This window comes from Anabrus simplex, chromosome 2 (assembly GCF_040414725.1).
Source record: "Anabrus simplex isolate iqAnaSimp1 chromosome 2, ASM4041472v1, whole genome shotgun sequence".
NCBI lineage: Eukaryota > Metazoa > Arthropoda > Insecta > Orthoptera > Tettigoniidae > Anabrus > Anabrus simplex.
The window spans coordinates 146,657,980-146,730,068 of record NC_090266.1 but is presented as its reverse complement, the minus strand read 5'-3'; positions in this window follow the sequence as shown (position 1 = coordinate 146,730,068).

Genomic DNA, 72,089 nt, shown 5'->3' with positions numbered 1-72,089 from the left:
TTCAGTAAGATAATTTTCTTGTTTCCTCTGAATCAATGAACACGTGACGAATTCATTTTCTGCTGCAATCGAAACTATTGCAACTCAGACCATGTTTAGTGTTATGGAAACATAAAAAATGTTCACAGATCATAGCAGATCTTGTTCACAATTTCCTTTGTTAACGAAATAAGTGTTTATTTCAGATCATTCACTTGCGTTCTCTTCCTGCAGTGTGGAGTTATGTAACGACTTACCTCCATGTTGTTTCACCACCATTCACGATTCTAATGAATACACTTTGCTTTGAAGCAATCGTTGCTATCAAGCATTAAGCATGGAAATGTTTTTTCCCCACCTGTCTAAATGAAAAGAGTGCGCTTCTTTTTACGTGGCGGTGAATCAGACATGTTCTTCTTCTTCCTAAACAAGCGGAACAAACCATACCCAACGCTGTGGTCGAGGGTATACGCGGGTATAACCTCCTATACCTTCTGCTTAACTTCATTCAGTAGAGTATACCTCCTGGTTTTTGCGTATATTTTCTGCTTTGCTTTATTGATTTAATTTAATTTCGCTATTCTGCCACTGAATTATAATATTCCTGCTTAATGCTCATAATAATCACGAACTTTGTAACACGTGAACCATGGAAATATCTAGCAAGTTTCTAGTAGCGACCTACCCCCGTGCGGTTGTTACGGGTACAGACGGCAGTCGTTTGTTAATGGTTACAGATTATATGAACACGCCTTAGATTACGAGGTATCGAGCATGTCCGATTGATCGATTTGTACCTATTTATTTCACCAATATATTTTAGTGGCGTATTTTATAATGTAGCGTATAGAAAGGGACTTCCTGTTGTATAGGGTGGCACTGTCATTGCTTAGCTCTGAATATTTTATAAACACATGTAAGATAGCATCATACTGATCAGTTTTGTGGCTGTGGATCGATCCAACCTCTTTCAGTCAGAATGTAAATATTTCTCGGGTTTGCAACACTGTCCTCTAGAGTCTTAGCGTTTAGTAACAGTTTATTCGTGACTGGAAACTAACAACACACTGTTTATTAATAAGAAGGAAGGATCGTTGGTTGAAAATGTGTAGTTTGAGTCAAAAAATATCCTAATCTGAAAACGAAGATAGTGGTACTAAGAATATCAATCAATCAATCAATCAATCAATCAATCAATCAATCAATCAATCAATCAATCAATCAATCAATACTGATCTGCATTTAGAGTAGGCGCGCAAGTGGCAGATTTTCTGTCTGTTGTTTTCCTAACCGTTTCTTTAATGATTGCAAAGAAATTGGAAGTTGGAAATTCTATACGAAGCGCCAACCACTAATTTTGGGGACAGTGGCGATCTGAAAATCGGGATTAGAGTACTTTAGAGTATATCCTGTAAAGCGTTTGGGACTACAGCCCTGCCAATACCTACAGCATCTACACGAAAATGGAAGAGACTAGAGGCTCAACTAAATGGGGTAGGTTCATAGGCTTCAAAGTGCCATCCCCAGGCAAATGGGGATTTTAGGGCAGAAATACATAACAAGTTTAGTTATTTTTATAAGTATCCTTTACCTGTCGAAAATAATTGAATAAATACATTTGGAAACTGCCTGAAAAAAAAACGCATGGTAAGATAATTACACCTAAAAATGTGACAACTAAGTAATTTACCCTCTAATGGATTCCTTCGCAGGGGTCGAAATACCGGAGGCAGTCTGGGAACATTTGTTAAATTTCCTTTCCCTATTTGATGCGTCTGTGGCAAGTGTGGGAAAATTGCGTGCACTTCCGTGAGGACTTCAATCAATTCTGAAGATCTTGAACACTTTTAGGAGCTAAAACGTTCATTGCTTCTTACGCAACCTTATAATGACTACAGTACTCAATGTTGTTCCTATTTTTTATGAACTTTCTCTGTCTGTTTTCGTGTAACATTCTCTTATCGTATGTTCTCCTCATCAGGTACAGTAGTTTTGAAATTTATTTATACAAAAATTAGTTTAAAAAGAATAAGGTAAGGGTGTATTCTGCCCGAAGGCACGTCCGAAACTCCGCAGAGGTGTGCCTGAGCCGGAGTTTACGTACGGTACGGTGGCCAGTTCCTTTCCGCTCCTCCATTCCCTTACCCCCACCAACAGCGCGTCCATTGACCACGTCCATTGTTGCTTAACTTCGGACATCTCACAGGATCCGGTGTTTCAACACGTCTACAGCCGTTGGCTAAAAAGAGTGAAGAACCTAATATTCTTACACATTAACCGAACAGAAATGGCTTCAGATATCGGAAAGAAACAAATATCGTAGGAAATGTTGGCTTATATGAAATCGGCAGGAATTATCTAACGTGCATAAAATCTGAAGCTTGCAGAGCAAAAGCTGAAGGGCATAATAATCTGTAGCGAGGGTGTAGCTATAAGCCTATACGTGTTTTATTTTTTTGCTATACCTAGTCCATGCTTACGGGCGGATGCTTTTCCTGACGCCAACCCTGTGTGGGTGGTTCACAATTGCGCGTTACTATGGTGGTTTGTAGTATGATAGGGCTATAGTACCGGTCAAATGTTTAGGACCACATAAATAAAATCATGAAATCTCATCTAGAACGTAGAATTGTACCACTAGACCTCCGTATTTCTTTCTCAGCTCTAATAGGATATAATGTCGCCTGATTTTATTGAGTTAGGCCAAGTATTGTAGAAGTTATATATTTTTAATTGTTGGAAGATTATTCATTACCACTAAGATGCTTTTTATAGACTTATCAGAAGCAAAGTTATTTTAGTAAAAATATGAACATTCCAAAAAAGCTGCACCGTTTTTTGCGTGTTTACTTTCTTCAAAGCAGTGCCAAGATGGTCGATTTTTCTTTGTTCTTGTCATGTATAGTGCAAAGTCTCAGGTTGGTGTCAGAAATGTGTTCTTAGATGTCATCTGTAGAGTACAAGTGAAACTATCAGGGCAGATAAGTCTGACGCAGATTGCTCACCCTGAGACCTTGGGCCATACACGACAAGAAGAAGAAAATGACCATCGTGGTGCTCCTTTGAAAAAATAAGCATGCTAAAGAACGGTCCGCATTTTTTCGGAATGTTTATATTTCTCTTAAAATAACCGGCACTTATTACTAAGTCCACTAGGAAATTTCGTGTGGCTATTTCTAGCCGGGTGCAGCCCTTGTAAGGCGGAGGGTGGGCGGCATCTGCCATGTGTAGGTAACTGCGTGTTATTGAGGCGGAGGATAGTATTATGTGTGGTGTGTGACTTGCAAGGATGTTGGGGACAGCACAAACTCCCAGTACCCGGGTCATTGGAATTAACCAATGAAGGTTAAATTCCCCAACCCAGCCAGGAATCGAACTCGGGACCCTCTGAATTGAAGACCAGTAAGGTGACCATTCAGCCAACGAGTCGGACAGTGGTGATACTTGCAACCAATTAAAATACACAGTACATTGTATTTCCAACACTTTTTGGTTTTTTGATGTGACCTTCTAACAGTTGAAAATTCATAACTTCTATAATACTGGACATAACTCAACGAAGTCAGGCGACATATCCTATTAGATGTAAGAGCTGAGAAATTTATTACAGAGGTCCAGTGGCACAATTCTACATTCTAGAAATCTAGATGACATTCCATAATTTTATTTTATGCTGTCCTAAACATTGACCGGTACTGTATTTTGAGGCGACATATCCTATTAGATGTAAGAGCTGAGAAATTTATTACAGAGGTCCAGTGGCACAATTCTACATTCTAGAAATCTAGATGACATTCCATAATTTTATTTTATGCTGTCCTAAACATTGACCGGTACTGTATTTTGTGGGTATATGAAGATGTTCTTTAAGGTGAAGAGAAACATCCAGTACCAGAGGAAAAGGAATTAACCATAGGCAGATAAAGTCCTCGGTCCAATAGGGAATCGAACCGGGTCCCTCTAACCCGAAGACCAGTACGCTGACCATTCAGCCTAAGAGCCAGAAATTTCTGTGTTAGAACAAATATTTCGATGTATTTATTATTACTTGCTTACAATTTGCTTAACATCTCATCGACACAGATGGGTTTTATGGCTACAATAGGACTGGAAAGTTCTATGAGTGGGAAGGAAGTGATCGTGGTCTTAATTAAGGTACAACCCCGAAATTTGCCTGGTGTGAAAATGGTAAACCATAGAAAAACGTCTTCAGGACTCACGACATTGGGGTTCGAACTCACTATCTCCCGAATTCGAGCTGATAGCTACGTGACGCGGCCCCTTGCTCGGTATTTCGATATGTTTTACACTCGGAATTACATAGATCATTCCCAAGGATAAATACTGACAACTGAACTGTTCGGGTTGAATTGTAAACATTAATACTACTGAATATAACATTTATTAGTTTGTAATATGGACCTACTTCGATATTTCAATGTCATTGCTTGTTAGGTAACCGTACATTGACTACAGGACTCAATGCTCTTAACTTGCCATTGAAGCCGTTCTCCACGTACAGATTTAGTGGCGTATAAAAGCATTCCTTAAGCGCAATAACGATCATTTTTACTCTTCTCGAGCTTGTCGCCTGCCGCAGTGGATAGTGCGGTCACGTACGTCGCACCTGCACAATTCGCTTCCGTTTCTGTAACACAGATTACAGGACTAATCCTTGCCGATGAATAAGCGATGTGAATTCTTTATGTCGTATGGTTAAATTGAACTTACTTTCATTTGAAAGCATGCCGACAATGAAAGAACCATAAAGATGATGTTAGAAGAATTGATAAGAAATAACTAAAGGACTTCCTTTTAAACTTTTACCTAGGATACATACATCCATCTTAATTATAGTCTGTTACGTTATTATTATTGTTATTAACATTTTCATCGCAATTGGGAAATATCCCGATGGCAATGATCATTTACAGTAGTGTGATAATGAAGGAAAGTTAAAACATAACAACAAGTTTACAATAATCAATTCCATGGAAAGAACATTTTAGTCTTACAAGAAATACTACTAGATTTTTTTTTCTATTTGCTTTACGTCGCACCGACACAGATAGGTCTTACGGCGACGATGGGATTGGAACGGCCTAGGAGTGGGAAGGAAGCGGACGTGGCCGTAATTCAGGTACAGCCCCAGCATTTGCCTGGTGTGAAAATGGGAAACCACGGAAAACCATCTTCAGGGCTGCCGACAGTGGGGTTCGAATCCACTATCTTCCGATTACTGGATAGTGGCCGCACTTAAGCGACTGCAGCTATCGAGCACGGTAAATACTACTAGTTAAACATTCTAATTCCAGCATCATCATATGTAAATTCACACACGACTTAAGTATTTCTAGTGCTTAACACTACGGCTTACAATACTATACGTTGAGCTTACTACTACCTTAACATTAAAACGCCGTCATATACAAATGTAAGTCAGTCTGCAAACCTCTGTGCAGTAAAATGAAATGAAATGGCGTATGGCTTTTAGTGCCGGGAGTGTCCGAGGACAAGTTCGGCTCACCAGGTGCAGGTCTTTTGATTTGACACCCGTAAGCGACCTGGGCGTCAAAATGAGGATCAAATGATGATGAAGACGACATATACAACCAGCCCCCGTGCCAGCGAAATTAACCAATGATGGTTAAAGTTCCCGAAGCTGCCGGGAATCGAACCCGGGACCCCTGTAACCAAAGGCCAGCTCGCTAACCATTTAGCCATGGAGCCAGACCTCTGTGTAGTAACTATAGGCTAGACTCGTCTATTTGAAATTATCTCTGCGACATCGTTTAATTCCTCACCAATTATCACTAAATCACTGAAAACCGAGTCTAACCATCGTCACCTTGGCCTCCATCTACTTCTCTTATCCGCCATATCCGGGTCCATTACTCTCCAAGGCTACCACGAAACCACGGAAAACCATCTTCAGGGCTGCCAGCATTGGGATCGCTGAGACAGTGCGTGTTGTTGACATTAGAACACACAGGTACTCCCGTGTTCTACATGATGGTCGTTTCACGTAATAGTTTGAAGGTCATGAATTCAACCCAGTCATCCCTGGTGTACACCTCAGCTCGACCGCTTGCTTGGAGGCAGCGCTAGGGTTTATTTGAATGCGTATAATATTTAACAAAGTAAAAACTATTACTAAGTGTAAGGGCTTATTCTTCTCACTATGCAGAGTCTCTCACACCGAACGAACGAGGAATGCGAGATGGATGTGCGTTTGTGCAAATGAGGGCGGCCCCACTGCTTTGAAGGTCTAGTATCAAAACACTACTATAGTAGTGCATGCGGATGTGTATTGTATGTATAGGTTATCTCATATAATCCCAGACCGAACGCACGGTGTTTGTACACTGGGCTACGGCAGCTGCAGTATGGGAGGAGCGCGCGTAGTTCTTGACCTTGCAAGCAGCCTGCACGTGTTCGACCTGGCAAGTAGCAGTCGCCAGTCTGAATCACAGCTGTTAACATGGTGAATCCTTAATCTTTGCAACGCCGTATTTACGTATGTAAAAGTTCTGGTTTCATCTTAATGGTGGTGCGAACAGTCATAACTCTCGCTATTGGTGCGCAGAATATCCTAACGGTGTTTATGTAGTCCCTCATTATGGCAGGAAGTTTGGTGTTTGGTGTTCTGTTAGTGCAAGACGAATAATTGAGACTATTTTTTTCGAGACGACAGTAACTTCAGAGAGGTACCAAGATGACATGTTGACGCCGTTCATCCATCAGTTAAAGGGAGAAGGGAAATCGCGTGGGTGGTTTCAACAAGATTCATCCCCTGCTCACACAGCAGAAGATTCTCTTCTTACGACCTCGGAAGTGTTTGGCAGACGGTGTAATCAGTGGTGGTCTGTTTCCCCCTCTGTTTCCAGATCTAACAGTGTGTGATTTTTACTTGTGGAAAAAGTGTATGGAACAAATCCTCACACTTTGGAGGAACTGAAATAAAACATTACAAATGAAATCAGAAACATTGCAATGGCAGAACTCACTCACGTCAGCCAGAATGTGGTCTCCAGATACAATGCCTGTATAACCCAGGAAGTACGACACTTTCAGCATCTTTTATAAGGTAAGATTTCATATAAGATTGTATATCGTCGTTGCCGGGACAAAACCTCCTATGTGATAATATTTTTTGGAGATATACTGACCCGCAGCACATACATTATGAAGAGCGGGAATGCCTTGACAATATTCATACAATATTGCACCTTAGATGACAGAACATTACCAGCCAATGTTCTGAATTAAAATATTTCACATAGGAGGTTTTACCCCGACAGCGATGATATACTCTTAAAGCAGGGCGGCCACGCGCGACTTAAGTTCAGCTCAGGCAGAGCACAAACGCCGTGCGTTCGGTCTGAGTTTTTATGAGAGAACCTAGACATACAATACACATCCACATGCACTACTAATGTCGTGTTTTGATACTAGACCTTCAAATCACTGGGGTCGCACTTATTTGCACAAACGCACAGCCATCTCGCATTTCTCGTTCGTTCGGTGTGGCCTTCGATGTGCGGCCACTTTCAGCTTGTAAGGGAGTCTGTAGGAATTCGCATACAGTATACGTTCTAATATCCCTCACTTACAGGTCCGGGACTTGCCGGTAACAAAGAAAAGATTGGTGACACCGAGAAACAAGTGAAATCATTTATTATAACACTGACAAAGAATGTAAAATAATTTTACTGTAATTAAAAAATTACGTAACGCTGTGACTATGTTAAACTAGCCATCATTAAACAAGTTTTCCTTCGCACGTTTAATGAAATGAGCACGGAAAAATTTTCCAGTTCCACAGGCTTACTTGTCATTACACTCTTCTTCGTGTGGCTCTATGACTAAGTGGTTAGCGTGCTGGCCTTTGGTCACAGGGGTCCCGAGTTCGATTCCCGGCAAAGCCAGTCATTTTAACCATCATTGGTTAATTTCGCTGGCACAGGGACTGGGTGTATTTGTCGTCTTTATCATCACTGCATCCTCATCACGCCTACGGGAGTCAAATAAAAAGACCTGCACTTGGCAAACCGAACCTGTCGTCGGACACTCCCGGCACTGAAAGTCATTCGCCATTCCATTTACACTCTTCTTCTTCTTCTTATTATTATTATTCTACCGCCCTTCCCACAGCTGTGGTGTCGCGGGTGTGAAGTGTGTCGTACATGTGGGTTTGGCCCCGTTTTACTGCCGGATCCCCTTCCTGGCACCAACACTATATGGAGGGATGTAATCACTATTGCGTGTTTCAGTGGTGGTTGGTAGTGTGGTATGTTGTCTGAATATGAAGAGGAAAGTGTTGGGACAAAAACAAACCCTAGTCCCCGAGGCAGAAGAATCAATCAGACGTGATTAAAATCCCGATCTGGCCGGGAATCGAACGCGGGACCCCTCTGAACCGAAGGCCTCAACACAGACCATTCAAGTTTGATACAATGTATTACATTAAATACTCGACAGAAATGAATTCACTTGAAACTACCTGCAACTTTCTTTTGATTCAAATTAGCCGTTCTTGATTTTGTGGATCCATCCCTCCATTTCACAGGATCAAGTTAATAATCCTTCAAATGCTTACACTCAGATACCTTGTGCATTTCCCAGTATATATATTTGTAAATTATGGCAGAGTTCCTATTGTTGGTTTTATTGCTTCCTTATTAATTCCCATGATAAGAAGCGTAGAAAAAGCTGAAATATCATTTATTGGTACAATTCTTCGCTTTCATTGTACTGATATACCTGGCATTCTACTTGATCTATCTCCTGGGACGACCGTAGGTGTTCGATGTATTTCATGCGACCTGGAACGCTTCCTCGGTTCCAGAACGTCTAGGGTAATCTTTTCGCTCACTCCTTTATCTTTATCGTCCATATAGCCTTCAATTGCTATAGACTATTGGTAGACACTGGGATGTTGGAATTTTGTCTCCCAGAAGTTCCTTAAATGTGCTCCAAGCTAGCGATATGAATTGTTATACTTAAACACTATCAAATGTCATCGAACTCAGCTCGGAACTAATCAGTCACTACAGATCTGCATTTAGGACAGTCGCCCAGGTGGCAGATTCCCTATCTCTTGTTTTCCTAGCCTTTTCTTAAATGATTGCAAATAAATTGGAAATTTATTGAACATCTTCATTGGTAAATGATTACAATCCCTAACTCCGCTTCCTATAGACGAATATTTGCCCCAATTTGTCCGCTTCATTTCTAGCTTTACCTTCATATTGTGATCTTCCCCACTTTTAAGAACACCACTCATATTTATTCGTCTGCCAATGTCATTCCACGCCCTCTCCCCACTGACCGCTCGGAGCACACCACTTGGTCGAGCAGCTCGTCTCCTTTCTACCATGTCTTCCCAGCCCAAACCTTGCAACAATATCGTAACGCTACCCTTCTTGTCAGAAATCATCCAGAACAAATCGAGCTGTTTTTCTTTGGATTTTTCCATTTCTTGAATCAAGTAATCCTGGTGAGGGTCCTATACAGTACACTGGAATCATACTCTAGTTGGGGTCCTACCAGAGACTTACATGCCCTCTCCGTTACATCCTTACTGTAACCCATAAATACCCTCATAACTATGTGCGGAGATCTGTATCCTTTATTTATAATCTCATTTACATGATTAACCCCGTGAAGATCTTTCCTTATATAACACCTAGGTACTTATATTGATCCGCTGCCTTTGGATCAGGACAACGACTAACGGACTGCGCCTCTGAGACTGGCGGTGCGTGGTAAGAAACGCTTCTTCTAGTGGCTTTACGTCGCTCTGACACACATAGGTCTTATGGCGACGATGGGATGGGAAATGTCTGGGAGTTGGAAGGACGCGGCCGTGGCCTTAATTATGGTACAGCCCCAGCTTTTGCCTGGTGTGAAAATGGGAAAACACGGAAAACCTTCTTCAGGGCTGCCGACAGTGGGATTCGAACCAACTATCTCCCGGATGCAAACTCACAGCCACGCACCTCTAACCGCACGGCCAACTCACCCGGTCAAGGCAAGAAACGCTCGAACGTTGTATTCACTATAAATTTTAAAGCAAAAAAAATCCATTTAAACAAGTTAATAAAGAACCGTTAGATTATTTAAGGGTGCACTTGTGGTGGGGGTTGAGTGCGGGAGGTAGGTACAAACAGAGTCCAAAAATTTAAAAGTGAGTTATTAGCACCTCTGCAGGTTACTCTGCCATCTGTTCTCACTGTCAGAATGGCGAAAAGGAATATTGAGGTATGTTTCCGTCGCCGAAAACTTCCGATGTGTTAGTGCGACGTTAAACAAGTATTAGAAACGTGGAAAATTTTACAACAGTTTTTCTACGCTACGCATCACGGACATAAATGCGAAAGCGAAAAAACAACAATAAATAAGCCCCTACTCTACCATAATTTCCAAAAAGAAAAAAGAATGAATTCACTGGGAAAGGTATTTGAGTTTTTGCATTTGAAGGAGTATTTACTTTCTCCTCCCAAAATGCCAGTTTTGGACACTGTTGATTCCAAACCCTAATCCCTCTTCCCTCCGTACCGTCATATCGATGGCTTACTTCTAAAACCTCGTATGTCCCAATGCTATTCCTATCCATTATATGCCTTGAGACTGGTCACGCCTCCCAGCCTCATATTTATATGCAGTCCTTCGGAATAATTTTCGTTGTATTCATTTTCCTGTGCTAATGTGTAAAGGAAAATAGACCTTACCGTACCGTATTGTAGGGACGTTGTTTGAAAGCGAAATTACGCATTCCTTCAACATAATGTATTTAAGGTTAATTTTCCTTTACACACACCCATAGGAAAATGAGCACAACGAAAATTGTTGTGATGGTCTGCATATTCATATGTGGCTGGGAGGCGTGACCGGTCTTAAGGAATATAATAGATAGGAAGATCACTGAGGCATACGAGGTTTTAGAAGTAAGCCGTCGATATCTGTATCGCGAGTTCATATAATTATTCCTACATGTGAAAATAAAGTTGTATAAAACGGCAGTGAGAAACAAATTCACATGTTTCTCCTACCAGTTTCTTTTCCGGAACTTTCCGCTACAATTCTCTTGACGACGGCCTGGAATTGTGCAATGGGTCCTTTCCGTTAGCTGAAACGTCATTCCACTGTCTGGCATTACGTAGGTAGTATTATTATTATTATTACTATTATTATTATTATTATTATTATTATTATTATTATTATTATTATTATTATTATTATTACATGTATTACGCATCGTTGATGCATTACAGTCTATACATCTTGCTGGGAATGATAACTTATGTTTATTATTACTTGACAAAGAGCGACGTTCTATGGCATATTTATCTATCCTTAATGTGGGACTCATATTATCAAACTTCTTTTCCTTAAGAAAGACCCAATAATCCAGCATCTATACTGAAATTTCGGGCGATAAGTGAGCACTCTGCAAGTTTAGTCCAAAGAGAGTGAAAGGTCAGTATCATACAATGAAAGTAAAAAATTGTACCAAGAGATGTCCAGGTAGAATGTCAGATCAGTATCAATACAGCGAAAGTAAATAATTGAACTAAGAGTTGTCCAAGTAGAATACTAGGTGAGTATTAGTACAGTGAAAGCAAATAATTGTACTAGGAGATGTCCAAGTTGAATGCCAGGTCAGTATCAATAAAATGACAGTACAGAATTGTACTAAGAGCTAGATCAAGTTGGATGTCAAGTCAGTGGACATATCAGTGCAAGGAAGCATACCTACAGAATGTTACTGTAGGCCGCTACCATTATAATTCAGCGAACACAATCGCATACAAATTGTACCCCAAACTCTAATCAGGTTAACGGTCGCTACATCACGTCGATCACAGAGGACCGTGCGTCGTATTTGAAGGATGGGCTATTCCATGCAGCGATCTGACTCCCGGCTGTTCCCCTCAACGATCGCGCTTCAGCTGTCTGACTTCCCTCGAAGTGTCCACGCCGACACGGCAATGCCGCCATTGTTCACGTACGCTGTTACTAGGCGGACCACCCGTGTCGAATTTTGCGGGACAGATCCACGTTTTAGTACTCGAAACTGTCAGGCGCGGGACACCATTTACTCTGCGAATATGTTATCAGTTAATTAAAATGTATTGTTATATTCGAGGGTCTAGCCAGTGGACTTCAAAGTGTGGTACGCGTACCACTAGGGGTACGCGGGGTCGTATCAAGACGTACGCAAATTAATCGTAGCGTCTGTTTTCAATGAGCAGTTCAGAAAAGAGTTGAGCCTGCTCATTTTCCATAAAATCTTGTTTTGATTTAGTGTTCTTGTCTACCACCACACAGAGTCGCCTTTCCGAACTATTCATTTTGAAATATGTGTCATTTTGTATCTTCCATTGGCTAGGCATGTAAAAATGAAATCTTATGCTGCATTGCTCCTTTTTAATGTTTTATTTCGAAATCCACTCATTCCCTTCATTTTCTTCATTAGCAGTGTAGAGTACAATTGTAATTGTTGCATTAATAATGATACTCATTCACAGTATATAATCTGTGGCTTGGTTCTAAATGAGCCAATGTCAAAAAACCTGTTTTTGAGCTATAAGCATTTGAAGTTCTGCTTATAGATTTCCAATTTTTTTTCAACAACTAACTTTGAATAACTTTATACTTTCTTGGTGGAAGTCACCTTATTAAACGCTAATTTATTCTATCGTATTCTTTAAAAATTGCCAGGTCTCTAATCTTTATTGGTAATCTAACTTTATTGGCAAGGGCTTATTTAATTAACCCTCAAGCACACGCGCCACATCTTGGGACGCAAACACATGCATGGAGGTGCTTTCCACCCCACATATCATTGTATTGTAAAATATGAATTACTGTATTAATTGGAGATTTTAAGATGGATTATGTAAGAATGACTCTTTCTGCGGGGATCCAGCCAGAAAGGTACAAGAGCGGGGAGAGCACAGAAAAGTTATTTGTACATTTCACTAAGAAATAAAATACACTTGTGTTTGAGGGTTAAACGTTAACTGTTCGTTTAGTACTTAACAGAGACATTGGCCCTTTTAACTTGTTGCAAGCCAGGATAAAACGCGTTTGTATCAGTTAATATCTCAATTTCGATAAAAGAAAATGACATTGGCCCTTTTAGAACCAAGCCACAGATATATCGCTGCGAGGTAATTTAACTCGACTCAGGAGAAGAACACGTTTCTCCATCAGACTTGTGAAGGTTTGCCGCGTTGCCTGAGAAGGGAATAGAAGAATCCAATGGTCGAATAATTCGGCTGTCATTGAGCAATGACAATGCCAAGAACACCTCTCTATTGCTGACCGCGCAGTTTTGGGTTTCTTCCCTAAACTTTACTCCATAGGAGTAACGAGGTTTCCTTTGTCCAGCGACGATATACCGGGTGGTACAGCTGCCCCTATTCACGCAGTTTTATGCAACCCGCAGATTATAGTCGAACCTAAAAATATTGACCTTGACTACTCACCACAATGTCTGCTCTTACAACGCTTTCCATAATTCGTTTATTCGTGTCAAGCAAATCAGCATTAATGATAAAATACCGATTGATGGTAAAGAATCGTGAAAATTATGTGTCGCAGAAACGTCCTGTACGGAGAATATTATTGGTGAATGACTAGAAGTAGCAGCAACACAACACCGCTAAACAGCAACCCGTGATAGCCGAGCTTGCAAAAAGTTAGAGGAGAGTACCGGTGCTCCTTTGTAGGCGGTTCGAGTCCTCTGTGCGACGGATATTTTTATTGCGTTGTTGATGTTCGTGAGAGTCGTGTTGTTGACGACAAATCTAAATCATGATCAGTTCTCATATTGCAGGTACTCAGCTATGTTTGTTTTTCAAGGAGCTCTTAAAAGAGCTATTTGCAATAAAGTGAGATTGTACCGACAGCGGTGCGATGGGCTTATGCATGGCCATTCGATTAATGAAGCAAATGTTCAAAATGACCACCTGCTTCGTTAATGCACATCTGAGCACGGTGGAGGAGAGACATTCTTGCTTGCTGCAATATATGTGGTGGAATCTGCCTGCAGGCTAACGTGATGAGCCGCCGTAAATGATTCGGGCTCTCAGGCTCCTGCTCATAGACTCTTTCCTTTAAATAACCCCAGAGGAAAAAGTCGAGTGGAGTAAGGTCAGGTGATCTAGCCGGCCATGTGACCGGACCCCCTCGTCCAATCCATCGTCCAGGATATGTCCTATGCAAGTGGTTCTGTACTACCAAAGACCAGTGTGGGGGAGCTCCATCCTGCTGGAACCACATCCGTAACCGTGTCATAAGGGGCACATCCTCCAATAAGAGTGGGAGGTACTCACGAAGAAACTCTAGATAGTATCGTCCCGTGAGGTTTCCTTCGAAGAAATATGGTCCAATTATCTTGTCACCTAGTATCCCGCACCACGCACCACGCTCCAGTAATGGAAGTTGTGACGATTAACAGTTCCGTTTTTGTGAAATCTGGATTCATCACTAAAGAGAATGTCCATTAAAAAATTCGCATCAGCTTCAACTCTTTGTAATATCCATTGCGAAAATACTATCCGTTTTGGAAAGTCATCTCCGTGAAGTTCCTGGTGCAGCTGTTGATGGAAAGGGTGGAATTTATGGCGGTGCAATATTCGCAGTACAGATACATGACTGATGTTCAGTTCATTTCCTATGGCCCGTGAGCTTGTGTGCGGGTTGTATGCAATTGCATTTTGAACAGCTTCGTCGTTATTTCCAGACGTCACTGGAGCATCCCGAACGGGGGGTAATGTATGAAATGACCCCGTTGCACGCAACCGTCTTTCAACACGTCGAAATGTATCTGCAGTTGGCAGCCTTCGTCCAGGAAATCGTTCTTGATACAAGCGGCTGGCTTCCCGTGCATTTTGCCTTGCTTCTCCATAAAGTAGTACCATATTCACATAATCATCCCGTGAATACATAATGTTTGCTTTCGTGCTAACCGTACAGTACGTGCTCACACGTTGCTGCTAGGATTACGATATGCTGTTTCATGTGCCCTACGTATGAAGTGTAGACCGCTGTTAGTTGGTCTTCGAGTCGAACGTGCGCAGTTGCTTGGTTGAATGGGTGGGTCAGAATGTTGACAACACGTGCACTGCGCTTCATTCCCTGTAGTCGTTTGCCATATGGAAGTCGCTTGTTATTATTCCTTTCGTATGTATGCTTTCTTTGTAATGGTGGCAAATTACTTTTGAGACTTAAGAACGTTAAATATTTATTACGAATGGCCTTAGAAGTATAATATAAAAATAAAATTGAAAAGCTCATAACTAGATTCGACCTCTAAATGTCCGCTAACACATCGTATGCTCGCTGCGATTGGTGCCATGTAGCCACTGGAGGCGACAAAGAATTGGTCTCGTAGCTCAGTATTAATGGAATTACCTAGGCTATCGCTTCGATATTGATCGTTGATGTTAAATGTTCTGAACTCGAATGTGCAAACACCACAGTGAACTAAAGAATCGCGTCTCTCTTACGCCCAGATACAGTAGTTGCAACCATTTTCTACGCGTTACTTGGTTGAATGAGTCCAGCGTTATGTTTCAGGTGGTATTCACAATCGGTGCGTATGTGGCGATATTTATGATACCTGTTTATTATCACTTCCGTAGAAGAATATCGGAGACTTCAGAAAGGTCTTCGTAAACGATGCCTAGGCGAATACGAAATGACATTAAAAAATGCATGACGCAAGAATGGTTGGAACCCTTCCTGCTTCAAGTAACCTATCGAGGTACGTCTTCCATACGTAATTCCGCGCAGCTATTTGCAACGTACAAGTGCCATCCTGTAACTCTGTATTCACGAGGAGAGCGGAAGTTCCCGCTTCGACAAGTTACTGATGAGTTACAGCCTTATGGTCCCGTTTTATGCCTTTTTTGATCGCTCTAACGGTAGTAATTACATGGCGTAAGCTATCACATCTGCTGTACAGCACTTGCGTGCCACAGATTATAAACTACAGTGCAAAACACGTTTCTATCAATTTCGATGTGATGAGACTGTACAAAATGGTGGTGCATTGACATGTCTGTAATTGGTCTTACCCTATCACGTTTTCTATGATACCACGACCGCCCTTTCTATCAAAAGAAAATGGCCTCTTGGACCAATCTGGTGCGCAATTCTCTACCGACAGCTATAGGCGTGTTTGTGGTTTGTACAGTATAGTAACATTTCGTAAAAATTAGTAGAGTATTGGACACCGCTCTACATACAATGGTACAGTGTTTTTGAGATGTACCTCGCTTACTGCCTCTTGTACCATTTTACCATTGTGCGGAGAAGTCTACATCGGGTTAACTGCACATAACATTGCTTTAAGGTGTTGCGCAAGATGGGACTAAGAGGCATTTACGTCCTAGCTGGTTGCATATATTCGGGAAAGAATAGGGGCAGCTGTACCACCCGGTATAACGATAGTTTTCTTTTAAAACCTTGTATGTCGAATGCTCTTCCTACTCATTATATTCCTTACGTCTGGTCACGCTTCTCAGCCAGATATTTATATCCTGTCCACCAGGATAATGTCCGACTCGTTGCCTGAATGGTCAGCGTTCTGGCCTTCGGTTCTGAGGGTCCCGAGTTCGATTCCCGGCCGGGTCGGGGATTTTAACCTGCATTGGTTAATTCCAGTGGCCCGGGGGCTGGGTGTTTGTGCTGTCCCCAACATCCCTGCAACTCACACACCACACATAACACTATCCTCAACCACAATAACACGCAGTTACCTACACATGGCAGATGCCGCCCACCCTCATCGGAGGGTCTGCCTTACAAGGGCTGCACTCGGCTAGAAATAGCCACACGAAATTATTATTATTACCAGGATAATTTTCGTTGTGCTCATTTTCCTATGCTGATGCGTAAAGGAAAATGGACCTTGCTATACCGTATTGTAGGAATGTTGTTTGCATGGCAAATTTACACGCTCCTACAGTATAATATATTGTGTCAGGAAGGACATGCAACCTTAAATCCCCGAACACAATCCTCTCATACCTCACTGCCGGCAGAGACCCTGAGCAAGTGGGGTAAGCTGCGGAAGAAGATGATGACGATTATTATTCTTCTTCTGTTCGATTTTGGCCGCTATGGACCACGGAGTAACAACTACGGTATGCTGGATCACCTTTTCCATCCCCTGGCTTTGATCTTCTGCGAATATAACTTCATTTGTTTGCTTTTCAGCTGCCTTCTTTCTTTTGAAAAATTCAGTTTTGAAGATTTAATTTATGCTCCTTCTCGGAAGCTTCTGAAGTCTGAAACTAATTGCTGAAAGTGGTTCATTCCTGTTTTTGATGTCTTCATGGCTAATGCCCATTCTCTCCATACATATCAGCATGTATCTCCATAAACCACCTGGGAACAATTTTTTTTCCCTTCGACATCTGTGTGGAGTTTTCGAGTCAGCCTTTCTTGATTCATACTTAGGAAATGTCCATCAAATTGTATTCGTCTCTTCTTCATCGACTCCATAATTCCCTCAGTCACTTTGTATAACTCATTCTTAGGTCTTAATCTTCCTTGTCCACCAACATATATAGGTCCCAGAATCTTGCTAAGGATCTTCCTTTCTTTCTTCTCCAGTTGTTCTAACAATCCTCTGCTTGTTAAATCCAAGGTCTCATCAGCGAATGATCCTTCTGGTTTCATCACGGTGTTATAGTGCCTTAGTTATTTTCTCAGACTTAATGGTTTCTTGTTGTACACATCTTTCGTCAACTGGTACGCTAATTCCATCTTTCTGATTCTTGCCTCCATTATTATTATTAGTAATAACATTATTTGGCATCCAGCAACAATCATTTGTTATTTGTGGTATACGCTCGCACTTCAGGCGTACGAAGGTAAGGCAATTGGATTTTAGGGGTACACCAAACGAAATGTTTGAATACCACTGGTCTAGCCTACTTCTTAAGAAGTTATTCGACAGTTTCTAACTTTGCCCGTGTTGCCATCAAGATTACTAAATTTACCCCCCGGAATATATGATATGGTGGGTGGGAAAATGTTTTTATTACCTACCCTTATAGCGTACAGGGTTACTCAGTAATTCAAGCCAGGGAGATTAGTGTTGATAATGTATGATAACTGTCTGATGTACCCTCTGATCAGGTACGGATTTAATACTAGGATGACCCGATAAGTTCACACACACACACACACACACACACACACACACACACACACACACACACACACAAAATTCTAATAAACCACGAACGACCAGACTCCACTAAATGATGTCTATTTACAAGTCTCTGACAGCAGGACTCCAGCTGTACACTCTTTACCTGAACGAGCGACAATTCTTATTGACAGGTTTCACATTTCACTTTCGCATACACGCTCAGTCCCTTCACACACAACAGTTCTACGCAGATAGGCTTGAACATAGGGCTGCTGACCCCCACAGGACACGATGACTGTTCCTTGGTTCGACTCCAGTATTTCACACAGTAGTTCAAGTGGCCGCTCTACACAGTGGACTATTTAACACTGACAACTAAACAGCGGTCACACAAAAAACAACAAGTCAACAGTGCTAGCCAGCACTACAATATTCCTCACAACGACGACAGTTAACACTGCTCTCATTCTATTCACGACACCGAGCGAGTTGGCCATGCGGTTTGGGCCGCATAGCTGTGAGGTTGCATTCGGGAGATGGTGTGTTCGAACCCCACTGTCGGCAGCCCTGGGGATGGTTTTCACACCAGGCAAATGCTGGGGCTGTACCCTGCTTAAGGCCACGGCCACATCCTTCCAAATTCTAGGGCTTTCCTCTCCCATCGTCGCCATAAGACCTATCTGTGTCGGTGCGACGTAAAGCCACTAGCAAAAAAACTTCGTTCCCACACCTAGTCTTTTCCTATCCCATCGTCGCCATAAGACCTGCATGTATTGGTGCGACGTAAAGCAACATGTAAGTTAAAAAAAATATTCATGTCAGCTGTTCCACACACTTACTCCACGACGGTTTACAGTCCACGGTAGTGCACACATCAGTATTCCAAGATGGTACACAGGAAGTACACGACTATAATCTGACACCGGTGGGACACAAACGACAACCAGCACTACTGCCATCCGGCTCCAGTCACTCAGTCCACGTTGGTACACATACAATACTCCAAGGCAGTAGTAAGATACTCTGACACCGGTGGGATACTGATGACAACCAACACCACTGCTGTCCCAGTCCGAATACCGAGCTCACCAGCGACTCATTCGTCGCTGCTAACCTCCTTTTATATCCTAGTAATGGAGTACTAGAATATTCGGGGCTTGGCTAGAGACTGAACATTCCCCTTTCATGTTGCACACGGTGCACCGGGAAACCAGACGAGGAGAGCAATAAGGACGGAGGGGGGCAAAATCCGTCCTCGCATCTAATTTCGTCCCCCTAGGGATTTCCTGTTTCCAGGGTTGGTACTGTGACCGTTCACAACGTCACCTATGGTATGTCATGATACCCAGGAGATGAAATATGCCGTTTTCCGCGTCATTCTACGAAAAAAACTGCCCAAGTTAGAATTTTTCCACCCGCTCTGGGACTCGATTTGCAGTATCCAGAGTCGCGCGACCCATCTCTAGTTGCTGGTAATTAGCAGCAAGGCGGTGCAAGAGCGCTTGTACTCGAAGTTTTCTCACTCCAACCGCGAGCGAGATGAAAAAAGACGCGTTATCACGTGACAGAGAATCTAGGTCACTAGCCGAGCCCAGAGAGTATATCCAACGTCAAAACTAACATTATACCCTGTTTCCCTCGTTCATTCACCACTGCCAATTCATCGAATTCAATTCTTTTTTCCTTTTAATTTTTTTAAATCGTAAGATACTCAACGGATAATCAAGTGCAAACATTCGTTTGAATCAGGGATTTTTTTGCATAATTATGAGACCGACAAGTGCTCTACATAAAGGGAAGAACGATAACTACGCTGTAAACAAGGGCTCGTCCTAATGACTACCAGATGTCGGACCCTAACCGTGCCAGCGAACACAAGGAATCCCCTAGTGCTCGACATCATTCACCGACAGAGACAAAAGGACGCTTTTAGGATTGCTTGAGAATCTACGAAGCTATTTCAATAACATTCATTCAGTGAAAATGGGAATACAAGAGCTGCAATTTGATATCCTGTTCGTCACTCTACGTTGCGTATTACCGGAGCATTTTTTCAGAAGGGGTTGCATTTTCCCCCACTCTCAGCATCCGAGCACCTCGCCTATATAGGAAGAAGCTGAGAAGCAGAGATTACCAGTTCATTTTCAGTGCAACGCCAGTTCGGTAGTAGTTCGTCGTGATTTGTGTGTGAGTCGTTTGTGAAGAGATCATCCTGTAATTTGAGCAGTGTAATGCAGTGATTTAATAAAGTCTGTGGATATGTGTGGAAATAACCACAATCTAAGTAAGATATTTGCGCGTACAGTGTGCCGCTAATTAGTATAGTAGAAACGGTACGAAACCGTAGTAACCGCTGTCCGTGTGTAGAAGAGGTCGTGCATTGAGCCTCCTATGCCTAAACTGAGATGATTCAATTAACATAAGTAGGCATGTGCAGTATCTAACTAAGTGCCTGGAATGTGTGTACTCGATATAAATGAGAAATATAAAGAAAGTGAGTGAACGACTCATTGTCAGCATAATTAAGGGTAGTGTCACGTTAAATCAATTTCTAATGCAGTAGGGAGCTCGACTTACGACTAAGTGCAATAGAATATGCCTGAACTCTCGTCGTGAAATACGAGAATGCTAACGCATTAGTGGCCTAACCAGTGACTTGTTCTAAGTGACCCAGTGGAATTTTAGGGCCTAGAGTAGCTGTCCATAAAAAGGGTAGGTAGATGAGAAGGGAACAGTGTCGGGCTTCAGAGACATTGCCGGCATTGGGTTGGAATGCTTATGCCATTGAGCAGGTCCAACCATGTATTTAAATTGTGATGTGTAACAAACTAACGCATTCACATGAGATAATTTTCCCCTCATTTACATAAGGAGTCTACAAGAGCGTCGGAGTGACGGGATATCTACCTGCATGCCGGAATTTGCCTGTGTACCAGAGAGAACGAGACATCTAGCTGTTTGCCGAAATTTCGCCTGGTAGCAGAGAACGTCTGGAACGACGCCATCATGTTCGTGACTTGCCAGTTGGTCACCAGAGAACTTCATATCGCTGACTACATTATGGGTTTCGAGTAAACTCATGGATGTGCCCTCCTGTAATGCTGTGAACGTGGCATGCTGAAGGCTGAGTACATTTCCAAGTATTTGTAGCTTTGAAGGTCGTTACCCATTGTATATATAAAATAAATGTGCATGCAGATGTAACGTAGATCGCCAACATGCCATTTCAGAGGGATAATAGTAATATTTTCATTTTTATCTTGGGTTTTATGGACACTTTCTTCATGGTTTGGAACGACCATATTTTCCTTCATTTTAATAAGGGATTGATAATGCATGACGTAATTATAAAGACCTTAGATTAATTAAGTGTGAAGCGCTGTCAAATAAAGAGGGCTTAGTATTCTGTAAAAATGACTCCAGTTATCATCTTTCCATAGCATATATGAGTCATCAAGATATTTCAGTAATTCATTTTTTGTGTGCACTTCACTTGGTAGAGATTCCTCCTAATTAGCAATTAAGGCACCTGAAGAACGGATCGAGACAGTGGGGTATATTACGTCGATTTATTTACTTCGCGAGTGCATGAGGTAATTTGGAACCATGTGGCAGGAGTTCATTATTAAATATGCATTGTGGTCGATGTACCGAGAGGAGAAACGAGATGGTTGAACAGGCTGTAGCCATAATATATACTCTGAAATGAAAATGTGAAGTTCCCTTGGAATCTGTCATTAATATACGCGACGTGGATCGCGTTATGAATATGTTGATTACGGCCGGATATAGAGCCGAGATTTATTGTGATGCCATTGTGGCCGGTATTGAAAGAAGTGAGATAGATTATTTGCCGTGAAATAATTGTCTGAGAAGGCCTGGTGGCCCGCTAGCTGGAAGTGTGTCACGAGCTGCTCACAGCTGGGAATTTATGGACCCGTCAAAGGGACGGAGGAAAGTGTTTGTTCCATTGAAAGGGGAAAGGAATACAAGTCGCTGTTTCATTCCTCTCGGCACAACGATTACGTGCACCCATTTAAATATTACCAACGTCGCATAGATTCCGATGAGCATTAAAAGAAGGATCCCTCCAATTTCTTTTCTTAATTATTCGCAGCGTGCAGGGAATTCCAGGTTAGACATACCCGTCTCAGAAGATCCTGGGTTCATTCCAGTAGACAGTGAAAGTTTATGTTCACTGTTACCAACAGCGGGTGGCCTGTGCCATCTGTGATTCATAGAATGTGTGTGAAATATATTTGTTCTTGTCCATTTCTTGCAGGAAGTGCTATGATACTCTGTATGATGTTTGGTATTTGAGTCGCTCTATGATTTGTCCACAGGTAGCAACGTTGTGTAAATAATGCCCTGTTAGGCGTATTGATAAAAATCCTAATGAAATGAGCGTGTTTATTACATTGCCTATTCAGCAATGATTAACTTAAGGACATGTTGTGGTGCGACTTTCAAGGGCTTGGGAGTGTACACGGAAATAACCTTAGCACATTTCAGTTCATCGATTGTCGTAGGCCTATATCACAACTTGATATAATTTGAATATATTAACTCTCGGCAGGTAAACAGAATTACAGCAGGGTATGTCCATACAGATTTTGTGCACAAAGTGATCAGTGTAAGTGTAACGTGAAATGATTCGAGAGGAAACGCCTCTCTATAAGTCTGAGATGGTGTAAATAGTTCAAGAGGGAACGCGTCTTAAGTTTGAATAATTGAACGTATAATGAAGTGTAGAGAAAGACTACCGAACATTTAAACGTCAAGATCGCCTTAAGTATCATATGTAAAGGGGGTTATATGGCATATCCATGTTAACAATATGTGTTTCACTAGTATAGTAAAATTGTTATACGAGATATTGTGTCTCTTTTCATTGGTAATGAATTAGTATTCCTCTCATAATTAATATTCCCCTGCTATAAAATTATTAGAAGAACAACGCCCCATCGTACGGTCCAGTCAGCCCGAAATACAATACCGACTCAGCTAGCGATTTATTCTAGTAGGGGAAAGGTGAGGCTTCGACAACCGGGCTGAGTTCGAAGCTCATCGGAGGTGCTCCATTCTAATGTCATATTAGTAAACAACGGTAAATTGTTTATGTACTGAAGCCTTGGATATGTACATAACTTGGCGCCCAATAACGTGGTGCGGTTTTGTTGTTTGGGGCGAGCTCTATATCGTTATCACGACGCATAATTTAGCGTCCCGTAATGTGTGGTATTGTGGTTGTTGGGGAAAGTCTTGTAAAGCCCTACGGCACCATAAATATTGATATAGCCAATATTAAGGCGCAAGTTCTCATACCACACCTATAAAAGTAGTACCTAGATAAAAGGATTATCAGTTTGATACGGCTAGAACTGAAAGAATGGAAACACCAAATTTAACCGTATATTACGTTTCTTAGGAGAAAGGAATATGAAATAGGATCAGTGTGTGTGAACGTGATAGTCAATATGAGTAATGTGTCGGATGGAGTGCGTAAGCCGCTACCATAGACAGTTACTTCACGCGCAATGAAATTTAAATGTGTGACTGGAATAAATTACATTTAACGGATGTAGGGAGAAGAATGAAGAGATCGTGTACCAGGTTAAGTGGAAATATACACGATGGTCACTCATAAGTATGGCAGACCTGAAAAAAGTTATGGAGTTGTGTAACTTTAGGGGAGCAATAAAACGGCCTTCCCATTGTTGAGGATAAAATGACTGGACTGAATTCTTTAAATCCTTCTGGTCACAGGTTCATGCCGAAGGCGATGCATTTGTAGCAGACCTTGGTAGTTAAGGGGATTCATCCCATGTAAACAGAATAGATATCGCGGAAAAGAGTGGAAGCCTCATCACTCTTATTTTTTCAAAATGAACAGTGCAATGTTGTCAGTTCGAGACGGGGAATTATCTGCTAAAGCACCTTCCAAGTCTCGAGGCTGAAAACATCCAATGTTTATTAAGTGCACCACATTTCTGGCACACGTAAAGTACCGAGCTCATTTAGGTCGCGGATTTAGGTAATATTTATTTTAATAAAGGGCTACATAAATTTATTTATTTTGAAAAACTAATGTGTCGGGATAATGCTTACGAATTACGTAGGAAAATACTAGGGAAACACATACAATTTTTAGGAGGTGTGGCACATCTGCTTTGAAGCTAATTTCGGTGTAGTACGACTTGGTCATTTTCAAAAATAGCACAACTTCCTAAATTTAGGAAATTACATCGTATGAACTGAAATACCACGAGCAGCTTAATTCAGGGGACACAAATTTCTCAGGAATCCAAGTATTATGGATGTGGAAGGTATTAAGCAGATGATGGCCACCTTACTGGCCGAGCAAAGTGCGAAGTTTCATGAGCGTCTTGCGAAATTGGAACAGGCTAATACGGACAATAGTGAAAGGCAGGCAGAACATTTAATGGAACAGTCAAAGGCCGATAGTGAAAGACAGGCAGGACTTTTTAAAGGAACAGTTAAAGGCCGATAAGGAAAGGCAGGCAGATATTTTAAATAAACTAGGACACGCATACACACAAATTGAACAACGTTTAGACCAGCACAATAGTCGAGTAGATCAGCTCACTGCACGGTTAGACGGATACGAGGCGTCGTGTAAAGCCCAAGCCGCGGAGCTTAAAGAACACATTACCTCCCGCATTGATGACGCGACGACACGCATAGATTCCCTTACGTTGAAGCTAGAGCAAACCAGTAGCCGTCTGGATGAGCGTACAGTCGAAAGAGAAATAAAAATGACTGCACAGGAAAGCAAAATGGAAGAAATGGAAACGAAGGTTAACGCCAGTACGGAAGGCATGATAGACCTACAAGCCAGATTTGAGGACTTGTCTTTAAGGACTGAAGAAATGGAAGGACAGACAACGCAGGTTCGGAACGGCACAGAGACGAAATGCAAAGAATATATTGATCAGCAGATGTATCGAGCGAAGATTGAATTGAATGTTACCGTTGATGGAAAACAACGGGAAACACGGGGAAAGGTCTAGGAGTTGAAGGATAAGATTGATAAATCTGAGCTGAAAGCTCATAAAGCTACCATAAAATTAGACGTCTACGAGAGACTAATCTTGGAATTCCAAGAAGAAGTAGAGAGAAGTAGAGGAGACGACTTGTTGAAGTCCATCTTGAACAAGTCCGATAAGAAGGACCAGGAACAGTCAGGAATTCACAACGAATTTGACTTGACGGGAAAATCAGTTCCAACCCATGAGAATAACCAAACTCGCTATATGTCGGGGAGGAGTTCAACGCCACAGGATCTTGGTTCGATCCCTTTTTACAATCTTTTGCGTCTCTGTCATGATGAACCTAAGAAATTCGGGTCAAATGCCCGTATGACACCGACAGGGTTCCTAAATGAGATGTACCAATATTTTTCCGACCACAATGTCCCCGCAGAGAGGCGCCTACGGATAGTTGAAATATACCTCGCGGACCAGCCGTTGATATGGTTCAAGGCATTTAAATTCTGCTTTGACGGATATGAGGAGTTTGGGCGTAGGTTTTTAGAGAAATACTGGGGCATCGAGACACAGCAAGGGTTACGCCTAGAGCTGTACTCACGGCGATACTCAGCAACTGGACAAACGAGGTTTTGCGAGTACTTCGTTCGTCAGCTTCTGCGCATGAATGAGTTAGACAGCCCACCGTCAGAGTTAGAGCTGATCTCCGCAATCGGGAAACAACTTCCACCGGAAATCCAAAAGATCCTCATTTTAGCTCTTGCCAAGACCGCCGTAGAAGCTGAACACATTCTGCGTCAGCTGGATCAAACAACAAGTGGAGGACACGTTAGACAGAGACACCATGAAACGGTGCATAGGATAGACGTGAAATCAGAAGGAGGATCGCCGAAACGTCGAAGTCAGGGTACGAGTACCGAAGAAAGAAGGGAAATTTACTCAGCATCGAGGGATGGCGATAGGAATACTTCTAGATGGAGTGAACCAGGGGATAGACACCGTGTAGAGTGGAACTCCAGAGGTTATGACTACCAAAGACGACCTGAACGGAGAAATCGGTTTAGGTATAGTCAGGTCGACCATTGCAGAAGGCCATATGGTAGATGGGGAGGAGAAAGTAGACGTTCATTTGATAGACCGAGGAATGTGGACAACCAGATACGAGATCGACAAGCTGAATCGAAGAGTTACGTCGAGCAGCTCCGAAACCAGCCCGCAAGAACTGACAAATGGCAAAGGCCTATCCAAGAGATGGCATCATCTGAAGAAGTTAGAGGAGCTGAGAGTATCGAATTTCAAGCTCAACGGGAGCAAGACCAAGGAAACCAGCTGAACACTCATGCGTCAGAGTACTTCGCAGGAGGCGGTGCTATTAAAAGAAGTAGAACTAGGTAGCGAGAAGATAGTTTCTCCGCACATTAGCAACCATCGAGACGAGCCCGAACTAGTTATTGTCACGATTGACTCATGAGAAATCCAACCCGAAGATTTGTTAGAGAATCCAAGTCCATGTTGTAAAAAGATTATCCGAGAGCTTCCAGTAATTTATATTCGTGTCCAAGAGATACGCGTACGCTGTCTAGTAGACACCGGAGCTAGTATAAGCGTAGTTTCAAGCACGTTTGTGCGTGAAATACAGTCAAAATTCAAAATTAAATCCTTACCCGTTTCCAAGGTGAAGGTTCGAGGCATCATTCCGGATCGCATGGCAGTGTGTGACACGCAAGTGTATTTGGATTTACAAATAGGCAATGCCACACTCGCACATCCATTTCTGGTCATGGACCGAATGGAATACAACGTTATTCTGGGAGCTGACTTTTTACGTGAACACAAGGCAATCATCGTCATGGATCAAAACCATGTTAAGTTCTACATAAACATGATTCCAGAGAACGTGCAACTGAATCATAAACCAGAGATCATGGACGGGGAACGGATATGGACAACCCAGTTGTTGCAAGATGTAGAGGATGACTATCATGAATTTCCGAATTGGGACGAACAGAAGTTTGAGGAAATTAGATATCAATTCGACGAGATGGTTGCTAATCTGGACAAATTGGAAGAAGCAGAACCGAAGTTTGAAGATATTGTACAGGTCAAATTGAGCGAGGCGAGGGTTGATGACGAGGACAAGTGTAAATTGAAGGAAATTTTGGAAACTTATCAGGATGTTTTCGGATCCCAACCAGGGAAAATTCTAAATTTCAAATATAACATGGTTGTGACTAGTTGGGAACCATTTAAGAAAAACCCCTATCCTGTACCCGAAAAGCACTACCCTAAGGTGCGTAAGATCATCAAGGAGATGGAAGACAATGACATCATTTCAAAGGCTCCAACCCCATTTCTAAATCCATTGGTCATTGTGGCCTAGCCAAACGGATCTCTGAGGGTTTGCTTGGACGGCCGAGCTATTAACGAGAGACTCGTGCCGGAATACGATCGTGCACCGAACATCAAAGAGCTCCTAAAGAAATTTCAACATATGCAGTTCTTTTCCAGTGTAGACTTACGAGCATCCTACCATCATGTAGAGTTGTCAGCCGAGTTAAAGGTCTTGACTGGTTTTCTGTTTGACCAGCAGACATACCTTTATAAAGGGCTCCCATTCGGACTCAAAAACGCTGGGTCAGCCTTAATTCGAGTACTTGATCGTAATTTAAGTGATAAGGTGAAGAATATCACAGTCTAATATGTATACGATATCTTGATCGCTACGCAAACTTTGGATGAACACATGGAACATTTGCGCCTCGTTTTAGAAGATTTAGGCCGAAACAATTTCAAAATTAACCTTGAAATATCCCATTTTTGTCAGCGTAGTATTCTCTTCTTAGGGCATGTCAATGATGCCGAGGGTATCTTTCCATATCCCGTGAAAATCGAGGCAATCCAGATCTTCCCGAAGTCAACCAGAGTGAAGCACGTTCGACAGTTCTTAGGCTTATGCGGATTCTTTGCGGACCACTGTCCGACATATACCACCACGGTTGCTCCGTTACAGGAGCTGTTAAAGAAAAACAATCGATGGAAGTGGGATAGAGCCTGTGAGGAAGCTTTCCGTAAGACTAAGGATCTAATGAGTAACAGCTTTAAATTAGTATATCCTGATTATAGCCAGAAGTTTATAATACAGACGGACGCGTCCATGACTGGTGTCGGCGCAGTGTTATATCAGGAGAAGAAGGACGCTGAGCCACGGATAAATTATTTGGCCTTCATGAGCCGCAGGCTACGCGGGCATAAGCAAAATTACACCGTTACCGAATTAGAGATGCTTGCGATCGTAACTGCATTAAATCACTGGCGCAAATACATCTATGGTTTTCCCATTTTATTACGAACGGATCATTGAGCTTTAACATTTGTGCTCAAATCCACCATGGCTTCTGAAAGGGTAAATCGTTGGACCCTGTTCGTTCAACAGTTTGATCTGGAGATAGAACATTGTGCGAGCAAAGAAAATATCATTGCGGACGCCCTTAGCAGAAATCTGATCCCGAGGGCGAAGCCATACATCATCTACTGCTAGTTGAGGAAGATCGAGGGACCTTGATCTACTCAGACAAATTCCTGAAGAACAAGGAAGTTGGCCGGAGACTCGTCGAATGATTCAGTTTCTGCGAAAACAGTTGCAACCAGGAACGCCAGAATATTACGACGCTGAGAGACACGCGCAAAACTATAATTACATAAATGGAATGTTATACAAATATGTGGTTGATGCCCATGCTCGTCAGACGGGTAGTCTTAGAGTGGTCGTTCCACCCGCTCTCCAGGTTTCCTTAATATGGCTGACGCATCACTCTATAGGACACGCTGGTGTAGACAAAGTCATGGCTACTCTTAGAGAGACCTTTACATGGCCGCGGATGAGGAGGATGACTCGTGCAGTTTTAATGACTTGTGACATCTGTCAACGCATTAAGCCCAACGCGTACTTACTCAAACAACCACCAAAGCCGTTGATTCCTGAGAAGCCCCGTGAACCGTTTTCAATGGACTTTTATGGTCCGCTTCCAAAGGTGACTAAGGGGCTCCAATTCGTTTTGGTGTGCATGCATGTCTTCAGCAAATATGTCATGCTGTGTCCAGTACAGAAAGCGAATACGCGTACCGTTGTCAACCAGATAAATTATAAGATCATTCCCAAGATGGGCAAACCCGATAAACTCTTAACCGATCACGGATCGCAGTTCATATCAGCCGCGTTTCGTAGAGACATGCAACAGATGGGAATTCAACATCTCATGAGTTCGATCCGCCATCCAGAATCGAACCCGTCTGAAAGGATTATGCGGGAGATCGGAACAATTTTGCAGAATTTATTGCCCGAGACAGCATTGGCGGTGGTTAGATGTTGTTCCAACCATCATGGAATGCATAAACTCAACCGTACACAAATCGACAGGGCAGATTCCCAGCGTTGTGCACTTCAACGAACAGCCCGAGAGACCATGGAAAGGTGTCGTGCCATGTCCAGAAGATTCAAGACCAGCAGTGGAGTTGAGGTTGAGAGATACGTTGGAATCTTTGAAGAAACATGCAGAAAAGCGGTTACGACGGTTGCAACGCAAACGATTCCATAGACCTTTACGTGTGGGAGAACTTGTATTGGTCGAACGTCCCGCAACTTCGGATCCACCACGGCATTGGTCGTGACGTTTCTGACTTTTCGATGGGAGGCTACCAGCATCAAATCCGAGATGAACAGCAGAACATCTTCCATTTTGCTCAAAGACTAAATGACACACAGAAGAGGTACAGCACGTATGTTCGCGAGCTTCTTGCTGCTTGTTCTGCAATTGAGTACTTCCGCCATTTATTGAAAGGCAGAAATTTTACAGTTTTCACAGACCACAAACTTCTCACGTCCGCGTTTCAGACACACCTAGATAAAGCGTAGCCAAGGCAAATCCGACAGTTGGATTTTATAGGCAAATTTACAACAACTGACTTGAAGTACTTCCCAGGTAAGGACAACTTTCCAGCAGATTTTTCTCCCGCATCGCATCTGTCTTTATTCATCACAACTCTCGTTTGATGATCTAACTAAAGCAGAGGCATCCGATGAGAAACGACGTGCTCTGCTACGACCAACCAGCACATTCCTTCAATTCAAGACCATCAATTGACCATTTGGCGCAGAACTACGTAGTCACTGATGTTTCAACAGAAGAGGGGTGGCCATATTTACCTATCAAGCTCTATAAGCTTGTATTTGAATTGCTTCATAATATGACTCACACAGCCATTTACGCACCTCTCATACTACAACAGAAAAGACTATTGTTTCACGTACATGTGGATATTATGAGGACCCTTCCCCATCTGAAGGATACACATATCTTCTAACCATCATTGATCAATTTTCCTATTTGCCAGAGGCTGTACCTTTAAAGGGCATAACATCAGAAACAGTAGCTCGTGCCATCCTGTATATTTGCATAGCTAGGTCGGGTGTACCATCCACCGTCACAACTGACCGTGGCAAGCAGTTTGACTGTTCGTTATTCGGTCACCTCATGAAACTATTGGGCATCCATCACATTAAGATGCTAGCTTACCACCCTGCAGTAAATGGCAAACAGATCGTTGGCGCAGGGCTGAGTGGCTCAGACGGTTGAGGCGCTGGCCTTCTGACCCCAACTTGGCAGGTTCGACCCTGGCTCAGTCCGGTGGTATTTGAAGGTGTTCAAATATGTCAGCCTCGTGTCGGTAGATTTACTGGCACGTAAAAGAACTCCTGCGGGACTAAATTCCGGCACCTCGGCGTCTCCGAAAACCGTAAAAGAGTAGTTAGTGGGACGTAAAGCAAATAGCATTATTAATAACATTATATTAGATCGTTGGCACCGCCAGCCCTAAGTCGCACACGGTCTCGACTGACTAACAGCTGGTTACCCCAACTTCCTAATACCACTCATCAAACCTCACGACCGAACTCAATAGCTGCAGTGTCCGACTCGTTGGCTGAATGGTCAGCGTATTGGCCTTCGGTTCAGAGGGTCCCGGGTTCAATTCCCGGCCGGGTCGGTGATTTTAACCTTAATTCGTTAATTCTAATGGCCCGCGGGCTGGGTGTTTGTGCTGTCCCCAACATTCCTGCAACTCACACACCACACATAACACTGTCCTCCACCACAATAACACGCAGTTACCTACACATGGCAGATGCCGCCCACCCTCATCAGAGGTTCTGGCTTACAAGGGCTGCACTCCGCTAGGAATAGCCACACGAAATTATTATTATCATAGCTGCAGTCGCTTAAGTGCAGACGGTATCCAGTAATCGGGAGATAGTGGGTTCGAGCCCCACTGTCGGCAGCCCTGAAGATGGTTTTCCGTGGTTTCCCATTTTAACGCCAGGCAAATGCTGGAGCTGTACCTTAATTAAGGCCACGGTCGCTTCCTTCCCACTCCTAGGCATTTCCAATCCCATCGTCGCCATAAGACCTATCTATGTCGGCGCGACGTAAAGCAAATAGCAAACCTCACTTTATTTGGATGCAGTTATGCATCAGTAGACTAAGCGCCATTTGGCGAAAATTGAGATTTTAGCGCCATCTTGTAGAGGAAGGCTTGAACTATTTATAAAAAATTCCCCACTGCATTACAAGAGGCCGTTAGTTGTTAGTAAACAGAAAATCTAAGCGACAAAGTGGGAATCAGTAAAAATGTATATTGCATCAGTAGACTATGCGACGTTCCAGTTTGCATCATTAGACCAAGCGCCACATTCCTCACATTGCGCGCGGATGACAGCGAGGGAGCTCGCGTTTTCGATAGTGCTGACATTTTTACGTGGTGATACATTGAGTGGTTTATCAAGTGACGGAGTTAGGCGATGTATCAAGTACTTCCAAAAGTAAGGAGAAGGACAACGCTACTAATGCAGCTTGCTAAGAAGGTTGCGTCTGAGAATCATTCTCTAGAATTTGTTGGTGAATCTCAGGAGGAAAATCTAAATAAGTCAAGACAGGGATGGCCACGGGAAAGTAGAGTTCCCTTTCACCAGTCATTAATAGCTTTGTGGCCAAAAGGAAAACCTATCTCTGAAGCCAAACTAAGAAACTTTGGTTCGCTGTTGCTCCTAATACCTGCAGATGCCAAACAATTTTCCCAGACTCTTCAAGCAGATTCTGACATCGTGGATGACGTAGATGGATTTAATGGAGATCCTGATTTCGAGATTGAATGAACTGAGAGCAACAGTCTTATTACCTGTCCAGTGATTTGAGTGTATTTATGGGAGAAAATATCTTTAATCACATTTTCTGTCTCAAGCAGAACAAAACTTACCCAATAGGCTTAAAAATATCACGTCAATACTGTACTCTCAGAATATCGTGTATAGACTACAATGGCTCATGTCTTACCATTTGTATTTGACTCAGATAAGTTGACATTCCTCAAATCAGTAAGTCGTTATAGCAAAGACTTTAGAGAACAACTTCCCTTCTAGAATTTCTCCAGTCGGGCTGAGTGGCTCAGACGGTTGAGGCGCTGGCTTTCTGACCCCAACTTGTCAGGTTCGCTCCTGGCTCAGTCCGGTGGTATTTGAAGGTGCTCAAATACGTCAGCCTCGTGTCGGTAGATTTACTGGCACGTAAAAGAACTCCTGCGGGACTAAATTCCGGCACTTCGGGGTCTCCGAAAACCTTAAAAGTAGTTAGTGGGTCGTAAAGCAAATAACCCCTTCTCTATCTAAAACTTGAATAATGTACCGGAGTTGTGGCGCGGCTCGTGGTGGATCAAGCACTTAGCAGGCCTTTTCAGATAGTAGGAGATTCGGTTTTTAATCATGGCTGCCGCCACGTTATATTTTTTGAAGTTTTACTCAGTAGATACTCAACAGTTGGGGGTTATTGGTGTAGCATCGTGATACATTATTCGCACTTGAGAAAAACCTTAAATTGCATCAGTAGACTAAGCGCCATTTATTCAATAAAATCTATGTAATGCGAGTATAAAGATGCTGAAATTTGGTGAGAAGGTACAATCTATTATCCTACAACACCAGTAATACCATATTTAGCAAAATTATATTCGCTCGAATTTACACATAGAACCAAATTTAAACGCGATTATCTCGCAACCAACTTTGGCGCTTGGTCTAGTGATGCATAACGGCATCCAATTTATCCTCAACTGTGGTCATTTATGGAGAGCATGTTCGCCTGCCAGTAGACTTCTTTGAAGAATCACCAGCGACAGACTTATCTTCTTTCATCCTCAAGCTAAAACACCATGTTCAGTCCTTAAGCCCAGTCGAAGCATACCATCATGCTATGAAAAGTCCACTGAACTCTTACGGCCTTCTCATTTATTCATCCGGCATAACTCTCATAGTAAACCCTTGCAGCTTATCTGCGATGGACCAGCGTGTAATATGTCGCTCTGACAGATATTTTCTGGTTAATACCGCTCACGGTGAAGAGACTAGTTGTATTGACAGACTTAAACAAGCTTTTCCACTATATAGGTAGTCTACTGGCATACCTACCAGAACTTCTGCTAGTAGCCAACAACGGATTCATGGGGACTGCTGCACTCCACATACTCATCAGGAAGAGTCCTACACCCGTTTTAGAAGAGCTGTTCGGTTTCCATCACGATATCTATCCGTTGTCATTGTGGAGGGAGTGTGTGGTGGAGACATCTAGTAACAATTCAAGAATTAATGGATGTGGAGTGAATTTGGTATCTAGTGTCAATATTATCTCTGCCTTTCCTTTATGTAACTGAGAGCTCCTTGGTAAAATACTTTTTTTTCTCTTCTCAAGTTATCTTTACCATATGGTACTTTAATTTTAAAGTATGTCTGACAATGTGTATTAGTCTATTATTTATCATCATTTACCACAACATTACCTACAAATCCGTCCTAGAAAGACAAGGAGGATTCGTCGTGCTGACCACATGACACCTCGTAATCTGCAGGCCATCGGGCAGAGCAGCGTCGCTTGGTAAACCAAGGCCCTTCGGGGCTGTTGCGTTTCAGAAACGTTTCATTTTTCGCTAGCATGACGATCCAGTAGGTGCTTAGAGATTGTCACACGATTGCGCATCACTACTTTTCATTGAGTTGTTTCGGAACCCACCTCGAACAGACTTTGTGCAGGTTAAGCCTGATATGAATGATTTCACACCCAGGACTATGGCTAATGTGCATAAGGTTTGCCACGTCATCAACTGTTACTCGTCTGTTATTCAGGATGATATCACACACTTGTTCAATATTGGCATCAGTTACGGCTGCAGGTGGACGCCCGGATGTTTTCTCATCTTCCACTCTCGTACGACCCCTTTTGAACTGTTCAATCCACTGGTAAACACTTCGCTATGGTAAAACTTTGTCCCCGCATTGTGCTGAAAGTCCTCTGTGAATTTCCGCTCCTGGTACACCCTCCTTGGTGCAAACAGTGAGTAGAGCGGCCATCTTTATGTCGCAACAGCGCAAGCTGTACTGAACTGATAAATGATAACGCTGAAACCTACCACAGACGTAGACAACGGTGCCATCTAGCAGCTGGTGAGTACGCAACACCATAGAGCCAACCTAAAGAAAGTTAGAGCTAAAATGCCTATACTTACTGACTTGCCTATGTAAATATGCGGCAGGGCGTCATAACCAGTATTAAGGAATATAAGAAGTAGGAAGAGCATTGCGACATACGAGGCTTTAAAAGAAAGCCATCGATATAGGCTACATACGTTTTACGATCACAGTGAAAGGGAAATAGCAGAGAGAGGCAAACCTTAACACAAAGGGTACCTTTTAAAACCACGAAAAACCATCTTAAGGGCAGCCGACAGTGGGGTTCGAACTCACTATCTCCCGAATACTGGATACTGGCAGCATTTAAGCTACTGCAGCTATCGAGCTCGGTCACAAAGGGTATCAAAAGGGTATCCGTTTGTTATAATATCAATATTATCGTATAATGTAATTGTGTGTGCTGTATTACTAATGCTAAAGAAAACGTTATTTCCTCGTATCCTTTATTTTTCTCCTCCATATTGACTGTCTTGTTGACATGTTGGCGAGCCGGAAGGGGACGGAGGAGTGGTAGTTGACCAGATGCACCTTCCTGTCGAGTCGATCCAACTTCCTGCCTGAGTCACTCCAATCTGCAGTAGGTGCTCATGGGTTATAGTTGTATCGTTCGTTCTACAATCTCTGTTTAGCTGTATACACCTGCAGAAGTGTTCATTTTTGATTAAGCGTATTCACCCGGAAATCTTCAGTCACTACTGATCTTCATTTAGGGCAGTCGCCCAGGTGGCGGATTCCTAGCCTTTTCTTAAATGATTTCAAAGAAATTGGATAGTTATTGAACATCTCCCTTGGTAAGTTATTCCAATCCCCAACTCTACTTCCTATAAACGAATATTTTCCCCAATTTGTCCTCTTTAATTTCCAAATTCATCTTCATATTGTGATCTTTCCTACCTTTAAAAACACCGTTCAAACGTATTCGTATACTAAATTTAATATCACTCCACATCATCTCTCCAAGGACAGTTCGGAACATACCACATAGTACAGCAGTTCGTCTCCTTTCTCCCAAGTCTTCACAGTCCAAACTTTGCAATTTTGTAACGCTACTCTTTTGTCGGAAATCACACAGAACATATCTAGCTGCTCTTCTTTGGATATTTTCGAGTTCTTGAATCAAGTATTCCTGGCGATAAAATAACAACGGCGCGAAATTTCGAATTATTTTTCAAATTATTTATCGGTAAGACGAATCCCCTAACGTTGATTTACCTGGCTCACGTTGCTTCCGACCACCCAGTATAGGTATAAAGATGGCATTACTGTTTGTGTTTGCATCTGTTCTAAATATATCTTCCTGCCTTCTCAAGTCATAATCTTTCATTCTAAACGTTCTTATCTACGTCTTGTACTATATACTATACAAAACTCGCGCATCGTATAGTCAGTGTTTCAGGTTTAAGAAATAAACATCGAACATTAAATTCTACTTCAATTTGGAAGTGTATTACGGCAAAACTGATAGGTCCAGAAGTCAAGTGATACAAACGTCAGATGCGTCCGACGAGCAGTTCGTTCACCCACATCAGTTAATTAGTGAACTTTGCCTTGTTTGTGGTTGCCAACATCGCGTAATTAATCTTAGTGAGCAAGTGTTTATTGTTTCGAATTTTGTAGGACAAATAGTTGCCAAGAGATTATACCAATTTCGAGAGTTGGAAAAACTATCGCACTTTATTCCAAAACCTTATATTGCACAAATGAGTGATATTACAGTCAATTTTTGAGTGATTAGATATTGACACTTTAGAAATGGAGTTGATTGAATTTCAGGAAAGTAGTACATGGCTGAACAAATTCTTACAACTTGGTGAAGCATTGTGTGTTGGTGGTGAATACTCTCTCCAGAAGCCGGAGAACTTAATACTAGAACAGTGGAATAGCCTCCCACAAATAATGTTTTCGGCCATGTAGAAGAATGCTACAGCGTTACTTATTTTGTTCGGATTGTAGTACGCCTGCGAGCAGCTGTTTTCTACAATGAACGTTGTGAAGTCAACAGTTAGAAACCGTCTTGGTTCAGATCTAAGTGCTTCCCGTGTGTTATTTAAGACAACAAGTTATGGATCTAAAATAAATGACATGGTTTCTAAGTATTTTTGCGGTATTGGCAAAATACGACCATGAAACATGGAGTCAAATGTTTTATTTTACATTGTATACAGTATATGTATAAGTAATAACATATTATTATGAAACATAATTTTGAGTTAGGGATGGAAGTCGGTGGTGGTGGTCGTGGTGGTGGGGGGTGGAGGTGTAGCGATTACAAATGAACATAACAAGTGGCACAGTAGAGAGTTCAGAATAAAAAAACAGACTTAAAATGGCACACTAGGTGGAAAAGGTTCGCCATCTCTGATCTAGGACATGGATACGTCGAGGAGATTTGGGGGACGAATATTTATTAACAAAATGAATAACTAAATTCCCGGAGTCGTTTGCTCTTTATTTCATAAATTAATCATACGATTTCTGCATTTAAGTACTAAAGGAAACTCTGAAATCATTTATGTCACAGTCCGATCTTTGTTTGGCTCTACTACCATTGCTCATTGGAGACGTATTGAACTTTTGCATTCCAATATATTTGTTCACATTTACTGTTACTTGACTCCAATTACTTCATGCTACCATTTTATTCAGTGTAATAAAACTATCCAAACTATGCTTTCCGGTGCCTTACAAGAGTTCTATTGCTTGTATTTCGCTAGTCTTATAAATAAAGTTGTAGGGGTCCGCTGTCTGTAATGTCATTCATTTCGCAAAATTTTGATATATTTATCCGTTTAAGGTCATTTCAAGATCCTGTTAGTTGTTTTTAGCTTTCGTGGCTTTTGTTTGTTTGTTTGTTTGTTTGTCTGCTTGTTTGTTCCACTATCACGGATAAACGGCTGAATAGATCTCGAACAAACTTCATATTAAGAATCTACTCATCCAGGAGCAGGTTTCGATATCCATATCATTTAAAAATCACTGAATAGACTGGGGGCTTATACGAAGAATTGAAGAGACTATTTTCAATTTTCTCATACACTGTTGATTATATCTCGGCCAAACTTCGGATTTAGAATCTACACATCCAAGGGCAGGTTTCGATATGCATATCATTTGATAATCACCTAATAGACTAGGGGTTTATACGAAGACCAGAAGAGTTTATTTTCAATATTCTCATACACTATTGATTATATCTCGACAAAACTTCATGTTTATATTCTACTCATCCAAGGGCAGGTTTCGATAAGCATTTCATTTAAAAATCACTGAACAGACTTGGGGTTTACAGGAATACCAGAAGAGGTTTTCAATTTTTCTCTTGCACTATTGATTTGAATATGTAAAATATGAAGACTATATGTGAAACGCCACTTCATTTTAAATCAATTTCGTTATGTACAAATTTCGCTTACTCTTCAAATGACGGAGAAAATTACAATTTTCTACGTGTTTCATGCTCTGCAGCCAATGACGAACACCCTCATAAACGTACAATTACTTGAAGAATCCATCCATCTGTCTGTCTGTCTGTCTGTCTTCAGTCTGACTGCCTGGCTGGCTGCTTGTCTGGTCTGTCTGATCTGTCTATCTTATTCTTTTGCTGCCTCTTTTTCCCACACCTGTGGAGTCGCGGGCGCTAACTGCGTCTCACATGTGTATTTGGCCCTGTTTTACGGCCGAATGCCCCTCATGACCCCAACCCTGTATGGAGGGATGTAATCACTATTGCGTGGTTCTGTGGTGGTTGGTAGTGTGATATGTTGTCTGAATATGATGAGGAGAGCGTTGGGATGGACACATACACTCAGTCCCCGAGCCAGAAGAATTAATCAGAAGCGATTTAAATCCCCTACCCAGCCGGGAATCGAACCCGGGACCCTTAGAACCGAAGGCGAGTACGCTGAACATTCAGCCAACGAGTCGGACCAGTCTATCTGTTTATATATTTCTAAAATATAATACTGCTGGACATATTTCAATCAAACTATGTAGGGCCTATTTGGAATCTTCTCACTCAGGATTGTGTTATCAGGTGCACGGAGTTTGTACTTATAGGAAGATTATTCGGAAATACTTTCTTTAACATTAGGTCTACCAAAAGACTATATATAACAATAGTTTAAGAATGTGTTAGTTCCGTTCCTTTATGCCTTGTACGTACACTGACTGACAGAGCAAATGCAACACCAAGAAGGAGTGGTTCGAAAGGGATGAAAGTTGGAGAAAAAACAGAGACGGCACGGACGAATAATTGATGTTTATTTCAAACCGATATGCAGGTTACACAATGCGCACGGCATCGACTCAGTAGGATGTAGGACCACCGCGAGCGGCGATGCACGCAGAAACACGTCGAGGTACAGAGTCAATAAGAGTGCGGATGGTGTCCTGAGGGATGGTTCTCCATTCTCTGTCAACCATTTGCCACAGTTGGTCGTCCGTACGAGGCTGGGGCAGAGTTTGCAAACGGCGTCAAATGAGATCCCACACGTGTTCGATTGGTGAGAGATCCGGAGAGTACGCTGGCCACGGAAGCATCTGTACACCTCGTAGAGCCTGTTGGGTGATGCGAGCAGTGTGTGGGCGGGCATTATCCTGCTGACACAGAGCATTGGGCAGCCCCTGAAGGTACGGGAGTGCCACCGGCCGCAGCACATGCTGCACGTAGCGATGGGCATTTAACGTGCCTTGAATACGCACTAGAGGTGACGTGGAATCATACGCAATAGCGCCCCAAACCATGATGCCGCGTTGTGTAGCGGTAGGGCGCTCCACAGTTACTGCCAGATTTGACCTTTCTCCACGCCTACGCCACACTCGTCTGCGGTGACTATCACTGACAGAACAGAAGCGTGACTCATCGGAGAACACGACGTTCCGCCATTCCCTCATCCAAGTCGCTCTAGCCCGGCACCATGCCAGGCGTGCACGTCTATGCCGTGGAGTCAATGGTAGTCTTCTGAGCGGACGCCGGGAGTGCAGGCCTCCTTCAACCAATCGACGGGAAATTGTTCTGGTCGATATTGGAACAGCCAGGGTGTCTTGCACATGCTGAAGAATGGCGGTTGACGTGGCGTGCGGGGCTGCCACCGCTTGGCGGCGGATGCGCCGATCCTCGCGTGCTGACGTCACTCGGGCTGCGCCTGGACCCCTCGCACGTGCTACATGTCCCTGCGCCAACCATCTTCGCCACAGGCGCTGCACCGTGGACACATCCCTATGGGTATCGGCTGCGATTTGACGAAGCGACCAACCTGCCCTTCTCAGCCCGATCACCATACCCCTCGTAAAGTCGTCTGTCTGCTGGAAATGCCTCCGTTGACGGCGGCCTGGCATTCTTAGCTATACACGTGTCCTGTGGCACACGACAACACGTTCTACAATGACTGTCGGCTGAGAAATCACGGTACGAAGTGGGCCATTCGCCAACGCCGTGTCCCATTTATCGTTCGCTACGTGCGTAGCACAGCGGCGCATTTCACATCATGAGCATACCTCAGTGACGTCAGTCTACCCTGCAATTTGCATAAAGTTCTGACCACTCCTTCTTGGTGTTGCATTTGCTCTGTCAGTCAGTGTATTTATCGTACGATGGATAATAACGCAGATGATTACGAAATATTGGATTTTTAGTCCAAGTCCCGTGGGACATGTCGTGCATATCCCTTCAATGTGGGTAACGGGAAAAGTTAAAGAGCCATTTTATCCTTACCGATAGGGCGGATACTACGGGAGGTATCATCAACGTCAGAGCGCCATGCCAGTGGTCAGAAATACAATAGCAACCTGAGAACCATGGAGAACTTCGCAGGACTTCGGACTAGGAACTGTACCGTACAATAAATTCACAAATCGTCCTCATTCTCTCTCCATTTTGTTCAGCTTCATCATATTTCACGTTACTGCCACGCCCTTTCGTAAGAAAGTATAATTTTAACATGTCGCAAACGAGTGAATAGAGCCATGTTACTTAGCATAAATTTCTGAAGGAAACATGTAATCCACTGCAAATTCCCGTGCGAAGATCGGGTACAAATGATTATGTATATAAATGGTCTGTGCTATTTCTTCATTTGAAATAATATCACCACTCCATGCATTAAGCCTATGTGCTGCAATTTCAGGTTCATTTGTAGGTTCGCGTGAAATAGCTCTAAAAATTATTCTAGTCAATACTTCCAGATTATACTTTTGATAGTGATGAATGCCCCTTCTTACAACATGGCAACCGTCAACCTCATTTCCCATTCTTCGAACGCATTGTCAAGAATGAAACTGCGGGGCTGAGTGGCTCAGACGTTTGAGGCGCTGGCCTTCTGACCCCAACTTGGCAGGTTCGATCCTGGCTCAGTCCGGTGGTATTTTAAGGTGCTCAAATACGTCAGCCTCTTGTCAGTAGATTTACTGGCACGTAAAAGATCTCCGGCGGAACAAAATTCCGGCACCTCGGCGTCTCCCAAAACCGTAAAATTACTTAGTTAGTAGGACGTAAAGCAAATAACATTATTATTATGAATGAAATTGAAGCCATCATTATTTGAATGGATATCGTTCAATGTAGGACTTACATCACTAGAGTGTCGATGACTGATATTCTTCTTTTGATCATTTCGAAAGATAGAAAATGAAAACAACACCATGAAAGATCATGGTATTAAAAAACTAGGGTATGCCCATAATCCACTCACGCTATTAAAAAGAAGCCTAAGGATAAAGACTTTCCGAACTGGTGGGAGAGAGCTGCAAATAACGCACACGTAACTCTAAATCGGAACTACAGACACGTATGAAAATTATCGACTGTGGCTAATTTTTGAGTGTCGCTTTACCCAGCAGACGGAGGTGATTCAGACGTGGGCAGTAAGAAAATGCAGTGATCTATTTAAAAATCCACGGTTACAACAGTTTAGCTCAAATTATTTTCACAGTAGAGACTCAAAAGAATGTAATTTACCCTTATTAACTTTATATTTACGTTATAGTGTGGTAATGGGAAAAACACCTTTCACATTTTGTACGGAATGAAATAGAACATCTTGTGTTTACCTGGGTTGTTTCACAATGCAATGAATACTAGTGTAGTCGTTGCCTCTGAAACTGAGAGGAGAATAACTGGGAACAATAGTTCAAACATTCATTTAGCATAAATTCCAGGTTAATGGAATGATTGGTACATGAGAAAGAGGGCGTATTATTTGGCGTGTTTTGTCGTCCATTACTTGGCCGCGTGCACCGTGCCCTCCCATTCCTTATGTTGTGCGCCCACTCTCACTTTGCTCAGCTCAGTGTAGTGTAGTGCTCTTATCGTCTGACTTATTCAAACTGAATTACTTCCCGTTTCATTCAAATTGCACCATGCCATACTTCTGCGCCACGCACTATCGTATTTCAAATTGACAGCAAGTCATTGAATTACTACTCGTAAGTGTTATAAGGCGTTGAAAGAATTATAAGAATTCTCGCCAGATGATTTCAACATTCATGTCAGTGAAGAGATGGTGATTTGTACTATCAATTTATACAAGGAAATACCCTATAATCAAACACGCATCCGCTAGAATGCAGCAGAAATTTAAGCCTATATCGACGACTTTTCTAAAAACATCGTATGTCAAATGTTCTTCCTACCTATTATATTGCTCGAAACTGGTCACGCCACCCAGCCACATATTTATACCGTCGCTGCAGGGACAAAACCTACTATATGAAATATTTTAGCTTAGAACTTTGGCCAGTAAGGTTCTGTCATCTAAGGTGCAATATTGTATGAAAATTGTCAAGGCATTCCCGCTCTTCATAATGTATGTGCTGTGGGTCAGTATATCTCCAGAAATATTATCACATAGGAGGTTTTGTCCCGGCAACGACGGTATGCAGTCCATCAGAATAATTTTCGTTGTGTCCATTTTCCTGTGCTAATCAACCAATATTCTGAAGACTAATGCCTTGTCGATGCAACCACTCTCTTCTTTCATTGCCGGGCTGAGTGGCTCAGACGGTTAAGGCGCTGGCCTTCTAACCCCAACTTGGCAGGTTCGATCCTGGCTCAGTCCGGTGGTATTTGAAGGTGCTCAAATACGACAGCCTCGTGTCGGTAGATTTACTGGCACGTAAAAGAACTCCTGCGGGACTAAATTCCGGCACCTCGGCGTCTCCGAAGACCTTAAAAAGTAGTTAGTGTGACGTAAAACGAATAACATTATTATTATTATTATTATTATTATTATTATTATTATTATTATTATTATTATTATTATTATTATTATTATTATTATTATTATTATTATCTTCTTTCATTGGCTGTTCGTTTCAGTTCCATGTAATTGTTACAACCTAACCTCTTCTTGATGTCGTCCAAATACTTCATCCTAGGTCTTCCTCTCCCTTTCTTTCCCATCACTTTCCCTTCAAGTATGTTAGTGATGAAAGTATTGTGCCTGATGACATGTCCAATAAATTTTATTTTCCTGTTTTCCATTTCCTTTAAGAATCTTCTCCCTTCTTTAACTTCCCTTAAGACTTCCATGTTGGTTTTTCTTTCCGTCCAGCTCGTTCTGGTCATTTTCCGTCATATCCACATTTAAGCAGCTTTAAGTCGATTCCTTTCTAATTTACCCAGAGTCCAACTCTCACTTCCATACTGAAGTGTATTCCATACATATGATTTTGCAAAGGATTTTCTGACATCGATATTCATGTGTGTGCTGGTTAAAATGTTTTTCTTAGTCATAAATGCCTGTTTTGCCAATGCTATTCTTCTCCTTACTTCCACGAAGCATCTATTATCCTCTGTTATCATACTACCACCTGAACAATTCTGAAGTCATCAGTTTTTATATTGGTTTTAATTTCCTCCATATTTTTCCGTACAACCATTACTTTCGTTTCCGTTTGTTTACTTTTAATTTCAATAGTTTAAGAGTGCCTGAGAGGAATTTCAGCATTCTATTCATTTCTTTTTCTGAGTCTGCAATTAATACGATGTCATCTTCAAATCTGATACAATGTATCCTTTCACCATTGACTTTTATTCCCTTTGTCTCCTCCGTCATGATCTGAATAGCTTCCTCAATGAACATTTAAATAAACACGGTGATAGGGGACAGCCTTGTCTAACTCCTTTCCTAATCCTGGCCTTTTCTTCTGCCTGATGTGCTAATATAAAGGGGAAATGATCTTTAAATACATTACACTGTAGGAGTATTAAATTCCCCATGCAATCAACATCCCTACAATACGGTATGGTAAGATCCATTTTCATTTACGATTTAGCACAGGAGAATGAACAAAACGAAATTTATCCTGATGATTTCTTGTAATGCTATCAACGCCTTATAACCTCAAGAGTAGTAATTAAATGAGTTGCTGTCACTCTGAAATACGACACTGCGTGGCGCAGAAGTATGGCACGGTGCAGTTGAATTCGATATTCATGGATCTCTTGTAATACCTCGTATGTCCTAATGCTCTTCCTAAGTGGCGTATTTACGCTCTGCTACAGTATAATAATATTTAACGTTAATTTTCCTCCACACATTCCACAGGAAAATGAACATAACGAAAATGATTCTGATGGACTGCATATAAATATGTGGCTGAGAGGCGCGGCCAGTCTTAAGGAATAAAATGGGTAGGAAGAGCACTGGTACATACGAGTTTTATAAAGAAAGCTATCGATATGCTCTGAAGTGGCAAGAATTTGGACTATTTCAAACACTTCAGAAATAAAAAAGAAACACTGATTTGGGCTGATTCATATATACAAGGAAGGCAGAGATTTTCGCTGTCAAAGATATGCCATTTCCACAACTTTAAAACTTTACAAGCTGTAACAAAATGAACTTAGGCCCACCACGCGTATTGGTCTGCAGCATGTGAGGAAAAGGTCTATACGACGTACGGAGGTCAGCGTCAATGGGATAAAGTGTAAAGATTATAATTATTCGAGTGACCTTTATTTCTTCCCAAGATTACCTTTAAAAAAATATTTATTCGTGGTGTCGACTTAAGAAGATATTTTCCCCCTACTTTGCACCATATATGCTGTGAACCTGCGTGTAATTGGAAAGGGCGGAAGTGTAATGTGTTGAATGTGAGGAAAGGAACATTAAGGACGACACAAACACCCAGTCTCCAGGCCAGGGATATTAATAATTTACAATTAAAAACCCTTTAGCTGGCCGGATATCGAACCCGGGGCCGCCGGGTGCCAGACGGACGCGTTGCCACCCGCATCGCGGTGCCGGACAAGGCTACCTTAAAACTTTATTCCAATGATTCACGTTAAGGTGCTTTTTCAAGTTACCTTGGTAATTGATATTAATTTATGCTTAGGGACACAGAGCATTGAATCTAACGACAGAAAAGGGAAACAATAAGATATAGCTTACGAACTTGAATTTTGTATAACGATACGGTACTTCACACATGCAATGTGGTAATGCTACACAGTACACTTATAACACGTGCACGCAGATCGATGCTGAAGTGGACATGCGCATTTCGCACTATATGAACGAGTCACTCCAGTGCGAGGTAATACTAGGCTACACCTAAAGCGTAGTATATCGTTGTTGCCGGGACAAAACCTCCTATGTGATATATTTTAGCTTAGAACTTCGACCGGTAAGGTTCTGCCATCTAAGGTGCAGTATTGTGTGAATATTGTCAAGGCATTCTCGCTCTTCATAACGTATGTGCTGCGGATCAGTATATCTCCAAAAATATTATCACGTAGGAGGTTTTGCCCCAGCAACGATATCCATTATTATATCAGTTCTTCACTTTATGTTCGATAATCCCATCAAAATCTGCAAGTTCACAATTCACTTAAAGGAAATGGGAAATCCCCATCTTGACAATGTTAATTTGACAGAAAATATGCCCTAGTATCGCAGGAACTATTTTTTTGCTAGTGGTTTTGCGGCGCACCGACACAGATAGATCTTATCGCGACGATGGGATAGGAAAGGCCTAGGAGTTGGAAGGAAGCTGCCGTGGCCTTAATTAAGGCACAGCCCCAGCATTTCCCTGGTGTGAAAATTGGAAACCATGGAAAACCACCTTCAGGGCTGCCGACAGTGGGATTCGAACCCACTATCTCCCGGATACATGCTCACAGCCGCGCGCCTCTAACCGCACGGCCAACTCGCCCGGTGCAGGAACTATTAAGGTTAAAGTTTTGAAAATTGTACCACTGATAATTAGAACCTTCCCTAGGTACTGAACTAGAATGAAGTGGATTGAGTGAAACAGCAAACCCCATGGCGCAAGAGCCCCGAAATACCATGGCCTACCTAGCGACCGCTGCTCAGCACGAAGGCCTGCAGATTATGAGGTGTCATGTGGTCAGCACGACGAAACCTCTCGGCTATTATTCTTGGCTTCCTAGACTGGAGCCGCCCTCTCACCGTCAGATAGCTCTTCAATTGTAATCACGTATGCTGAGTGGACCTCGAACCAGCCCTCAGATTCAGGTAAAAACTACTGGCCTGTCCGGGCATAGAACCCGGGACCTCCGGGCAAGAGGCAGGCACGCTACCCCTACACCGCGGGGCCGGCAGGGATTGAACGAACAGCTGTACATTTATTAATTTATTTCTAATGTTCCATATTTTAGCAAAAAGTCATTAAAATTACGAAATACTTCTTTTTTTTGCTATTTGTTTTACGTCGCACCGACACACACGCCTTATGGCGACGATGGGATAGGAAAGGGCTAGGAAGTGGAAGGAAGCGGCCGTGACCTTAATTAAGGTACAGCCCCGGCATTTGCCTGGTGTGAAAATGGGAAACCACGGAAAATCCATCTTCAGGGCTGCCGACAGTGGGGCTCGAACCCACGATCTCCCGATTACTGGATACTGGCCGCACTTAAGCGACTGCAGCTATCGGGCTCGGTGATATACTTCTTTTCTAGTCCAGTAGCTGCATTAAGGTATAAAAGAAAGCTCTGAAAAAAATGATCTCCTTAGCTTGTATACTTCATGGGATAATGAAAAAAGTCAGTTTTCAGAAACTGAGTTCAAAGTAAGACACAGTGTGTACTCACACATTTACCCATGTCAGCCTGTTCCATAGTCAGCATTATCTGAGTGTGTGTGCTATGACAGTGGCGGCTACTTCTCACACATAATTCTGGAACAGATTACTGATAACCACAACCTTCTAGATCTACTTCTTACAGAAGTAGTAGACTTCAAAGACAAGCATGTCTGAAGGTGTAAAATTTCCCTTGTGCATTAATATTATAAATATATTTTTTTAAATGTTTACGGGTAACGTATCATAAAAATTTATATACCATTTCTTTCAGCAGAATCCAAATAATTTTATGAGACAACATTTGGAAAAAAAGGCTTTTAAAAACAAAAATTGATTTCCCACTTCCCTTAAAACTTATGAGTTCCACGTGCATGGATAACTAGCAAACCAAACCAAACCCCATGGCACTACAGCCCTTGAAGGGCCTTGGCCTTCCAAGGGACCGCTGCTCAGCTCGAAGGCCTGCAGATTACGAGGTGTCGTGTGGTCAGCACGACGGATAACTAGCAAGCTATATTTTATTATCTCTTCACTCAGAATACGGCAAATGAAGTATCTTTTCCTTCAAGGATATAATAATCATGAAATGTTACAGTCGGGTATCTTATATTCCTCGAATTGTTAACTCTTTCATTTTTGATGTCGACATTCCGTTGCTGTTGCTCTTGTTCTGATTTCGACTTGTTGGAATACTTTAAACCCTGTAATGTTCCTGTCCTGGAGTCATTTGCTGAAGATGGCCACATTAAATGTAGAATACGCTGCAAGGAAGAGATTAATTTACCGACCTAAACACTAGTGAAGAAAGGAAATTCATTGACTAGTAAAGTAAACTCGTGTATTCATCTCGAAGTAGTGCAGCTCCTTTCAGGCACACCCCCATTGGTTGTGGGCTGCATGTGCCATGCCATTCTTAAATTTCTGGCAGTACCGGGAATCGAACCTGATACCCATAGGTCGGCAGCTGATGACAGTAACCGTTACGGTCCGGAGGCGGACATTCTTGGTTTATGACTTCATCACTGTCTGTCTGTTAGGTCATCAGCCCAGAGGCTGGTTGGATCCTCAAATAGCACCACCAAAGGTTATGCGGTTATAAGGAAACCGCAAAAACCAATGGCAGCACCAAAATGAGGCGTACTAGGCAAGACAAGGAGTGAGGTAGTTTGCCATTGCTTTCCGCACTGGGTCAGAAAGTGCTATTGCAGCACGACTGACCCTATGAGCAACACCTTTCATAACACTCATGCACTAGTCGTGCTCTGAATGTCATTACTCAGCACCACCCATACCCCAGCAGCTTCCATATTGTCACAGCCATGGATGAGACTGGGACTTCGGTGGAAGCTACACTTTACTCTGGCCTGTGCCAAGAGATGGATACAAAAGTACTGTATCCATCAAGAAATGGCAGCAGACCTGACTTCATCACATCTTTCCTAATCCTATACCTGTCGTCATAAGATATGTCTGAGTCTGTGACGTAAGAAGCAAAAGCAATGCCGGGCATTGTCCTGCTGAAATATCCTATTTCCAACTGTCGACATCAGAAAGAAAACCACTTGATTGACAACCCTGTCCAAATACTGTTGAGCGGTTATTGTGCCCTCCACAATCACTAATTGTGATCTCACATGAAAACCAATAGCTCTGCATACTTTAATGCAGTCCTCCGCAAACTTTTATGTCGCGCCCCCCGTTCTGCAGCAAAAATTTCTTGCGCCTCGTACTTCCTTCCCTTCCTCTCACTACTCATTAGTCCGGCTCCATAGCTAAATGGTTAGCGTGCTGGCCTTTGGTCACAGGGGTCTCGGGTTCGATTCCCGGCAGGGTCGGGAATTTTAACCATCATTGGTTAATTTCACTGGCACTGGGGCTGGGTGTATGTGTCGTCTTCATCATCATTTCATCCTCATCACGACGCGCAGGTCACCTACGGGTGTCAAATCGAAAGACCTGCACCTGGCGAGCCGAACATGTCCTTGGACACTCCCGGCACTAAAAGCCATACGCCATTTCATTTTTACTACTCATTAGATTGTACAGAAATCCAGATCACGAGACATTCTGTTATTATTATTATTATTATTATTATTATTATTATTATTATTATTATTATTATTATTCAACTCAAAGTAAGTAGCCTATGTGCTCGTACCTAACCCATGTACAGTAATAAGTCCGCTTGATCTTCGAAAAACCCGAGACAGAACTCAACCACTTGATTTATGGGGACAGAACTATCACTCACCAGTTCTTCCAAAGCCATAGTCACCAACTGGAAGACGTGGATCCAAATACAGACGGCATAGTTTAGATTTTCGTGCCGATCAAACAATGAATAAAAAAGGATTTCTCTTTTTTTAAATAACGCCTTTTAATTGTACTATTTTACTACTTTAAACACAGCAGTGATGAAATGTAAAACAATATGTCGTATTCTAGTTTGTAATTTTATTCGTCAGCAGTTAGTGCAGTTGTTTCTGCTTCAACATAGGCCTACACTTGTAAATCTTTATTATTAAAACTGAACTTGGGAAAACAAATTTAGATCACGATTTACTAACGAAAACTTAGTTTCTTTTACAGCGTGAACTATCCAGATTTCAGACAAATTATTACATCAAAATATTGTCACTTAATTCTCAGTGAATGGATAAACTTATTAAAACATAAATGATAATTACCTTGGATTTGTGCATTAGAGTTAGTACCTCTGTCCTCTATGATTTTAGTGGTTACATTATGTTGCGTATAATTTGATTAATTATATTAAAACAAATAGTTCCGGAACTCAACTTTATTTAGTAGGCCTACTTTGAAAATAGACTTTGAGGAAATCCAACTGGTGACTCTTCTTCTAAGGATTTATTCTTCTTCTCCACGGTAATTTTTCCCAATTACCTGGGAATGGCAGTTCCTATGGATTAAGCAGATCCTCATGCATCTCGATTGCCTTTTCTGACACCAGACCTAGATCTAATGTGGATTGAGGAAGACCTATTAGCTACTACTTGTTTCTGTGGTGGTTTGTAGAGGAATGTCTTGAATTGTATGTGTGTGAAAATGTACCTTAACACGAACATAAACACCTCTCAAAGTAGAGGAAAGAACGAGTTGCAGCTAAAATGCCCGGTCTGATCTGGTGCTGAACCCGCGGCCCTCTGAACCAAAGGCGACTAATTTAGCCATTCAGCCAAGGAACAAGATGTTCTGAAGTCTCATTAGTACTCCTAAAACAATAATGGCATATAAGGTACAGAGATGGGTTTGGAATTGTCTTACAACGTTATTTTATTCGTATTTCTTGATTAAAATGTTTAGCTATATTATTACTCTTCATTATTTTTTACATTGCGGTTTCTTCTTGATCCAATGAAGTGAATGAGTGGAGCGAGGTATCAGCCTTGTACAGCCATTCACATGCCGTTGTAACGTTCCAGACGTTACAGTGTAATTATATTAATTTTATTATGTGTAATTAATTCAGGAATTTAACGTCATGATATTTATCTTGGTATGTAATTGTATTATAATTCATGTTTAATCATTTGCTCACTATCATTTCATTACTTTGTAACTACGACTTGTAAACGAGGGCTGAATATCCTCATATTCACTTAGATTCTTGCGACAGTCGGTTAAAATTAACTTGCAGTAGATTTCCTCTATCTTGCCACATCACCGAGGAAGAAGAAAGGACAAATTTAGACATCAAGTTCTGAGAAAAGCGAGCACGTGTTCAAGCGTGGTAACGTAAGCTACCGTATTTCGACCAGAATTATTCGAACTGATCAACGCCTATATTTTCAAAGGAGCGTCATGTTGCCATGGATACTGAGTGAAAGGACGAATAGAAGAACAGTTGATATTTTGGTTATGGCCCGTCAACTCTAATATCTGGAGTGGGGAGAGACGTGTCATCTGATTGGACCACGTGTAGCGACCTGTAATTAGCGCGAGAGAAGGTTATAAAAGGGCGTGTTGGAGCTCCTGGCTTCATCTTCTACTGATCTTCTGATCTTCTACGATTCTCTCTACATTATTCTACGTATTCATTCGCTACTTGATCTTCTACGTGATAATCTACTTGATTCTTCGTCTCGATACTTAGAAATTCTGAATGAGGGGTGTATAGCCACTCTCATCAGGAATTACGTACAGCACGGCTACAAGACCGGTTTAAACCAGTCTAAGTCAATAGATAGTTTTAATCTAGATAGAAATGAAACTTCAGAGAACATTTTCAGTAAAGTTGGAAGGATTCTTAATTGAGTATCCTCTCCATATAACCCAAGGTGGTTCTTCTAACTATGACTTAGGGCTTATCTCCAATATATGGGATAAAGCATAATAGGGAGTGTTAGTTTTGAAGTCATTTTCCAATTAGTGGGAGGTGCAATTGGCAAGGCAGGAATGGTACTTAGCTGCAGATGAAGAGATCTCAAAGACGACCGATGATGTTCCCGCTACAAGGATGGAAGCTTTCCCAGGACCAGCAGAACAAGACTACATGGTGAGCAAGCGAGTTAAAGATATTGCAAGTTTTCGCGAAGTAGAGTCATTCAATTTTTTGTTAAATTCATTTTATATTTTTAATTCAGTTCTCGTTAAACCGTCGTCATTTATATTAAATATAATAAATAGTATTTTTCTTGTTCACTTTAATCAATCTGACTTAATTAGCCTTTTGATTTTTAATTCTCCTGCTTAATGATTAGTGCACTATCACCCCACCCCTGTGATAAGAGTCCGTCCAAGCTTGATTATAAATTTTTATCTTTAAGTCCTCAACTTAAAGATTGGCGCCCTTTGCTTGCTTGGTTGCATTTCTCGTTTGATGATTGTTCTCCGAGAGGGGAAGTCACATAAATGCCGCTCCAACGTGTGGCGAGAAAATCATTAAGTACGGAGCAGTTAATAACGGTAACGATATCAGAATTAGTATTATGGGCAAAATTTGGATATCCACGTTTCATTAGGAGTGTTTGATTGTGGGAAGGGTCATGGCTGATTAGACGAAAGAGGAGAGGATGTTGCGCAGTGGACGGGCGATAAAAGGCAATAATGTATTGAGTTCAGAGGAAGAGTTGTGTAGTCTAGGAGAGGAAATTGAAGATAGAAGTGTAAGTAGTATGGAGAGTGAAGGCAAGCAGAAAGAAGTCAGTATGGAGTCAGATGATAGTAGGATGGGGGGCGAAGCGGAAGTAAATACTAACAATGAAAGTAATAATAATGATCAGTTAATGGGAATGATGCAGTTAATGTTAAGTAAGATAGAGGACAGTAAAACTGAAATAAAAAATGAATTGGAACAAACTAAATCTGAACTTAAAGAACAGTTAGAACAAACTAAAGCTGAATTAAGCAGGGAGATGAGGGAAAATAAGGAGGAAGCGAATCGGAGAATGGACGAACACAGTAGGCAGTTACGCGATCTGGTGGTAAAAAATGAACATTTTAATAAGCGATTAGAGGACCAGAAAAGCGAATATGTACGGCAAGGGAAAAAGGTAGAAGAAAAGTTTGCGGAACAGAGAAGTGAATTCCTGGAATTAATGGAGAAGGAAAACAACTCTACTAGGGAGGAAGTAATGAGGCAGGTCACTAGTATTGATAAGAGAGTTGAGACTCAAAGAGGGGAAATACGGGTATTTAAAGACCACGTCCAACAAGAGATTGACACGGTAAAGCTTAGAATAGAAGATGAGACCCGGGCAAGTGAAGAAAGGTTTGCGATAGCTGAAGAGAATAAGATTGAAATTAGGACATTGAAAGAGAAGCAGGTTAATTTGGAGAGAGAAATTGATAGGAGAGACAGAGATGTAGAATGCCGGATAGAGAAAGCAGAAAATAAGTTAAAACAGGTGGCAAAGGATAAACAGGTTTTCACGGGAAGGCAATGTCTAGGAAATAGCTACATTAGGGAAATTGAACTACCTAAATTTAATGGGAAACAAACGAACCCGCTAGATTTCCTTAAGATGATTGAAAAACGATTTGAAAAGCGTCTAGAGGAAGGGTCTATGGACTGGGAAGACGTTATGGAAAATATTGACCATGCTTTTGTAGGAGAAACTCGGTCTTGGTTCATGGTATATAGGCAGACGATGACGAACCTGAAAGAATTCAGAAATAAGTTTAGAGAGAAATTCTGGAATGAAGCGATACAAGCTCGGGAGAGAGAAAGGGTGGTATTTGGGAGGTACAAACAGCATGAAGGAGTTACTATGACCGAGTACTTCCTGGCACATGTCATGATTTGTCAGAACTTAGATGGTATAACCGAGGGGTCTGATGTAGTAAGACTACTTTTGAGACATTTTCCGGACAGGGTGAGAGAAGCGGCCTGCATGCAAAAAGTTGGAACTATTCAGGAGATGGAGAACCTACTAGGCAGTTTTGATGCTTTAGGTAACCTTAGGAGTAGAACGGAGAATATTCAGAACTTTAGTCATCACAACGGAATGAGACATAACGGTAGAACACAGAATCACGAAGCTCGCAATCAGTTCAGACCTCAGCAGAACAGCAGGAGCGGAGCACCGGAATATAGGACAGGAAATCCCCAACGGAGGCCAGAGCAATGTACTAATGAGTCCAACGTCAATACACAAAGGGAACCTTTAAACTAACTAGAGGCTGTAATGTTAGGTCAGAATTCCAGCCTAGTACGAAGGTAGCGAAGTGTCTTGCCATGAAAGTGTTACCATATGACCTAGATGTTAGTGACGATTTGTTGTATGAACCCGAGCAGAATAATGGAGATTCAAGTAATAAAGTAGTATATCCCGTTGTTAAATTGAAAGTTTGGGGGGCGTGGGTTAAAGTTTTGATTGATTCTGGTAGCCAAATATCATGTATTAGTTCTCAGTGGTATGAGTCATTAGTGAAACAGGGTATTCAGTTGGAGGAAATGCCTGTTAAGTCTACTTTCATCATTACGGCTGTTGGAAAGAAGTCTAAGCAAATTTGTAAACAAGTAGTTGTCCCGATCTGTATTAATAATTTTATTAGCGTTCAGATATGTTTGGTAATTCCGCATTTGATATTTGATCTTATCTTGGGATCTGACTGGTTAACGTTAAAATTGGCTCAGTTAAATTACAATGATCTAGTGCTAAATTTGAGGTGGAATAATGAGGATATCAAGGTCAAGTTTGAGGAGGAAATTCAGAGGAAAACGGAAGTTAGTACAGTGTGGAGAATGAGAGAGGTTTCTAAAGTTAATGAAGAGGCTAGTAAGGGCCTGAAGTTGTGTCAGTTGTGGATTCATGAGGATAGAATATGTGGCTTGAAAGAAGCCGTAAGTAGAAATGAGTTAAATGAAATCCAGAAGGACAAGTTATTTGAAGTGTTATGTGAACACGTGGAGATTTTCTCCGAGAAACCTGGTGTTACCCATCTGTATGAACATTCTTTTTCTGTGCTGGATAAGACTCCATTCAGCGGACCGCGGTATCCGATACCACACAAATATGCAATAGCTGTAGAGGATCAAATTCAAGCTATGTTAGCAGACGATGTGATTAAATTATCAAACAGTCAAGATGTTAATCCCTTAATTGTCGTGCCTAAGTCTGATGGATCAATACGTCTGTGTATTGAATGCGAGAGCGTAGTGAGAGTGTTAGGTTTGCCTGAGGAACCACCTCGTAATGCTGAATTTTACGTCCGACTGGCACGGGAGAACCTGATTAAATCTGGAGATAAACGTAAAAGACAGCAGAAACGTAAGGTACTTGATAACTTTGAGGTAGGTGATATGGTTTTGGTGAGAGTTCCCATGTTGTCAAATAGTGAGGATAAGGTAACAAAGAAATTTTTTCTTTTATATCAAGGCCCTTATAAAGTACATAGAAAACTTGGACCCTGTGCTTACAAGTTAGCGGATGGCGAGAGCGTAATGAATGGTTCATATAACATTAGTAGTTTACGGAGATACCTGTCGTGTGAGGTGGCTGAACCGGATTGTGAGATATAGGTCAGTAACTCGGGGAAGTTGCTACTTGTTATGTCAGACTACGAGCGGTATGTGTTTACGTCTCAATTGTGGTGGTATTTCCTAGTTGTGTTTGTAAACAAGGGAGGTGTTTGTGCGTAGCGGTAGATTTACGCTCGTTCATTGACGATAGATCATCTGTTTTTCGTATGTGAGGCCATGAAATTTTATATATTATTTGTTTTCTGAGATGTTACAGAAGGCTAATTAAAGCTGACGACGGCAAATAATTAATTTTCCCGTATGTGCATTTCTAACTTGCAATAATTTTACCGTGAGCTTAAATTACGTGTGTATGTGTGTGAGGTGTATTGCATCCTGCTTCAAGATAAGGTTGAAACATTCGAAAGAGTGATAAAAGTGTAAATTGTGTGTATCATTTGTTTTCCATTTTTTTAATGTAAAAGATTGGAAGAGACCGTGTTACTGCTATCTAGCAAAGAATGTCGGAGAGATGGGAAGTAAAAAGGACAAAAAGACACTCGGCAGAGTCAGTAATCTGAATTGTATATATATTATGTTATATTCTCTAGGGTAATCTTGTTTTTTACAAAAATGGAAAGTTGCTTATGTTGGGCATAATTTAGTGGCTAAACCTCAAGATGAACTGAAATAACAGACAGTCGCAATGGTAAGCAGTCTAAGCGAGATATGGAAACAGAGAGATATAATTAATTGTATGAAAATACTGTCGCTCGTAATGGGCAGGTAATAGAGGTATTTCAAGTCAATGTGGGAGTAAGTGTGTGAGTTCTCAACTCATGTGATATTTGTTAAGAACTCATGGGGGCGTATGTAACGTTCCAGACGTTACAGTGTAATTATATTAATTTTATTATGTGTAATTAATTCAGGAATTTAACGTCATGATATTTATCTTGGTATGTAATTGTATTATAATTCATGTTTAATCATTTGCTCACTATCATTTCATTACTTTGTAACTACGACTTGTAAACGAGGGCTGAATATCCTCATATTCACTTAGATTCTTGCGACAGTCGGTTAAAATTAACTTGCAGTAGATTTCCTCTATCTTGCCACATCACCGAGGAAGAAGAAAGGACAAATTTAGACATCAAGTTCTGAGAAAAGCGAGCACGTGTTCAAGCGTGGTAACGTAAGCTACCGTATTTCGACCAGAATTATTCGAACTGATCAACGCCTATATTTTCAAAGGAGCGTCATGTTGCCATGGATACTGAGTGAAAGGACGAATAGAAGAACAGTTGATATTTTGGTTATGGCCCGTCAACTCTAATATCTGGAGTGGGGAGAGACGTGTCATCTGATTGGACCACGTGTAGCGACCTGTAATTAGCGCGAGAGAAGGTTATAAAAGGGCGTGTTGGAGCTCCTGGCTTCATCTTCTACTGATCTTCTGATCTTCTACGATTCTCTCTACATTATTCTACGTATTCATTCGCTACTTGATCTTCTACGTGATAATCTACTTGATTCTTCGTCTCGATACTTAGAAATTCTGAATGAGGGGTGTATAGCCACTCTCATCAGGAATTACGTACAGCACGGCTACAAGACCGGTTTAAACCAGTCTAAGTCAATAGATAGTTTTAATCTAGATAGAAATGAAACTTCAGAGAACATTTTCAGTAAAGTTGGAAGGATTCTTAATTGAGTATCCTCTCCATATAACCCAAGGTGGTTCTTCTAACTATGACTTAGGGCTTATCTCCAATATATGGGATAAAGCATAATAGGGAGTGTTAGTTTTGAAGTCATTTTCCAATTAGTGGGAGGTGCAATTGGCAAGGCAGGAATGGTACTTAGCTGCAGATGAAGAGATCTCAAAGACGACCGATGATGTTCCCGCTACAAGGATGGAAGCTTTCCCAGGACCAGCAGAACAAGACTACATGGTGAGCAAGCGAGTTAAAGATATTGCAAGTTTTCGCGAAGTAGAGTCATTCAATTTTTTGTTAAATTCATTTTATATTTTTAATTCAGTTCTCGTTAAACCGTCGTCATTTATATTAAATATAATAAATAGTATTTTTCTTGTTCACTTTAATCAATCTGACTTAATTAGCCTTTTGATTTTTAATTCTCCTGCTTAATGATTAGTGCACTATCACCCCACCCCTGTGATAAGAGTCCGTCCAAGCTTGATTATAAATTTTTATCTTTAAGTCCTCAACTTAAAGATTGGCGCCCTTTGCTTGCTTGGTTGCATTTCTCGTTTGATGATTGTTCTCCGAGAGGGGAAGTCACACCGTTAGCTGAGACCGATGCAGCTCCTCATTTAATACTCCTGTAAATACAGAATAAGCACGACTGCAGTCGAGGGTACACGCAAGTAACATATACGCCGTATGCCGTCTGGTTAACTCCACTCATTAGAGTATGCCTTCTGATTTCTTGCGTATATCTTCTACTTTGGTACTTTGGTTTCTTTTATTTTTAATTTCGTCATTCTATTAGTGAATTTATAACTCTCCCCCTACGCTCGTAATCGTGAACATCGGACGTTCAGCTTGATGAATAACATTATCATTCAACACGTGTTTTAGGTCACAAATGTTCGTTGCTTACGTTTCCAGCTTTATGTTCATACATTCAAATGCCTCTTAACTTGACCGATTTAAGCCTGAGAAAACATATGAAGATGTGGCTGCAAATTCGCATATTGCAACATATACAGTACAATTCAAGAGTTTGTTCCAGTGAAAAGTGTGATTGCACATGTAAATAGCCTTGTTTTTAAATAAATAGCTCGAAGTTGGAAACTACTTACTATGTAAGAAAATTAAGATTTTTTAACTAGTGCATTCAAATATGGATTTCTTCTTGGTCATCATAAAATGTCTTCCATATGCCTGATTTATACCAAATTGAGGGATATTACTGTAACTAGCTGTAACCCACTAATTTTAAACGCCAGGATTTGCCATGCCCTGAATTTGAGTATTTTGCGGGAATTTTGGGACTACATCACTGAGAACAAGACGAATTAACACAGGTTCGTTGCTTTGGTAATACCGCCTAAGTCTTCGATGTCTTTAAGCTAGTCGCCAGGCATTTTAAAGGAGTCCTGAGTATAGGTTTTGTTAGTTAAGGAGTTAAATTATGTACAGTAATTATCTTAAATGTCAAGGAAAGAACAGTTTAGAGACACTTCTTCCCAATTAAACCATCTAACGGTTGACATTCGTTTCCTTGCCGTGCATGTGACGTGGAGCTTTGCACAGAGATCCGTTAGGACATAGATGATAAATAGATGATTTCTCCTCTTGCTGGAATGGTTTTAATATGACATAAATACAAAGATCTTCCGTAACTTACATGTTTTTCGAGTTTTTTTTTGCTAGGGGCTTTACGTCGCACCGACACAGATAGGTCTTATGGCGACGATGGGATGGGAAAGGCCCAGGAGATGGAAGGAAGCGGCCGTGGCCTTAATTAAGGTACAGCCACAGCATTTGCCTGGTGTGAAAATGGGAAACCACGGAAAACCATTTCCAGGGCTGCCGATAGTGGGATTCGAACCTACTATCTCCCGGATGCAAGCTCACAGCCGCGCGCCTCTACGCGCACGGCCAACTCGCCCGGTTTTTTTCGAGTTTTATAATGCATGTGTGTCTACCTCTTACTCCCGTTTCCTGATACGGGGTCGGGGATGAGGTTAGATAAAATCATATGATATGTTTTTATGGCCCGATGCTCTTCTGACCCCAACCTCAGTTGACGAGTTAATGGAAGTGAAAAATATTATGGGTAATGAGTAATGACATTGAGAAAGAAGATGATTTTTTTAATTTTTTTTTTTTTTGCTAGTTGCTTTACGTCGCACCGACACAGATAGGTCTTATGGCGACGATGGGACAGGAAAGGCTAGAAGTGGGAAGGAAGCGGCCGTGGCCTTAATTAAGGTACAGCCCCAGCATTTGCCTGGCGTGAAAATGGGAAACCACGGAAAACCATTTTCAGGGCTGCCGACAGTGGGGTTCGAACCTACTATCTCCCGAATACTGGATACTGGCCACACTTAAGCGACTGCAGCTATCGAGCTCGGTAAAGGAGATGAAAGGAATGGGCTGTGACTTATGCATAGGAAGTGTCCCCGCATTAACCTGGAAGAGAATATTGAAAACCACAGAAAATCATTCGCAGGACAGCCGATGGTGGGGTTCGGACATACGCGTCTCCCGAACACAGAGCCGTAGCGCATTAAGACACGCGGCCACGCCGCTTGGTGTTCGAGTTAAAATAAGTTCTATTATTACAGCTCGTAATATTTTGTAAGTACAGAAGGAAATTATTCCTGGTGAATCAACAGCGCCTATCTTTTCTTGAAGTCCGTCTCCATGGCTAAATGGTTAGCGTGCTGACCTTTGGCCACAGGGGTCCCAGGTTAGATTCCCGACAGGGTCGGGAATTTTAACCATAATTGGTTAATTCCGCTGGCAGTGGGGTTGGGTGTGTGTGTCGTCTTCATGATCACTTCATCCTCCTCACGACGCGCGGGTTACCTACGGGTGTCAAATCAAAAGAGCTGCATCTCGTGAGCCGAACTTGTCCTTGGGCACTCCCGGCACTAAAAGCCATACGCCATTTCATTTCATTATCTTTTCTTGAACATATGCAACCTGCTACGGATTAAATATCGCTTACGCTAGTTCACGAACAAAGATCGCTCGTGTGTGATGTCTCACGAACCATGTTCGTGGCGAACATGGATTTCTGTCGAGTTGGAAAACTTGGTTCGAGGAGTTGCCAGCGACGAATCATGTTCGCGCGAGTGTAGTGGAAGGCGCGAACGTGGTCTTCCTGCCCACTGTAAAAACCGGTTTTGACCGGCTTAGTTGATAATATGTGAGGAGGCATTGGCAGTGATCGGTTGATAAGTACAGTAGTCAGGATGGCAGGACTGCGACCTTCATGCATCCTAGAAAAATGAAAACCTACAACCTGTTTTCCAGTCTTTGACCGGGTCAGGGATGTAATGAATGAAACATATATAGGCTGTTAGTACAATGGGGTCGCCACTCCCAAGGTGATCTATTAATAACTGTTAAAATGAAATGAAATGGCGTATGGCTTTTAGTGCCGGGAGTGTCCAAGGACAAGTTCGGCTCGCCAAGTGCAGGTCTTTCGATTTACCCGTAGGGGACCTGCGCGTCCTGATGAGGATGAAATGGTGATGAAGACGACACATACACCCAGCCCCCGTGCCAGCGAAATTAACCAATGATGGTTAAATTTCCCAACCCTGCCGGGAATCGAACCCGGGACCCCTGTGACCAAAGGCCAGCAAGCTAATCATTTAGCCATGGAGCCGCACAATAAATGATAGATGTTATGAAATGAGAATGGAGAGTGTTGCTGGAATGAAAGATTACAGGGTAAACCGGAATACCCGGAGAAAAACCTGTCCTGCCTCCGCTTTGTCCAGCACGAATCTCACATGGAGTGCCCGGGATTTGAATCACGCTATCAAGCAGTGAGAGGCCGACGAGCTGCAGTCTGAGCCACGGAGGCTGTCATGCATCCTAGCTTCTTGACAAATGTTATAGTCTTTCTGAGGCTTTAATTGTCTTTGGAAAGTTAACTCAAGGTAATATAGAGATACATATAAGTGGGAGGAGGCATTGCAGGATCGTCTGAAAATGACGCGAAAGAAGATACCCGAGGCAGATTTAGCGTTTTTAACTGTGAGAGTTAAATCGTTGATACAAAATTTCCGTAGAGAAATGAGGAAAGTTAGAGTCGAAAACTAAAACGGGTTCGTCGCAAGAAAGTGTCCATGTACCAAAATTGTAGTACTTCGGTCTTCGAAGTGTAGTTACGAGCCGTGCTTCTAGAGTGATTGCTTTTCTCATATGGGTAATCTTGCTTTGTGATCAATGGTGCAACCATGTCTTAACAAATTTCTGTATTCCATGTCTGGCATTCGCAGAAAAGACAGAAAGTCTTTTTCACTTGTGTCCTTGAGCGTGTTTAAAACATTCATATACGACCACTTGTCCCTCTCCAGTAACCAGTATTTACATCACGTACTCCTTAACTTCTTCCTAAGATAACCCAACTCGTCAAGCACAATTACAGAAGCCGCAATTCTCGAAACGCTCATTTCCACGACAAATGTGAAACAGTTTTTCCTGCTGGACGAACATGTGTGTAGCGAAACAGAAGCGAACTTGGTTCGCGAACCAAATTTAGGAACCAAGTTCGCCGAACCATGTTCGTATATGTACGGGGCGCTTTACAGCAACTTCAGTTTGATGTAGGTTTCCCCCAAACAATGCATAGCGTTGGCTTTCTTTTAAAACATCGTATGCCCCAATGATTTTCATACACAGTATGTTTCTTAATACAGGCCACACCTCCCAGCCACGTATTTAGATGTAGTCCATCAGAATAATTTTCGTTGTGTTTATTTTCATTTAATGTGTAAAGAAAAATGGACCTTACCATACCGTATTGTAGGGATGTTGTTTGCATTGCGAATTTTCGCACTCCTAAGGTTCATTTTCCTTTAAATACTGGCGCAGGAAAATGAACACAACGAAAATGAGTCTGATGGACTGTATATAAATATGTGGCTGGGAGGCGTGACCAGTCTTGAGGAATTTAATGGGTAGAAAGAGCATTGGAACATACGAGGTTTTACAAGAAAGACAACGGGTGGGATGGCCGTGCGGTTAGGGGCGCGGAGCTGTGAGCTTGCATCAGGAAAATAGTGGGTTCGATCCCCACTGTCGGCAGCCCTGAAGATGGTTTTCCGTGGTTTCCCATTTTTACACCACGGAAACGCAGGGGCTCTACCTTAATTAAGGCCACGGCCGCTTCCTTCCCCCTCCTAGGCCTTTCCTATTCCAACGTCGCCATAAGACCTATGTGTGTCGGTGCGACGTAAAACATATTGTGAAAAAGAGAAAGACATCGATAAACCATACGATAGGCAGTAAAAACGTATCCTTTTATGTTGAGTGGAATCTATTTCTCCAATCATATTTTTGAAATGTTAGTCTGCCAGACTGAGTGGCTCATAAGGTTGCGGCGCTAGCCTTCTGACCCCAGCTTGCCAGGTTCGATCCTAGTTTAGTCCGGTTGTACTTGAAGGTGCTCAAATAAATCGGTTTCGTGTCGGTAGATTTATTGACACGTAAAAGAACTCCTATTTGACTAAATCCCGGCAACTCGGCGTCTCCGAAATCCGTAAAAGTAGTTAGTGCGACGTAAAGCTGATGACGTTTCGAAATGTTACTCCACTGTACAAACTGTACTTGGCGTCAACTCAGTTCCTAAGAGGTCCCTTTGATGTTACATATTTTATATAAAAGCCGCTTACATTATCCGCCGGTCCAGAAGGAGAACCGAGATAGGGAAGGGAAAAAAGGAAAGTGCTCACTTGCGAAGAATTTTTTCGTCAGTTGTTGAGGTGACTACCGGTATACCATGAAAGGGACCGCTTAGGACATCAGTTGACGCCGACATCTATAGGTGTCGCTGGAGAATTGCGTGTCAGTTTGGCCTATGCAGCCATTATTTGTCTTTGGCAAAATATTGCAGAGCGGTATCAGAGAATACGTAGGAGTTAGCGACCAATTGCAGACATTACTGTCCACAACCATACTGGACAGTATTGTCTCATCGCAATTGATTGATAGGAAAGTATTCTATCAAACTGTGGGATAAACAATGGCACGTAATTGGCATACGGTGGACGTAATGGCTAACGCCATGTAATTACGATTGTTAGAGCGTTCATTAACGTCCACAATATTGCAAGACATAGCGATGGCTTTCTTTTAAAACCTCGTATGTCCCAATGCTCTTCCTACTCTTCCTATGCCTTGGGACCGGTCACGCCTCCGAGCCACATATTTATATGCAGGTGTTTGGACAATCAATTTCTATAAAGGATGCATAATTATGTTCTTGATTTATCGATTATAATAATATCTGGCCTATTGTTGCTGAACGTGACATCGGTTATGACCTCTCGGTCCCATAGAAGCTCTTATGAAGTATTTTCGAAAACGGGAGGAGGTGTGCATTTCCAATAGGCCCTATGCAGTTAATGACTGAAGAAATACAAATTTTTCAGAAAGTTTCTGGTGAATGATTTTAGATACCCGATCGTGTTGGTGCTTACAATCAGTGTTGGGCAAGTGTGGGCCGCAAGAGATGACCTTCTGGTTTTTTCTTGCTAGTGGCTTTACGTCACATCGACACATATAGATCTTACGGCGACGATGGGATAGGAAAGGCCTAGGAGTTGGAATGAAGCGGCTGTGACCTTAATTAACGTGGTGTAAAAATGGGAAACAAACAGAAAACCATATTCAGGGCGGCCGACAGTGGGATTCGAACCCACTATCTTCCGGATGCAAGCTCACAGCTGCGCGCCCCTAACCGCACGGTCAACTCGCCCGGTAAAATGACGTGCTTTACTGTATGCTCTGTGCAGTTCTTCATTTATTCCGTTTACCCTCCAGGATTGGTTATTCCCTCCGACTCAGCGAGGGATCCCACCTCGACCGCCTCAAGGGAAGTGTCCTAGGGGGTCAAATATTTGGTCGGGGGTACAATTCGGGAAAACGACCAGTAACTCACACAGGCTGCCTCACCTGCTATGCTTTCCAGGGGCCTTGTAGGGGATGAGAAAATTGGAAGGTATAGGCAAGGAAGAGGGAAGGAAACGGCTGTAGCTTTATGTTAGGCACCATTCCCGCATTTGCCTGAAGAAGCAGCGGGAAACCACAGAAAACCACTTAGAGGATGGTGTAGGAGGGAGTCGAACCCCCCTGTACTCAGTTGACCTCCCGAGGCTAAGTGAACCCCGTTCCAATCCTCGTACCACTTTTCAAATTTCGTGGCAGAGTAGGGAATCGAACCCGGGCCTCTGAGAGTGGAAGTTAATCACACTACACCATAAATAAAATTCAAAAACCGTAAGTTTCCTTTATTAGATAGATTTATAAAGCTATAGTAGGCAAGAAAACCGTAAAGTTGTCTTCCGTGATTAAACTAACGTCATCTACTTATGCCCCAAATGTCGCAGAATTACATTCTGCACAAAGTCGCTATTTAAACACCGTCAAACAAATAAACTTGTGTTTTATAATACAGTATCTCATAAAAATACAGTAGAGAATATTTACATTTGGTATTAATCTGAAAGGTAGGCAAAGAGAAAATTACAAATGACTAACGAATATACCTTCAATCTTTGGGTGATTTGAACTCGCCCTTACTAAGTAGGATATATACCAGAAGAATTCGTAAAAGTGGTTGGAATGGCAGCTCACACTAACCACAACATCACACAGGCGGACACCAAAAATTTACAGTATATAAGAAAGGAATTTTGTTTGTTTGGTCGGTACTTTCTACCATCCAAATTTGAATACGTATTATTCAAACGAAGGAAATTTTATTTGCTTGGTCAGCATTGCTTCGAATCATTCATACTTCTATGAAGAGAGTTGCATGCCCATGTATCGGAAACGAATCCACTTCCTGAACATTATCTGAACTCTCTGGAGGTGGTATATGTGACTTTTCTGATATGGTATCCACACTTCACAACGATGCTGGAGAGAACAAAGCAGTCCTTTGGCACATGCATTGTTACTGAAGTCATTCTTTGTCTTCTTTATACCGAGCTCGATAGCTGCAGTCGCTTAAGCGCGGCCAGTATCCAGTATTCTCAAGATAGTGGGTTCGAACCCCACTCTCAGCAGACCTGAAGATGGTTTTCCGTGGTTTCCATTTTAACACCAGGCAAATACTGGGCTGCACCTTAATTAAGGCACCGCCCGCATCCTTCCCACTCCTAGCCCCTCCCTGTCCCATCGTCGCCATAAGACCTATCTGTGTCCGAGCGACGTAAAGCAACTTGTAAAAATGTGTTTCTCCTTCTTAATCTGTTTTCAATCCAGGGTTGGCTTTTCGCTCGGACTCATCGAGGGATCCCACCCCTTCCGCCTAAAGGGCAGTGCTCCCATCAACCCCAATAGCCTTATGGAACCATATTACGGCAAAATCGGCCCAATTGGGCCAGAGTCATATGGGGCCACAAGTCATGGAGATCAATAGTCAAGGGACCTTCTTAGTCTGGAGACAATGGCATCTCATCTGGATACCCAAAAATGATCCAATTTGATGAGCCAACAAATGCTCTCAGGACTGTGCGAGGATCCACCGCACTCCCTCCGCTCAGAGATATGAAGTCCGGGCTCCCAGGGCCGTAGAGCGTACACGGCTAAGACTAAGTAACTTAAAATCTAACTTATAGGCCTAAATGGACGGAGAAAAACAGGATGCATTTATCTCGGCAAATGATACGCATAAAAACTTTAAAAGAATTTAATAACTCTTGTTAAAATAAAACATGACTTAATGCATAAATTAACCCTGAGTAGCAAAAATATAATTAAACAAGACAAATCATCTGGATTAAATAAAGTCTTGGAGATCTCACTCCATTCGTAGAATTTTAAAAATAACTAGTTCAAATTTTGATACCCAATTGATCATAAGTGTCCTTGAATTAGTTTCGATTTGGTCAACCCCTATATTCATAACTTGGCGATAAGCACACGATTACCCAACCCACAAACACTAATTGAAACATGGTTAAATACAACACTAAATATTTTGTAAATGCGAAGGAATTCCTTATAATCTTCCATCTCTATTTGAAAATACAACACTTTCAATAACTTGGAATGCGCTTCAGAGTAAGGTAAGGGTTATTCTGCCCGAAGGCAGGTCCGAACCTCGGCAGAGGTGTTCCTGAGCCGGAGTTTATGTGCGGTAGTGTGGCCAGTTCCTTTCCGCTCCTCCGTTCCCCTACCCCCCACCAACAGCACGTGGCAACCCATCCAACTCCTGACCACGCCCAATGTTGCTTAACTTCGGAGTTCTCACGGGATCCGGTGTTTCAACATGGCTACGGCCGTTGGACAACGCTTCAGAGTGGTCATCTAATTATAATCCTAATCCTCATAATTGCAAACGAAGTGTGAGAGAAATAGAAAAAGAAACATTACCATATACAATTAAAACACAATGAACAAGCCAATTAACACATGGAGCAGAACACTCTTCACACAAATCAACAACAATAAGAAAGCTCTCGAAATCACGTTCAAAATAGACACAATATTTACACATAACACAGCACACAAATCCATAAAATCCCTCTAAGAAATTACAAATAAACAAAAACAAACACAGAATATTGGCTGTATTCCTTGAATCAATTAAGTTTGTGTGTGATAGGAAATCCATAATGTGCCCTGGGACTCGAACTGGTGGCCTCAATTGCACCATCATCAGAGGACACTGAAAATCCCTATATAAGTTTTCCTTAGAATGAATAAAATATAAATATGGCGTTCATTTATTCAAATTTTAGTGTAGGAAAATGGGAAAACAACTATCAATAAATATTCTAATATTCTAATGCGAATTGTATTTATGTGAGCCTGACGTGCAGCCTTCATTCAGCAGAGCCATTCCCCTCGTCTCGAAACACGGTCGTTGCCCCACCTTCTTACGACAATAAATCTTCAAGCGGGTCTCGCTTCTTCTCGGCTAAGAATCTCGTCTTAAAACAAAATCTCACAATAACGAACCATATTTTCAAGGAACATTTGCAGCAATTATCCAGTTTCAACTGCACCGTTGTATCATATTCAGGGCTCAATTTAATTAATGCGTTCTCTGCACACTTCGAAAATATTACCACGTCAAGCCGTCTCACCTCGTCACATCTCTTATTCCCGAAGATCCGGGTTCTTTCACGGCTCATCGCATTGAAGAAATCCCTACGATTTTCTCCAAGCTCAAACTTCACCAAATCGGACGAGTTGGCCTTGCGGTCAGGAGCGCGCAGCCGCGAGTTCGCATCCGGGAGATAGTGGGTTCGAACCCCACTGTCGGCAGCCCTGAAGATGGTTTTCCGTGGTTTCCCATTTTCACAACAGTCAAATGCTAGGGCTGTACTTTAATTAAGGCCACGTCCGCTTCCTTCTCATTCCTAGGCGTTTCCTGTCCCATCGTTGCCATAAGGCCTATCTGTATTGGTGCGAAGTAAAACAGAAAGCAAAAGAAAAAACCTCACCAAAAATCCTACATATAATTTAAGGTAACAATAACAAAACTTACCTTAACTAAAGAAGCAATGAAACTCAACTGGTAATACGGATGTCACTCTATCTACACGGGTCTAGGCACGGCGCATTTTCACACACAGTATACAGCCATGACTATCTCTATTCATGCTAACTACAAAAGAAAGAAAAATGCATTATAGACAGAGTTCATTGCTATACTCACGGTTGACATATTACAACAAGCAATTTTGAAGACCCTTTCATCATGCGGAGTACAATATAAGTGATTATTTGAATCGGAAGAAATATTTTTCTTTGGCTTACCAGCAACACATTAACGCTTTCCTCTATTTAAATAACTCTCAAAGTTTACTGAAAATTTAACTATATGCACATGCATAGCCACAAAATAAGATTAGGGTGCTTGACATTACAACATATTTTTTATTCTCCAGTTCGCATCTAATCTGACCTGACTTAATATAATCCTAAAGATCACTCCAAGCTATTCCCTGCGAAGATCTAAATCCAACATACTTTCATAATCTTATTATAACATTATCTACATATTGTACCCGCCCCCTACCCTAAGAGGCTCCGGCGAGAAATCTACAGGGAGTTAATGGGTAAAAACAAATAGGCGCTTATCTTAAATTATCTTAGCGGCATACAGGGTAGGAGAGAACGGGGCATACCTAACTGTAATGAGAACACATTCCTATAAAGTTCAAATTAATTCAATCGATTTATTGAATCCTGATGATTATGGAAATGAAACATATACAGGGTGAAGCGAAATTCGCGCACTCGGGCGTCGCAGCGCGACTCCTCACATGCCAGCAATAAAAAATGTCTCTCACAAAAGTTCGTCCTGCGAGTATATCCGGGAAAAAAGGGTCGTTGAAGAGTAACAATCTGGCAACACTGTAACCACATGTAGGGTAACTACCTCTGTCAGCACCTAATAGTCGTGCTGTACAGTTGGAGCAGTGGATAGAGTTTTGGGTTAACATGCAGGAGGGCGAGGCGTCGATTCTGGGTTGAGGCGTATGTTCTTTATAATTCGTAAATGTAGTCCAGGTGGTATGGTATCTGGCATCTTAATCGTCAACAGCGATTGCAGCCAGTTCTCCAGAAACCATTTGCACTTACATACTACGATCCTAGAAATGGACGGACATTCGTTGTCATTGGTCAGCTTTGAAAGACGCCCTTTCCACGTCGTGGGCGTGAATTTATTCGCACCGCTTCATTTACTAGATGCATTACAACGTGTTCAGCGTTACTAAATTTTGTAAATGTAGGATACATGTGACCTAAGAAACGGTGTCTTACTGTGTTACAGTGTGTAATGTCCGATGGAGTCCGCCTCTGTGGTGTAGTGGTTAGCGTGATTAGCTGCCACCCCCGGAGGCCCGGGTTCGATTCCCGGCTCTGCCACGAAATTTGAAAAGTGGTACGAGGGCTGGAACGGGGTCCACTCAGCCTCGGGAGGTCAACTGAGTAGAGGTGGGTTCGATTCCCACCTCAGCCATCCTGGAAGTGGTTTTCCGTGGTTTCCCACTTCTCCTCCAGGCGAATGCCGGGATGGTACCTAACTTAAGGCCACGGCCGCTTCCTTCCCTCTTCCTTGCCTATCCCTTCCAATCCTCCCATCCCTCCACAAGGCCCCTGTTCAGCATAGCAGGTGAGGCCGCCTGGGCGAGGTACTGGTCATACTCCCCAGTTGTATCCCCCGACCAAGAGTCTGAAGCTCCAGGACACTGCCCTTGAGGCGGTAGAGGTGGGATCCCTCGCTAAGTCCGAGGGAAAAACCGAACCTGGAGGGTAAACAGATGATGATGATGATGATGAATGTCCGATGGAAATTGGCAAAAAAAAGCGCCTCAACCCAAGATTGAACCCTTGACCTCCTGCATGCTAACCCAAAAACTCTATCCACTGCACCAACTGTACAGTGTGACTAACATGTGCTCACAGCGGTAGTTACCCTACATGTGGTTACAGTGTTGCCAGATTGCCATTCTTCAACGACCTTTTTTTCCGGATATACTGGCAGGACGAACTTTTGTGAGAGAAACTATTTTATTGCTGGCATGTGAGGAGTCGCGCTGCGACGCCCGTGTGCGCGCATTTCGCTTCACCTTGTATACACAAATGAAGTACATAATTTATTTTAGATCTGTTGTGGATTATTTATTGACTTTTAGTCTTGTGTGATAGGTCCGAGTACTATCTATCGCGATGCGAGATGCCATGATGTAACGTGAACGGAAACATTTATCATAAACACTGAAGCTATCCCATATTATTGGGCAAATGAAATCTACACTCATACAACAAGTCTAAGTGATGCCTAATCTAAAACACACGAATTATGCCACAACGGAATACCATAAGATAAATTATACAGACATGGATCCAACACCCGGGTTTGAACCGAATCCTCACTTGAATACACACTTCGCTGTGCCGATGGGATGAAGCCACTGCCGGCGCTAATTACATTCACTACATGTTACACAAAGCATCATAAATACTCACATATTATGTACAAGAATCACGTGAGACACACATCCTTCATCCCACCATTGTGGAATGCCATTGGCCACGCCCAGGACTGATCTAAATACCCCAATGATAAACATGTGGCGCTGAAAACCGTAGCTAATTTATACTCAAATAAATAATAATAATAATATAGCAAATATTAGTACCAGTTACCGTGTCGCTTATTAACAAATACATTATTCTGCCGTGTTGAATATTTCCAACTACTAGCCATATTCAGTCAGGCCTTGCTTCTCAGCCCAAAGTTCCCTTCCATTGAAGCGAACACACACAAAAATACATCTGATACAAGGTCAAGCAACACCCCTACTGCGGGCGGTAATTAGCCTCGGCCTTCACGGGCATAACAAACCATCCCTTTAAAGATACCTCGTTCCGTGGTACACACTCGATAATACTGAGGTCAATTCCTCATTAATACCCTCTATGTGTGTAATTATAACATCTCACATCGTGAGTTCAAACTTCAAACCGTCTTGACTTCAATTAAAAGAACCTCAATTCAACACGTATTCTGCTCGTGGCCGAACCCATGACTACAAATGTCACACCTTTCTCACATCACGATACCGGTTTATAATACTATATTCGTATACTTATTATCATCAGTACCTTCATTATTATTATTATTATTATTATTATTATTATTATTATTATTATTATTATTATTATTATTATTATTATTATTATTATTGGTTTCAGCTGTCCACTGACTTCCTTACGTGATTTACTTTACACATGCACGCAATAATGACGCCATACTCCTGGTAATGAGATCGAAATTAGGTCATACCTGGTAATTGAATCATATCAAATAATCACACGGTAACTTCCTCATAATTAAAACGTAATTAAATAGTCACACGATAATTAACTCATAATTAAACCATAATTAAATTGTCACACGGAAATCAACTCATAATTAAATAGTCACACGGTAAATAACTCATAATTAAACCATAATTAACTCATAATTAACTCGTAATTAAATTATAATTAAATTGATCAAAACAACCCGACTTAAATTGAAACACTCCCTAGCTAAATATTTCAAAGGAGGTGTTGGGGTATGTCCCCGCCTCAATGAGATGTCTTGACACTAACCAGATGGCCCCCGTACTTTTCCACTCAGATATAACGCAGTATTCTTTCTCCATCCGTAAGTTATCAGCCAAGAGGACATTACACACTCTAAATAAATGCCCCAATTATAACTAACTCTTCTAAATCGATAAGCGACGTCAGCATTTAGATTTTATTAATTTTCACATTGTAGACAATCAAGTCGGCCCAGCTGATTTAAAGATGGCTCCCATATTTCGCTTCGAAAAGGTTTACCTCTCCTCGCTTTCTTGAACTTCTCTCAAGCTGCGTCACGGTGAACGACCGATGCAACCCGATCCATGACTTCACAGGCTTCACTCTTCTGCGGGCTCACCACTGGACAAAGGAAAAGATTGCACAATAGATCGGAAATAATGGAATTTATAGAATAAATTTTAAAGACTTCTTTCATCTGTCTCGGTGATGTTGATATTTATTTATTTCAAGATTTCTTTCCTCAAAATAGCGTTGCGTCTGCAATTTAGATGACCAGTCTTAACAAGAGGTCCTTGGATCATGCCCCTGTCGGGTGCAATGTATACAGAAAGGAAATTACCCCGCTTTCACTAGTATTTCAAATGAGTGTATTTAACGCGATGGTGGATTATCCATCTTTCGAAACTCCGGCAGGCTCCCAGGTGTTGTTTAATCCATCTTGATGTTGGTGTACACCGTTGGTTCACATCGTTTTGCGTCCATTCTGGGTGTCTACATGATCCTTGGTTCGTTAACACTGGAAACAAACTAAGAAACACCACGTTAATTGTTAAACCCGTCTTCTTCTGTCACAGTTTGTTAGGCTTCAATCCTAACGACTTCTACTATAATATCTGTTTCTAGGATTATGGAATGCTCCTTCACGGTAAATGATTGATGCATTCACTAGCATAGTTTCTGCATTCCCCGTTTATGAAACATCAATCCTCTGAATTCTACTGATACTTCCAGCTGTACGTTTTTTGGACAATGTTAATTTATCGCATATAGTTATTATTTTAGTCCACCAGTTTATGCGATTTTTAAATTATGGTGGATTTCTACATTCGCGTCTCCCTCACAGTTTCTGAACTCCTACAGATAGAAAATTTTCTCTGTATCCTGACACAAACACAGTCTATTATACTCTAGCGAATTTTTATATCGGTCTATCCTCTATTAATCTGAGTGACCTTCCACATTATCTTGTCCAGTTCACTTGGTATCTCCACCACGGAGCTTGTCTTTAACACGACGGTACCACATTAATTTATGCTTTTCACTCCTGAACAACGGCACATTCTCACGACACGATCTCACGGCATGGGGTGACGACACACTCTCATGATAATTTTTATATCGTCCCGATCGTCCGGTGAATCGAATTTTCACCACAGTCTCAAATGTCGCCACAATTACCAATACACTTTACATAGCCTTTCCTACCGCATTACTGGTAACTTGCGCATTAAACGATCGAACAAAAGATAGATCAGAGCACTCGCCGACCGCGTGTCTGCCTTGAACACTTCGCGTCAAGTGTCCTTCTCCTCTAACAAGCAAGCCCTTT